Source organism: Aegilops tauschii, chromosome 4, assembly GCF_002575655.3.
Source record: "Aegilops tauschii subsp. strangulata cultivar AL8/78 chromosome 4, Aet v6.0, whole genome shotgun sequence".
NCBI classification, from domain to species: Eukaryota; Viridiplantae; Streptophyta; class Magnoliopsida; order Poales; family Poaceae; genus Aegilops; species Aegilops tauschii.
In genome coordinates this window covers 247,487,723-247,559,811 of record NC_053038.3, presented here as the reverse complement: position 1 = coordinate 247,559,811, position 72,089 = coordinate 247,487,723, and positions in this window count along the sequence as shown.

The following is a 72,089-nucleotide window of genomic DNA, read 5'->3' as shown; positions in this document are numbered from 1 at the left end:
AGAGGTAAGTGACATGCTTTCCCATACACCATTTTATATGGAGACATACCCATACGATTTTTATAAGTAGTTCTATAAGCCCATAGTGCATCATCAAGTTTCTTAGACCAATTTTTCTTGGATCTAAGAAAAAATACAGGAAAATTGGTCTAAGAAACTTGATGATGCATTATGGGCTTATAGAAAAAATCCAGGAAGTGCATAGTGGGTCATCAAGGATATTTTCTAACCTAGAAAAGTTATCTGCTATTAGGTTCTCAGCTCCTTTCCAATCAATAATATGTAAATCAAATTCTTGTAGCAAGAGAACCCACCTAATGAGTCTAGGTTTAGCATCTTTCTTTTCCAAAAGGTATATAATATCAGCATGATCGGTGTGAACAGTAACTTTGGAATCAACAATATAAGATCTGAATTTATCACAAGCAAACACAACTGCTATTTTTTCCATTGGTAGCATAGTTTCATTGAGCACTGTCTAGAGTTTTACTGGCATAATGGATAACATTTAATTTCTTATCAACAATTTGTCCTAGAACAGCACCAATAGCATAATCACTAGGATCACACATAATTTCAAAGGGCAGGTGCCAATCAGGTGGTTGAACAATAGGTGCCGAAATTAAGGCTTTCTTAAGTATTTCAAATGCTTCTACACAATCATCATCAAAAACGAATGGAACATCTTTTTGCAAAAGATTAGTGAGAGGCCTAGAAATTTTAGAGAAGTCTTTAATAAAACTCCTATAGAAACCAGCATGACAAAGAAAGCTTCTTATACCTTTGATATCTTTAGGACATAACATTTTTTCAATAGCATCAACTTTAGCTTTATCAACTTCAATACCTCGTTCGGAGATTTTATGCCCCCAAGACAGTGCCTTCATTAACCATAAAGTGGCACTTCTCCAAATTCAAGACAAGATTAGTTTCTTCACATCTCTACAAAACTCGGTCAAGGTTGCTTAAGCAATCATCAAAAGAAGTTTTGTATACGGAAAAATCATCCATGAAAATTGACGGCGTCCTGGTAATGGGGGTACCCGGACTTGCCTATCTGTCGCCCACGGCGTGGCTCCACCAACGTGCTGGTATGGCCCAGCTACCGCAGCAACCACTCAAAACCCTCGCGAGGGGCCAAGCCTCGCGAGGCGGGAGACACCAAGACCTCCCTGGGGGCAGCCTTCCTAGCCTGGCTCATGAGGAGCGGAGATACCTATGCAAGGGGCACCTCGCGAGGTTCACGTGACGTGAGCTATGACGACCAAGGCCAGGCGGGCGCCAGCGGGCACAGTGTACCAGTTTCCGCATTGGTGCTAAAGAGGCAGACGCAGGCGAGGAGTCCCCAGGCATCAGGCAAAGGTTTCCATATTGGTGCAACGAGACCAAGACTAGCAAGACGACAGGACGGAGGACATCGCGGAGCCCATAGCTGCGTCACCACCAGAGCCTTTGGCATGCGAAGACCACCTTTTGTCGGGATAGCTTGTACTAGTTGTCTCCCATCAAAATTGGCCGTTGTGGGATCCCTTCCCGCCTATATTTGGGAAGAGGACCAGGGCCTCTATAAATAGGACTAGCCACCACCATAGGAAGGGGACAGATCATTCAGACCACTCTCACACGCACCGGCTCACCAAGCTCAAGAACACCTCTCCGCCTAAGGCAGTTCATCCATTGTACTTTCATCCTCAGCCCGCGAGGCAATCTACCACCACCACACTAGAGTAGGGTATTACACCACAACGGTGGCCCGAACCAGTATAAACCTCTGTGTCTTGTGTTCTTCGGGTTCATCGGGCTAGGCCATGAGATCATTGAGCGAGCTGGCGAGCTAGGAAGAGAGTGTACTTCGTGCGCACCCCAGAGTTCGAACCTCATAAGGGTTTGCCGGAACCCCGAATCTGACATTTGGCGCCAGGTAGGGGTGCACCGAAGCTTTTCCTCCGTCGATCCACACCCCACCAGTTTCTTGGCTGATGCTCGTCGAGCCCGCGCCGAGCGCTGGGCCACTCTCAACGCTCGCGTCGCCCAGACGGCGCCCGTCGGCGGGCCTCCCCGTCGTTCTTCGTCACCTGCTGCCAACGCCACCACCGGCCCAGCGGGAAACGAGTAGCAAGCTTTGTCGCTGCACCCCTCTGTGCGCGGGACGGACGCACCGCCACCCCGTCGCTGACTCCGGCTGGCTCGTCGTCCCACGCTCGTCGTGCACCCACGGATGCGCAGGCCGAGCTGCTCATGGCGTGCGAGCTCCTGCGTTACCGCCCCGTCGACGAGCTCTACGAGGACTGGCTGGACCGCATCACCGAGATCGTAAACACCGCTGGGGGCTCTCCCATACCATCCCTCTCGCTGCCTCATCCACCTCCTGTTGCGGGCGACGTAGCCCATGGAGCACCTCCACCACCTCCACATAAAGATGGTGCCCTCGCACCAAGACGCGCGGCCCCGCGACGCGACCCACCGCGCAGGGCGCTCGCGCACGAAAAAGGAAGCTGCCAAGAAATCCCTCGGCTGTAAGAAAATGCTCCCGCGCTCCCAGCACCACCACGTCAGGACCGTGCGCCGCCTGAGGCAGCGGCGCTGTCGGTGGAAACGACACCTATGGCATCACAGGGAATCCCTTCTACGGTTGGCTGGCACGGGGTTGTGGAAAGAGCGGGTTTAGAAGATCAACACGGGGGGATTTATCCAGGTTCGGGCCGCAAGTGATGCGTAATACCCTACTCCTGCTGGTTTGTGTTTAACTTGTGTTCTTGGACTAGCCACAAAGCGTGCAGGGTCCAAAAAGTCCGAATCCTTCTCCAGTATGCCTCGGGCCTCCTTTTATAGCCAAAGGGGTCACCATAGTGGCACACAGGAGGTGGAAAGTTTGTACTATATACAAGTCTATCCCCTGGCACCGTAGGACAAACACATTTAATGCGCTGCCGACATGCCCTCACTTTATCGGGGACGACAAGGAAGCTCGTCTTGTCCGTTGCCGCCTCATCTCGCTCTGATGCGCGTCCATGCTGACTAGGCGTGCAGCGCCACGCTGGCTGGCTGGTTGCTGAGTTGGTGCGGTGGCAGAGTCTTCACGAAGATCTGCATGCCACCACGCAAGTGCTTGCTGAGTTGGCCTGGAAGCTGCACGTCGCGACGCAGGTGCCTGCCTTGTTGGCGGGTTGACTGCTGTGTTGGAACGGTGGTGGAGCTTTGGCAGGTGGGGGCCTAGCTGCGGTCCCACAGATGTCCGCGACAAGGGTCTTGCCGGGGCCGCGGCAAGGGCCTTGCCGGGGTCTCACAGGTGTCCCCGGCAAGGGTCCTGCCGGGGGTCTTGTGAGCATCCCCGGCAAGGATCTTGTCGGGGGTTTCCGTCTTCTGGTTCTCATCTAGTCCTGTATGTTCTTGGTCTTCACGAAGATCTGCATGCCACCATGCAGGCGCCTCCCGAGCCTTGGTTCCGACATTGTCGATGGTGTTGGAACTCTTAAGCTCAAGGGTGGCGGCCTTGCTGGTGTTTGGCAAGTTCCCCTGGCAAGGCTCTTGTCGGGGCTACGTAAGCTGCCCCGGCAAGGCTCTTGCCGGGGAAAGCCCACCTTGTCCCTTCGCTCCTCGCGCCTCTGTCTTGGCGTTGCTCTGGTGGTCTTGTGTCTTTGCTTCCTCTTTTGTCCCGCCAAGCGCGGCCGCAGGCATGTGGCTGCGACTACCCGCGCACAAGTAAAGGGGTACAAAAAGGACCCCTACTTTTGTACACCGACAGGAGCCCCCGGGCCTGGTCCACATATAAGCGCGGAGCGTTATTAGGCCAGGCCCAGAATGGTGCGCGGGTACACGTGGCAGAGTTTTACCGCAGTAACTCCCTCGCTAGTTGCGCTTCCCCATGACCCGTGTTGAATGTGTGACGTGGGGGTCGTGCGTGGGGCGGTCGCTGCCCGCTTGCGTCTCGTCGTGGTGGATAGTAAAGAGGCGGCTCGCGCCTTCCCCATAAAAAGAGGAAAACGCAGGGGCGTGGCTCATTTACTAAGTGGACTCGGGTCGTGGCCTTCAAGGCACCGTGCCCCACGATCACGGGGTGGAAAATAGTCGCTTCACTTGTCTTCTCGATTCTGGCCCGCTCGCCACGTGTCCTCCATGCCCTAAGGAGGGTAGGTGGTGGGACCGGAGGGAACGGACCTTAATGCCGAGGCGGGAAACCGGGTCGTCGCTGATTGGAGCAGTGGGTCGGTCCTGATTCCCTGCGCCCCTGGCGGCCAGATTGGCTAAGCGAGGCGGCCATCCTTAGATCGGGGAGGCCGGCCCCGCCCCTTTATAAGAAGGGGAGGGAGATGGCATCCTTTAATCCTTCAACATTCATCTCCTTCCATCTCGACTTCTTCCTTCCCTTTGCTATGGCGAGAGGGCGCATCGGTGCTCCAATGGCAGCGACGAGGGTATCTGCTCGACAGCGGGCCCCTCCTCCGCAGGAGCTCGTGGTGGCAGAGTCTGCCGTGAGAGGAAGAGGGAGAGGGCGAGGCCGAGGCCGCCGTGGCGCTCGGGGGAGAGGAGGACAGGGCGGCGCACCGGTCGCGCCTCCGCCAGCGGCTCTTCCTCCAATGGAGGGCCATGTCGGAGACCAGCCCCGCGAATTCTTCATCAGGCTGCACAAGCCAGTGCGCGGTCGCCTCCGTCTTCCCACTCCGTTCGCTCGGGAGATGGAGCTCGACCCGCCACAGGCCTTGGCTGCATATGAGGGGCTGCGGAAATGGCAGCATGCGGGTCAACATCGACTTCCCCAGCCCTCACGTCATGTACCTCCGCCGCGGGTGGAAAACCTTCGCCCGTGCCCATAGCCTGTCGGAGGGGCTCGTCCTCCACTTTGCATTGACCAAGAGCGGCCTACTTTCCGTCAAGGTCTTTGGGCGCTCGGGAACTCGCCTAAGGTGTTGCGTGAAGAGTTCCACTAACGACGAAACCTCCTCCTCGAGCGAGAGTGACGAGGAGGACAGCGACAACGACGACGAGGGCGTCAAGCGGGAGGACGCCGACTCCGACTCCGACTGACTGCACCTCCCTCCTTCCTCGGCCACGTGCCCTGCCAAGGGTCTTCCTCGTTAAGCTCTCCGTTGGCGTGTTCCCCGTCGCTTCCTTTTTGCCTTCACCTACCGCACCCGGGACGAAAGGGGAAAGAACGGAGATCACGGGGCACTTATCTTTCTTTTAAATTGTAGGCACTTTCCAAATCTTAATTTCTAGATAATGTAATCTCTCGAGCCCATGCTTGTGTCCTGTAACCTCTGTTCTTGCATCAGCATGTCAATGAAAAAGTCTAGCCTTGCCGGGAACCCGTGAACGCGTATGCTCATGTAGAGGCGAAACGCCTCCTTAATGTAAATAAATGAGTCCTCCCAGCAAGCTGCCCTGCCGGCGCCCTTTGCGCCTGCCGGAGAATCATATCTGTCGGGTTACAGACAAAGGGTCTAGCCCCCCGTCCACCTCCTTTCAGCAAGGGCTACTACAACCACTCTGACCGAAGCAGCGTTCGGGACGGAAATGGGAGCACCTGAGTTTTTAAAGAAGAGTGGCGAGGTTTTCTAATGCGCAAGTCATAGGTTACAAACACGAATGGGGCAAGAGCTAAACTTTATCTGTTTGGTTTGCCGGGGATCGCCGTGCCGGGCGGTCTTCTCGACTTCTTGCCGGAGCTGGGTCCTTGGCGGGATCGCGCGTCATCGCCGTGGCTGGAAAGAAGAGAGGGCAAGAGCATGGAACATCGGTGGTCCACTAACATTTATTGGAATCAAAAAGCAGTACAGTACCCTGGACAAGCATCCATATACGTATACACATAAACATGGAAATCGACAGGAAACTATACATACTAAGGGATTCCTTTCCCTAACTGCGCACAGGGTCTGCGCCTGGCTCTGTACATAGGGTTACATGCCTTGTCGGCAAGGCTAGTAGAAAATGGGGGTTGCCGGGGCTCCCGGCAACAGCGCCTTAGGGGTAAAACTAGCGAAGATGTTTGATATTCCAGGAATTGCTCACCGGAATGCCATCTTTGGTCTCCACGCTGACTGCGCCAGTCCTGGTGACTTGTATTACCCGATAAGGCCCCCCACTTCGGCGTCAACTTGTTTGAATTCTTGGCAGATTGAATCCGCCGAAGAACAAGGCCGCCTTCCTCAAGGCTTCGGGTGTGAACCTTGCGGCTATGATAGCGGCGCAAGGCTTGCTGGTAGTGAGTGGCTCGCACAACAGCCCAAAGATGAACTTCCTCAAGGAGCGTCGCATCCTATTGGCGTAACTGCTCTTGCTCAAGCTCATCATAAGCGAGCACTCGAGGTGACTTGTATATGAGTTCCGTGGGGAGAACTGCTTCTGCCCCGTAAACCAGGGCAAAGGGTGCCTAGCCAGTAACTCGATTTGGTGTCGTTCTGATCGACCAAAGAACTGTTGGCAACTCATCAACCCATCACCTTCCGCACTTGTGCAGCTTGTCAAAAGTCCTAGTCTTGAGGCCTCGCAGCACTTCTGCATTCGCCCTCTCAGCCTGGCCGTTACTTCTGGGATGAGCAACAGAAGCAAAACATACCTTGTTGCCGAGGTCTTGAATGTACTGCGTGAAGGTGTGGCTCGTGAGCTGTGTGCCGTTGTCGGTGATGACTCTGTTGGGCACACCAAAATGGCAGACTAGCCCCTTGAAGAACTTGACAGCTGGCTGTGTTGTCACCTTTCTCACTGGTTCCACTTCCGGCCACTTTGTGAACTTGTCGATCGCGACGTACAAGTCTCAAAGCCCCCGACAACGTAGGGAAAGGGGCCCAGTATGTCGAGCCCCCAGACCGAAAATGGCCAGGAAAGAGGGATTGTCTGAAGAGCTTGGGCTGGTTGATGAAGCTTCTTCGAATGGAACTGGCACGCTTCACACTTGGTTACTAGGGCAAATGCATCCTAGAGAGCGGTGTGCCAGAAGAAACCTTGCCGGAATGCTTTGGCGGCAAGGGCTCTCGACCCTATGTGGGAGCCACACATGCCTCCTGAAAGCACAAGTGCTCCCTGGGTGGTTTTAGTAATTAATGTCAACATATCTCTTGTTGGACTAATGTTTTCACCTAGTATATTTTAGACAAGTTCAACAGATGGAGTGGCATGGACTAGAGGATGTGGAACCCCTTCAAGATGATAAGGACAAAGGATTGGCTCAAGCTCAAAATCTCAAGACTGTGCATTTTCATTTTAGTGATCCAAGATCACATTGAGTCCATCGGAAAGCCAATACTATTAAAAGGGGATGAGGTGTTGCTTAATGGCTTGTTTGCTCAAAGTGCTTAGTGATATGCTCCAAAGCCCTCAACTACATTCTCACATCCACATTTGTCCCAAACCAAAAGTCAAACTCGGCCCCACCGAATCTTTCTATCCGGCGCCACCGAGTTCTCTTGACATAGCCACTGCCAGAAACCCTAATCTATTCGGTCTCACCGATGGAATCCCGGTCTCACTGAGATGGGCTTGCAAACTCTCTGTTGCCTGTTGCATTAAATTCGGTCTTACCGAGTTTTGTAATCGGTCCCACCGAGTTTGCCTGACCAACTCTCTGGTTAGCCTATTACCAAAATCGGCCCCACCGAGTTTGTGTAATCGGTCAAACCAAGATGAGGTTTTACCCTAATCCTAGCACATCGGTCCTACCGAGTTGATCATATCGGTCCCACCGAAAATCCTAACGTTCACATTTTGAACTGAATCGGTCTGACCGAGTTTTCTGATTCGGTCCCACCGAGTTTGGTAAATTGTGTGTAATGGTTAGATTTTATGTGGCGGCAATATATACCCCTCCACCCACTCTTCATTTGGGAGAGAGCCATCAGAACATGCCTACACTTCGAACATACATTTTCTAAGAGAGAACCACCTACACTTGTGTTGAGGTCAAGATATTCCATTCCAACCACATAAATCTTGATCTCTAGCCTTCCCCAAGTTGCTTTCCACTCAAATCATCTTTCCACCAAATCCAATCCTATGAGAGAGAGTTGAGTGTTGGGCAGACTATCATTTGAAGCACAAGAGCAAGGAGTTCATCATCAACACACCGTCTATTACCTTTTGGAGAGTGGTGTCTCCTAGATTGGTTAGGTGTCACTTGGGAGCCTCCGTCAAGATTGTGGAGTTGAACCAAGGAGTTTGTACGGGCAAGGAGATCGCCTACTTCGTGAAGATCTACCCTAGTGAGGCAAGTCCTTCGTGGGCCATGGCCATGGTGGGATAGACAAGGTTGCTTCTTCGTGGACCCTTCGTGGGTGGAGCCCTCCATGGCCTCGTGCAACCGTTACCCTTCGTGGGTTGAAGTCTCCATCAACGTGGATGTACGATAGCACCACCTATCGGAACCACGCCAAAAATCTCCGTGTCTCCAATTGTGTTTGCACACTCCAATCCCATCCCTTTACATTCTTGCAATTTTCATGCTTTACTTTCCGCTGCTCATATACTCTTGTGATGCTTGCTTGATATATATTGTGAATGTTTAATCATGTGCTAAAACTCCACTTCAACTTGAAGAAATTAAAAACTTCCTCTTTTCTTGCTAAAGAGTCTATTCACCCCCCTCTAGACACCTCTTCTCAGTCCTTTCAATTGGTATCAGAGCTTTGGTCTCCATTGCTTTAGTTTAATCACCATTGGAGGAAGATGGATGAGTCTATGTTGGGGAGTCTTAGACATAGAGTGCCTATACTTGATGGAGAGTACTTTCATGAGTGGAAAAATGAGATGCTTGAGATTTTTAATGAATGTCACTTGAACAAGTACATTACTAGTCCATGCATTTCCCCTAGTGATCCTTTACATCCCACTCCCGATGAGGATCTTCACATGATTCGCAATCTTATAACTATCAATCTTATTGTGAGAGGATTGCCCAAAAACTTGATTGCTAGCTTACCTACTCTTGAATGTGCCTACACTATATGGAGATTTCTTGAGGAACGCTTTCCAAATTATTCCTTGAAAAATCTAGATGAGATTCTCCATAAGTCTATTGCCTTGAATAGGATGAGTACTAGTGATCCTAAGTTTGATGATTGTCTATTTGAGCTTCGTGATCTCATGCGTGCCAAAGGAGATGTTGGAATTATTAGCAATATCATTTCCGAAGTCATTAGAATCCATAGAGATGAACATTGTTACGGTCATAATTCTAATGAATCACCTTTTATAGGAAACGATCAATCACAAGATGATGTTGAACATGGATACTATGATGAGGATGATGATAGTGACTATGATCTTGATGATGCGATGATACACTTTGGTCTTATGGCTAATCTTCGCGGCTACATGGCTAGATGAAAGGAATGGGTCCTTGATAGTGGATGTACCGATCATATGACCGGAGACAAGGACATGTTTCGTGAGCTTGCTGAAAATGACGGCCCTCGAAAGTATGTCACTTTTGGTGATAACTCAAAGGGTAAGGTGGTTGGCCTCGGTAAGGTGGCCATCTCACATGATAGCTCCATACAAAATGTCATGCTCGTTGAATCTCTTGGGTACAATTTACTTTCCGTATCTAGACTTGCTGACTTTGGTTTCAATGTCCTATTCACTGAAGTAGATTGCCAAGTGTTTCGTAGAGATAATCATAAAATGGTCTTTACTGGTATACGTATAGGTGATCTATATATTGTTGATTTCACTAAAAAGGCTCAACCTAGAACTTTCTTAATTGCTAAATACTCCAAAGGCTGGTTGTGGCATAGAAGGTTAGGTCATGTGGGCATGCGAAATCTTGATAAGCTTACTAAAGGTGATCATATCCTTGGAGTAAAAGATGTTATATTTGACAAGGATAGACTTTGTAGTGCTTGTCAAGCAGGAAAACAAGTTGGAGGGAGTCACCCCCAGAAGAACATCATGACCACGAGAAGACCACTCGAGCTACTTCATATGGATCTCTTTGGTCCTAACGCCTACAAAAGTCTCGGTGGAAACTCCTTTGGTTTAGTTATAGTTGATGATTTTTCAAGATTTACGTGGGTATTCTTTCTTGATGATAAATCGCAGGTCCAAAAGGTCTTCAAGAACTTCGCTAGGAAGGCCCAAAATCAACTTGAAGTAAAGATCAAGAAGGTTCACAGCGACAACGGAACAGAGTTCAAGAACGCAAAAGTGGATACCTTTCTTGACGAAGAAGGGATTTCACATGAGTTCTCGGCTACGTACATGCCTCAACAAAATGGAGTTGTTGAGAGGAAGAACCGGACTCTTATTGAGATCGCAAGAACGATGCTTGATGAGTACAAGACTCCAAAACACTTTTGGGCGGAAGCGGTTGAGACAGCTTGTCATGCAACAAATCGCTTGTATCTTCACAAACTACTCGGCAAGACGGCATACGAGCTTCTCACCGGTAACAAACCCCAAGTAGGATACTTTCGAGTATTCAGCTCCAAGTGCTACATTCTTGATAAGCATCGTCGTTCTAAATTTGCTCCTAAATCTCATGAAGGTTTCCTACTTGGTTATGGCTCAAACTCTCACACTTACCATGTTTACAACAATTTCGCCCGTAAGGTTGAAGAGACGGTAGTGTGAAGTTTGATGAATCTAACGGCTCGCAGGTAGAGCAATTGCTAATTGATGTAGGAGATAAAGATCCTTCGGAAGCAATCCAAGACTTGTCTATTGGCAAGATTCGTCCAACGGAGGTGAAGGAGAGTACCTCGTCCGTCCATGTGGAAGCTTCTACCTCACGACAAGGTGAACCAAGACTTGATACGGAAGCATCCACAAGTAGGACACACCAAGATGAAGAAAACGAGGAAGTACACCAAGATGAACCTCATCAACCTCCTTCTCCACCATGGCAAGAGAACGACAACGTCAACAATGAAGAAGGCCAAGAAGAAGAACAAGAGGATGAAGAAGATGTTCCACCCCGAACCAAGCAAAAGCTCTCACGAGTTCGAGCAAGGGTCGCCAGGGACCATCCCGTCGAGCAAATCTACAATGATATCCAAACCGCACTACAAAAAAAATACACTTCCGTGATGATACGTGCTTGTCATAGTAGGTCACGTTTTCTGTCATGCATGTACATCCATGACAAATTTATGACAAAATCAAGATAGTCATACCTGTGCTGTCGTAGAAGTGTTCCATGACATTACCAAAATTATCATCACGGAAGTGTCCACTTCCATGACGATAAATCGCGCGTCACTGATGTCTACTACGCAACCTTCTTCTTGTAGACGTTGTTGGGCCTCCAAGTGCAGAGGTTTGTAGGACAGTAGCAAATTCCCTCAAGTGGACGACCTAAGGTTTTTCAATCCGTGGGAGGCGTAGGATGAAGATGGTCTCTCTCAAGCAACCCTGCAACCAAATAACAAAGAGTCTCTTGTGTCCCCAACACACCCAATACAATGGTAAATTGTATAGGTGCACTAGTTCGGCGAAGAGATGGTGATACAAGTGCAATATGGATGGTAGATATAGGTTTTTGTAATCTGAAATTATAAAAACAGCAAGGTAACTAATGATAAAAGAGAGCGTAAACGGTATTGCAATGCTAGGAAACAAGGCCTAGGGTTCATACTTTCACTAGTGCAAGTTCTCTCAACAATAATAACATACTTGGATCATATAACTATCCCTCAACATGCAACAAAGAGTCACTCCAAAGTTACTAATAGCGGAGAACAAACGAAGAGATTATGGTAGGGTACGAAACCACCTCAAAGTTATCCTTTCTAATCGATCTATTCAAGAGTTCGTAGTAAAATAACACGAAGCTATTCTTTCCGTTAGATCTATCATAGAGTTCATACTATAATAACACCTTAAGATACAAATCAACCAAAACCCTAATGTCACCTAGATACTCTAATGTCACCTCAAGTATCCGCGGGTATGATTATACGATATGCATCACACAATCTCAGATTCATCTATTCAAACCAACACAAAGTACTTCAAAGAGTGCCCCAAAGTTTCTACCGGAGAGTCAAGACGAAAACGTGTGCCAACCCCTATGCATAAGTTCACAAGGTCACTGAACCCGCAAGTTGATCACCAAAACATACATCAAGTAGATCACGTGATATCCCATTGTCACCACAGATAAGCACATGCAAGACATACATCAAGTGTTCTCAAATCCTTAAAGACTCCATCCGATAAGATAACTTCAAAGGGAAAACTCAATTCATTACAAGAGAGTAGAGGGGGAGAAACATCATAAGATCCAACTATAATAGCAAAGCTCGCGATACATCAAGATCGTACCACCTCAAGAACACAAGAGAGAGAGATCAAACACATAGCTACTGGTACATACCCTCAGCCCCGAGGGTGAACTACTCCTTCCTCATCATGGAGAGCGCTGGGATGATGAAGATGGCCACCGGTGAGGGATCCCACCTCCGGCAGGGTGCCGGAACAGGGTCCCAATTGGTTTTTGGTGGCTACATAGGCTTGCGGCGGCAGAACTCCCGATCTATTCTGTTCTCCGAAGTTTTTAGGGTATATGGATATATGTAGGCGAAAGGAGTCGGTCAGGGGAGCCACGAGGGGCCCACGAGGGTGGGGGTGCGCCCAGGGGGTAGGGCGCACCTCCCTGCCTCGTGGCTTCCTCGAAGCTTCCCTGACGTCTACTCCAAGTCTCCTGGATTGCTTCCGTTCCAAAAAATAACTCTCCCGAAGGTTTCATTCCGTTTGGACTCCGTTTGATATTCCTTTTCTGCGAAATACTGAAATAGGCAAAAAAAACAGAAACTGGCACTGGGCTCTGGGTTAATAGGTTATTCCCAAAAATAATATAAAAGTGCATAATAAAGCCCATAAACATCCAAAATAGATAATATAATAGCATGAAACAATCAAAAATTATAGATACGTTGGAGACGTATCAGCATCCCCAAGCTTAATTCCTGCTCGTCCTCGAGTAGGTAAATGATAAAAACAGAATTTTTGATGTGGAATGCTACCTAACATAATTCTCAATGTAATTTTCTTTATTGTGGCAAGAATATTCAGATCCATAAGATTAAACATAAAAGTTTAATATTGACATGAAAACAATAATACTTCAAGCATACTAACAAAGCAATCATGTCTTCTCAAAATAACATGGCCAAAGAAAGTTATCCCTACAAAATCATATAGTCTGGCTATGCTCTATCTTCATCACAAAAAATATTTAAATCATGCACAGCCCCGATGACAAGCCAAGCAATTGTTTCATACTTTTGATGTTCTCAAACTTTTTAATCTTCACGCAATACATGAGCGTGAGCCATGGACATAGCACTATAGGTGGAATAGAATGGTGGTTGTGGAGAAGACAAAAAAGGAGAAGATAGTCTCACATCAACTAGGCGTATCAACGGGCTATGGAGATGCCCATTAATAGATATCAATGTGAGTGAGTAGGGATTGCCATGCAACAGATGCACTAGAGCTATAAGTGTATGAAAGCTCAAAAAGAAACTAAGTGGGTGTGCATCCAACTCGCTTGCTCACGAAGACCTAGGGCATTTTGAGGAAGCCCATCATTGGAATATACAAGCCAAGTTCTAGAATGTAAAATTCCCACTAGTATATGAAAGTGACAACATAGGAGACTCTCTATCATGAAGATCATGGTGCTACTTTCAAGCACAAGTGTGGTAAAAGGATAGTAGCATTGTCCCTTCTCTCTTTTTCTCTCATTTTTTTGTCCCTTTTTTTTCTTCTCTTTTTTTGGGCCTTCTCTTTTTTATGGCCTCTTTTTCACTTTTTTTCCTCCGGAGTCTCATCCCGACTTGTGGGGGAATCATAGTCTCCATCATCCTTTCCTCACTGGGACAATGCTCTAATAATGATGGTCATCACACTTTTATTTACTTACAACTCAAGAATTACAACTCAATACTTAGAACAAATATGACTCTATATGAATGCCTCCTGTGGTGTACCGGGATGTGCAATGACTCATGAGTGACATGTATGAAAGAATTAGGAAAGGTGGCTTTGCCACAAATACGATGTCAACTACATGATCATGCAAAGCAATATGACAATGATGAAGCGTGTCATAATAAACGGAACGGTGGTAAGTTGCATGGCAATATATCTCGGAATGGCTATGGAAATGCCATCATAGGTAGGTATGGTGGCTGTTTTGAGGAAGGTATATGATGGGTGTATGATATCGGCGAAAGGTGCGCGATATTAGAGAGGCTAGCAATGGTGGAAGGGTGAGAGTGCGTATAATCCATGGACTCAACATTAGTCATAAAGAACTCACATACTTATTGCAAAAATCTATTAGTTATCGAAACAAAGTACTACGCGCATGCTCCTAGGGGGATAGATTGGTAGGAAAAGACCATCGCTCGTCCCCGACCGCCACTCACAAGGAAGAAAATCAAAAAATAAATCATGCTCCGACTTCATCACATAACGGTTCACCATACGTGCATGCTATGGGAATCATAAACTTTAAAACAAGTATTTCTCAAATTCACAACTACTCACTAGCATGACTCTAATATCACCATCTTCATATCTCAAAACAATCGTAAAGAATCAAACTTCTCATAGTATTCAATGCACTTTATATGATAGTTTTTATTATATCCCTCTTGGATGCCCATCATATTAGGACTAAATTCATCACCAAAGCAAATTACCATGCTGTTTAAGACTCTCAAAATAATATAAGTGAAGCATGAGAGTTCATCTATTTCTTCAAAATAAAACCACCGTCGTGCTCTAAAAGATATAAGTGAAGCACTAGAACAAACGGCAAACTACTCCAAAAGATATAAGTGAAGATCAATGAGTAGTTGAATAATTATGCAACCATGTGAAGACTCTGTAACATTTAAGAATTTCAGATCTTGTTATTTTATTCAAGCAGCAAGCAAAACATAATAAAATAAAATGACGCTCCAAGCAAAACACATATCATGTGGTGAATAAAAATATAGCTCCAAGTAAAGTTACCGATCAACGAAGACGAAAGAGGGGATGCCATCCGGGGCATCCCCAAGCTTAGGATTTTGGTTGTCCTTGAATATTACCTTGGGGTGCCTTGGGCATCCCCAAGCTTAGGCTCTTGCCACTCCTTATTCCATAGTTCATCGAATGTTTACCCAAAACTTGGAAACTTCACAACACAAAACTTAACAGAAAATCTCGTGAGCTCTGTTAGCAAAAGAAAAAAAACACCACTTCAAGGTATTGTAATGAACTTATTCTTTATTTGTATTGGTGTTAAATCTACTGTATTCCAACTTCTCTATTGTTTATAAACTATTTTACTAGCCATAGATTCATCAAAATAAGCAAACAACACACGAAAAACAGAATATGTCAAAAACAGAACAGTCTGTAGTAATCTGTAACTAACGCAAACTTCTGAAACTCATAAAAATCTGCCAAAAGAGGACGACCTAGATAATTTGATTATTGATCTGATACAATTGCAATCAGTATTTTATCACGTTGTGGTGATATTTAACAATTGTTTTTGTGAACAGAAAGTTTCTAGAATTTTCAGCAGGATCAAATAACTATCATCCAAGAAGATCCTATAGGTCTTACTTGGCACAAACAATAATTAAAACATAAAACCACATCTAACCAGAGGCTAGATCAAAAATTTATTACTAAACAGAACCCAAAAGCAAGAAACTAAAATAAAAATTGGGTTGCCTCCCAACAAGCGCTAACGTTTAACGCCTCTAGCTAGGCATTATGATTTCAATGATGCTCACATAAAAGATAGGAATTGAAACATAAAGAGAGCATCATAAAGAATATGACTAGCACATTTAAGTCTAACCCACTTCCTATGCGTAGGGATTTTGTGAGCAAACAACTTATGGGAACAATAATCAACTAGCATAGGAAGGCAAAACAAGCATAACTTTAAAACTTTTAACACATAGAGAGGAAACTTGATATTATTGCAATATGTAGAAGCATATGATCCTCTCTCATAATAATTTTCAGTAGCATCATGAATGAATTCAACCATATAACCAGCACATAAATCATTCTTTTCATGATCTACAAGCATAGAAATTTTATTACTCTCCACACAAGCAAATTTCTTCTCATGAATAGTGGTGGGAGCAAACTCAACAAAATAACTATCATGTGAAGCATAATCCAATTGAAAATTAAAATCATGATGACAATTTTTATGGTTATCTTTATTCTTTATAGCATACATGTCATCACAATAATCATCATAAATAGGAGGCATGCTTTCATCATAATAAATTTGCTCATCAAAACTTGGGGGACTAAACATATCATCTTCATCAAACATAGCATCCCCAAGCTTGTGGCTTTGCATATCATTAGCATCATGGGTATTCAAAGAATTCATACTAACAACATTGCAATCATGCTCATCATTCACATATTTTATGCCAAGCATTCTATGTAATTCTTCTTCTAGTATTCTGGCACAATTATCGGAATCCTTATTTTCATGAAAGATATAAAAAGATGAAGCATATGAGGTACCCTCAATTCCATTTTTTTGTAGTTTTCTTTTATAAAATAAACTAGTGATAAAACAAGAAACTGAAAGATTCGATTGGACGATCTAAAGATATACCTTCAAGCATTCGCCTCCCCGGCAACGGCGCTAGAAAAGAGCTTGATGTCTACTACGCAACGTTCTTCTTGTAGACGTTGTTGGGCCTCCAAGTGCAAAGGTTTGTAGGACAGTAGGAAATTTCCCTCAAGTGGATGACCTAAGGTTTATCAATACGTGGGAGGCGTAGGATGAAGATGGTCTCTCTCAAGCAACCCTGCAACCAAATAACAAAGAGTCTCTTGTGTCCCCAACACACCCAATACAATGGTAAATTGTATAGGTGCACTAGTTCGGCGAAGAGATGGTGATACAAGTGCAATATGGATGGTAGATATAGGTTTTTGTAATCTGAAATTATAAAAACAGCAAGGTAACTAATGATAAAAGTGAGCGTAAACGGTATTGCAATGCTAGGAAACAAGGCCTAGGGTTCATACTTTCACTAGTGCAAGTTCTCTCAACTTTAATAACATACTTGGATCATATAACTATCCCTCAACATGCAACAAAGAGTCACTCCAAAGTCACTAATAGCGGAGAACAAACGAAGAGATTATGGTAGGGTACGAAACCACCTCAAAGTTATCCTTTCTAATCGATCTATTCAAGAGTCCGTAGTAAAATAACACGAAGCTATTCTTTCCGTTCGATCTATCATAGAGTTCATACTATAATAACACCTTAAGATACAAATCTACCAAAACCCTAATGTCACCTCGAGTATCCGCGAGTATGATTATACGATATGCATCACACAATCTCAGATTCATCTATTCAAACCAACACAAAGTACTTCAAAGAGTGCCCCAAAGTTTCTACCGGAGAGTCAAAACGAAAACGTGTGCCAACCCCTATGCATAAGTTGACAAGGTCACTGAACCTGCAAGTTGATCACCAAAACATACATCAAGTAGATCACGTGATATCCCATTGTCACCACAGATAAGCACGTTCTCAAATCCTTAAAGACTCGATCCGATAAGATAACTTCAAAGGGAAAACTCAATCCATTACAAGAGAGTAGATGGGGAGAAACATCATAAGATCCAACTATAATAGCAAAGCTCACGATGCATCAAGATCGTACCACCTCAAGAACACGACAGAGAGAGAGATCAAACACATAGCTACTGGTACATACCCTCAGCCCCGAGGCTGAACTACTCCCTCCTCGTCATGGAGAGCGCCGGGATGATGAAGATGGCCACCGGTGAGGAATCCCCCCTCCGGCAGGGTGCCGGAACAGGGTCCCGATTGGTTTTTGGTGGCTACAGAGGCTTGCGGCGGCAGAACTCCTGATCTATTCTATTCTCCAAAGTTTGAGGGTATATGGATATATGTAGGCGAAAGAAGTCGGTCAGGGGAGCCACGAGGGGCCCACGAGGGTGGGGGCGCGCCCAGGGGGTAGGGCGCGCCTCCCTGCCACTTGGCTTCCTCAAAGCTTCCCTGACGTCTACTCCAAGTCTCCTGGATTGCTTCCGTTCCAAAAATAACTCTCCCGAAGGTTTCATTCCGTTTGGACTCCGTTTGATATTCCTTTTCTGCGAAACACTGAAATAGGCGAATAAACAGAAACTGGCACTGGGCTCTGGGTTAATAGGTTATTCCCAAAAATAATATAGAAGTGCATAATAAAGCCCACAAACATCCAAAACAGATAATATAATAGCATGAAACAATCAAAAATTATAGATACGTTGGAGACGTATCAGTCACAGAAGTGCTTTCGTCAAGGGTGACCGACACGTGGCATCCACCGTAACGGAACGCCGTTAAGCTATCTGGTCCGGTTTTGGATCCGATAACCTGTTAACAGCCCCGACCAATGGGGATTTTCCATGTGTAAAATCATCATTGGCTGGAGGAAACACGTGTCGGCTCACCGTTGGGACAGATGGCATCCACTCATTGGACCCAAAGCGCCTATGATACGTCGACACGTGGCACGGCCCAACAGAGGCCCATTCCTATGAAAAGGCCGACCCGTTTGACTTGGTCAAAAGGTGGCGGGCCGGCCCACGGCAAGCCTGTTAACGACCTGTTCGCATATAGCCCATTTATAGCCCGCTAACCCAGGGCCCGTTTACGGCCTATCCGAATTAGGCCCAGTCTCGTCATCTGGGCCATCCAATATAATTCCAGCCCATTTTTAACTTCCAGCCCATGTATGGCCCATGACGTCTTTTGGCCCATATGAGGCCCTTAGTAACCCTCGGCCAATTAACGACCCGTGGTAAAACTGGCCCGTAATGAATAGTGTATCATTTTATACCCATTAACGGCCCATTATTCTATTGGGCCGTTTCCAGCCCATGTTATTTTTCAGCCTTCTCAGGGCCCATTTATTCTTGGGCTCATTTCCAGCATTCGTTTACTTTCGGCCCGTACTATCCTTTTCTGCTTGTGGGCCAAATACAACCCATAGTTACAGTCGGCCCGTTTGTGGCCCGTTAATACGTTGGGCCGTTTTCATAGCGTCATTAAATACGACCGATTAACGACGGCCCGTTATGGTCGGCCCATGAACGGTCGATTTCAACTCTAGCACATTTACAGCCATAATGTGGTCTGTTATTGGCCCATGTTTGGCCAACCGATCATACGGCCCGTAGAAGGCCTATTGATGATACGGCCCGTAGAAGGCCCATTGATGATACGGCCCGTAGAAGGCCCATTGTGTCTACGGCCCGTATAAGGCCCATTGTTTCTATGCCCCGTAGAAGGCCCATTGTTTCTACGGCCCTTAGAAGGCCCATTGTTTCTATGGCCCGTAGAAGGCCCATGTTAACTACAGTAAATATGTAGCCCATGGTTAATGTGGCCTAGTTTTAAAAAATAGGTTATTGCAGCCACTAGCAAACCGCGGAAAAAGAACTGCACTGACTACAAGAAAACAAATAAACAAGACAATAAGAAAAAAATAGGCAAGCAACTTACGCTAGGCTATCACGGCTATTACACATATTACTTCCACTGGGCATCAAAGTTCGCCACCAGTGCAAATATAGGGAACAAAGCAGCATATAAACGCCGCTGCAAAACAAGTCCAGAACTGAAACCACTTCAGAAGAGCTCAAGAAACAATATCCTGGGTACCCATAATGCTGGCAAGATGCTTAGCAAGCTTATTAACTTTCTCTTGTTTGGCCCTTAAATCCTCCAACACTTGATGTTGCACCAGAAAGTATGCATCTGAATTCTGCATGGACTTCCTCAGTCCTTCGGCTTCCTGTCGCATAACATCTGATCAATGTCTTTCAACTTGAAGTTGAAACTCAAGAAGCCGAACTGATTCAGGCAGCGAGTTCGAAGAGCTGGTGCCAGCAGTAGTAGCCAGTAACTGGAACACTACATCAAGACAGGACTTTGGGGTTGTCTCAGTGTCTTCAATATAGTTTTTATCAGCTTTCTTGGAGAACAACAGGGATGTCTCACTATCTTGAACCTTATCTGCATTACTTCCTTTACCATTGCATAAAGGGGTACTGGTCTCCAATATTTTATCCGCATTCTAAAAGAGAAACAAACAAACACATCACGGGTTTACAATGTAGTATATGAAACTCATTTTGGTAAACCAGTTCAGTAGTAAGGTGGACAGGATAACAGCATGAAACAAACATATATCTATGTAGTATGGTCACTGTATGGTCTATATCATTCTAGTTTATGTTGCCAAATCAAGATAGATACAGTTCGAATCATATCTATTTAAGACAAAGCAGCATAGACAGAATATAAGTGTGGGAAACTACACAACAATAACAATACTTGTAATGTGCATGGCATGAGAACATAACTGTTTATTCAATTGAAACTGAAATCAACATAGAGCAAGTTACAACAGCAAACACGTTAAAGAAATAGGTTTAAAACATACCTATTGCGCCATTGGAGTTTCAATTGCATCCTTCAAATTTGAAATTAGTTGGTATGAGTAAATACAGTGATGAAAGAGCAAATTAGTATGGACCATAGCTACGGAACCTGACCGGAGAACAATTCTTCTTCTGCTTTAAGCATTGACTTGGGGTTAAGAGTGGTGGTCCTCGTGCTTTGGGCACTGCAGTTGCCTTACTAACTGATCGTGTTTGGGTGCTCTGTGGTGGAGACGGTGTTGTGTCAACGGGAAATGGGTTACTATCTGCTGGGGTTGGGGTTAGAAGGGGTGTAGCTGGTTCTCTGTCCAACTGGGTAGGGGTACAATCTGCGTGAGTCTGGGTTATGTGTGGTGGGGCTGGTTCTTGGGCAAGTACAACCGTGGTTCTATCTCCATCGATAGGTAGCACGATCTTTTTTGAAGACCGTGTTTTTACTCCCATAGATACTGCCATCACCCCCTCCAATTGAAATGGCTGATAAACAAGAAAAGTAATTGAATTTACAGACATTGTAAGATAGACATGTGCAATGGATAGTAGGGAAGAAAACATGGCATGAAATAATTCACATTTATGTTGTCTAACCAAACAGAATAGCAGGACATAATTTCAAATATATGATGGCTAATTAAACAGGATAGCATGACACAATTTCACATGTATGATGGCTAACTAAACAGGATAGAATGACATACTTCAAAATATGATGACTATGTAAACAGGATGACATGACTATACGATGTGTCTATTAAAGTGGTTGGCATGCCATAAATCACAAACATGCCGTCGATGGAAACATGATGGCATGATATAATTCACGGATAGAATGACATAATTCAAAATATGATGACTATGTAAACAGGATGAGATGATATAACTATATTATGTCTTTAGAAAATGGGTTGGCATGCCATAATTCAGATACATGCTGTCTATGTAAACATCATGGCATGATATAATTCAAATATATGATTTATATACTAAGGAAGTGAGCAGAGGGCAATCGCATATCTGATGTGTCAACTAAGGAGATGGCATTCAATATCGTGTATATGATGTAAAAACTAAGCATTGCAATACAACATATGCATGATATGAGTAATATAACCCTGCCAAGTTTGAGCATACACCTCAGGGGGATAATAGGACTGGTCATCTGCCTCTGAATCCTCCTCTGAAGAGCTATCTGTAACCAGCAACATATCTGCTTCAGCAGGTAGCATTGTCTGCTCTGAAGACCTTGTTTTCACTCCAGATTTCTCCATCACCAATTCAAATGGCTGATGCATAGGAAGAGCAGTTGAGTATACAAACATTGTCGACAAAAGCAATGAGAAATACAAAAAAAGGATGACATGATATAGTTCACATATATGACGCTTGGCTAAACAGCATGGCATTGCATATTTCACATATATAATGCCTTGCAACAAGATAGCATTGCATAATTCACATATATAATGTCTTGCAACAAGATGACATTGCATATTTCACATATATGGTAATTAGACACTAAACAGGTGGCATTCACACAAATCATGTCTAAACTCAGAAAATGACATAGCAATGCAAGATACCAGACGCACGATATGAGCAACATAACCCTGCCAAGTTAGAGCATCCACCTCGGGGGGGTGGGGGGAATAGGACTGGTCATCTGTCTCAGAATCCTCCTCCGAGGAGCTATCTGTAACCAGCAAGACATGCGCTTCGTCAGATAGCATTTTCTGCTCTGAAGACCTTGTTTGCACTCCAGATTTTTCCATGACCGTGCCGAATGGCTGATGCATAGGAAGAGTAATTGAATGTACTAAAATTGTTGACAAATTTAACACGTAATGAAAAATGATGTCATGGTATAATTCACATATAAGATGACTGGCTAACCAGGGTGGCATTGCAAAATTCACATATATGATGCCTGGCTAAACAAGATGGCATTGACACAAAGCATGTCTAAACTAAGCAGATGATATCTTTGATGTATACAGTAAGCAATGCAAGGCACCATATGCATGATATTACCAACATCAGCATGCCAAGTTAGAGCGAAGACCTCATGGGGTAAATAGGAGTGGTCTTCTGCTTCTGAATCCCCCTTAGAACAGTTATCTTCCTCTTGATTACGATCCGAAATGGGTGGAGGGGGGGCTGCATTTGCGTCCACCATGGAGCAACATCTGTATGAAATTTTATTGCCACGCAAGGCTCATCTCTTTTGCTCTACATGTTCAGTTCCATTGTGTACAATAACTGACATGCATCGGAATAAAACATAGTGAGATTATGTAAGGAGTGCATGCACAAATCCAGAGTGAAGGTAGCAAACTGTGGATAGACCCAAAACCAATGATAGCAGGCAAATAATAGCTTTAGTTAAAAAATATAGATAATGGCTCCTTTAATGTTTGTTTGCACCCAACATGAAACTCATATTAGACACCCGAGATTAACCAGATAGTAGACAGATAGTACTGATTGCTGCCCCAATATGTACCGCACAACCATTTAAAAACTCAAGTTTCAGCATAAGTTTGGACCTGAGTCGGATTCTAATAGGTGAACACGATGATAAAGTAGCATGTCATCATACTAAGCGATGCATAACGTAAGCAGACATGGAAGAGTGCGACCTCTCTTGCGGACCCGTGTAGTCCTCAAGGTCATCTGCTCAGTTGATGATGGTAATGCAGTTGTCGTGGCTATCGGCAGCGGGGAAGAAGATCTGAGGCGGCGAAAGATAGTCTGGATAGCGGATCCCTGCTGTGGTGAACCATTCCATCGTTGGAGTAGCTGAGATGGGGTGGAACACAGCACCGCAGGAGCAGGACAAACCACACAAGGTTTTCTTTGACACATATCTGTAACAGAAGTAATTGTGTAAGGGCTTGTTTGAATTTGAGGATTCTAACATTGCAGGGATAGGAAATAGACAGGAATAGGATAGGAATGCACGTGCAAAACAGAGAATTTAAAAACACAGGATTTCTGCCAATCTGGGTGTTTGGTTCACAAGAATTGGAAGATCACAGGATGCAAAGAAGCATGGTGAGATTAAGTCAAACCACAAAAAGCGTACAACCTCTTTGGCGAAGCCATGTCGATCTCAGCGTGATTGGGTTGGCCAGTGAGGATGCTCCGGCTAACTTAGCTGTCGGAGGAGGGGAAGAAGATCTTAGGCGTCTGGAGATGGAGCCTGAGGTACTGCTCCGCTGTGATGGAGGGTTTCGTTGTTGGAGCAGCTCCGGTGAGTTGTACGACGCCGAGGCTGAAGCAGGACAAGAGAGACAACGATAACCTGAGTGGAATTCTAATAGCATCTCCAATAGATGACGTAAAATACATAACCACAAAGTGCTAGATGTATACATCAGCCGCGCATATCTGAACTTAACTGTCGAAACTGAATTTAACTATCGAAACTGAACTTAACTGTCAGAACTGAATTTTGCTGTCGAAACTGAATGCACTAGAGGTGAGGCTACACGTCAGTCGACTGACTTTTTCATCTCTGGTCAGTCGATTTTGCAGCCGTTGGATACGAAATCAAGGGTCTGCGGTTCATCTTCAACCTCCACCCCCTGAGCCGCCAGCCACCTCCGGCCAAACAACCACCCCCCGCCGCCCGCGGCCGGCGGTGCGCCGCCCCGCCCGCCCCGAAAACACTCCCCACCGCCGGTCCGCTGCCACCCCGGCCATCCCTCTAGGCCCCCCATGCCGAGCTTTTTCTCCGGCGATCCCCACGCCACTGCCCCACCACCGCCGGCGACCACCGCCCCCACCCTCAACCCTAAGATAGATAGTGGGGTACCTCTCCGGCGAGCCCCCTCCCCGCTGCGGCTGGTTCTTCCTTAACTCCGGCGAGCCCCCCCACCCCCTGAAAATCGACTGACCCAAAAGTTGATTCAGTCGACTGAAGTGTAGCTAAATCGGAGCAGCATGGCAAGCAAGAGCAAGAGCGAGAGCAGCAGCGCGAGCAAGAGCAGACCATGCAGGGGACCGAGAGCAAGAGCAGAGCAGCAGCGCGAGCGAGCGAGCGAGAGCTAAAGCAGTGGCAGCTCCTACTGATGTGGACGTCGCCGCCGAGGGAGCGACGTCGTGGAGGAAGTGGCCGGCGATGCCGCCGTGGATGGAGCCGCGCCGTGTCGGCTCGGGACCGAGCGCCGGCAGCACTGTGAGATCGAATCAAGAAGAAAATGCAGCGATTAGTGTACAACCTCTTTGGTGGCGCCGATTAGGCCGCAGCTTCATCCGAGGAAACGGTGATGATGATGCTCTTCCGATGGTGCAGGTGAAGACGGCGGTGTGGGAATGGAGGTGGCGCGAAAGACGAGGGGAACATCGGGGCAGCTCCTTGGAGGTGGAGGACGGGGTGGCTGAACCGGCGGGACGACCAGATCGACGACGGATCCTCATCCGGTACGGTGGATGAGGGACGTCGAGGTGTTGCTGTGGACGATGTCATCGGGGAAGAGGCTCCGACTGGGTGGCGGACGGAGGAGGGTGTGGGGCTTCGCGGGTTTTCCCGACCTCGGTGTGCGAATGGGTGGGCGGATGGGATGGGAGTGGGGAACCATTGCTTAGGGACACGCTTGTACGAAATGTGGGGTAAGTTATGAAAGTACCCCCACCGATTTGAGGCGGTTCTTTTGGTTCAGGGGTATCACGGGCATTTCGCGTGTCGGAATTTCACAGGAGGTGGGAGTTTTCACGCGCGTTGTAATTTTGGAATAGCAAGGCATGGGTTGAGATGGAGGGAGTTGTCAGAGCACAATGAGACAAAGATATATCTTAAATATTTTGGGCTAACAAGGTGCGGGTTGAAATTTCTGGACAAGCCTAACGTGTACGGAAGCGGCTCCCCTGACGTATGGCGCCTGCAGTTGTGGCACTGCCATGTGAGCCTGTTTTCCAATGAGCCCACCTGTTAGTCATGAAACGGCACCCTGCCGAATGGCAGAGGAGCCTCGTCCAGCGTGTACTGTACCAAATCAATTCGCACTACAAATGTCATTCAAAACGTTGAATTCATGTTATGTTCAATTAAAATATTTCGCTACGTGTATAATGCATGCAACCTAGTACTCAAATGAATGTTTTAGTGCATTCCAAACGTATATACTACCGCTTCAATATGAACTAAATTTGAATTCGTTTCTCTATTTGAATAAGATCTACAATAATGATTGTTGTGAAGTCAAAGCATTTGAATTCGTTTCTCTGTTTTAGTAAGATCTACAATCGTCATTATTGTCAAGTTAAACCATCGTTTGTGTATTATCTTCACAGCACACCACATGATTAGTCTCGAGTTACGTATGAACTATGTGTACTATATGAACTCGAACTCGATTTTTTGAATCCACTTTATGTTGATTTCAAATCATAGTACATTTCAAGCTCTAGGTAGATCTTCACAAACTAAACCATGTCTCATATGTATAATGTGTTTAGCACATTATGTATGGTGCCCCGCCCCCTACGCTTACAAGTATTTAGATGTGAGTTGCAAACACCACACATTACCACAAATTCAAATAAAATGTGAGAATGTTCGATATATAGTATTGTTTAGATTGTTCGATATTTAGTTGTAAGCTGCAAACGCCACACATTATCACAAATTCAAATAAAATGTGAGATTGTTCGATGTATAGTATGGTTTAGATTGTTTGACATTTAGCTGTGAGTTGCAAACGCCATGCATTATCACATTATGGTATAACATGTGCAAAACCACAACACGCGTATCACCGCTATATTCATGCATGCATATGTTTAAAACACTATGATCTCTTATGCAAATATATGAATCCACTTTCATATCAAATTACGATCTTTGTTAGTCTCTTACACCCACACAATCCTCTAACCTTTAGTCTCTTACACCCACACAATCCTCTAACCTTTGTAGCTACCACTAACTTTCTCTTGTGCATGCACACGCCCTCCTCGCCCTCCCCCTCCCTCAGCATTCTATCCATTGTGCACATTCATTTTTTTTCTTTAGGTCATTCTCCCACAGTCTCCACAACTCCTTTCCGACACACACCGATCGATAAACCTCTCCAGCGATGTCTGCCTACAACATACACACGCACCTTCAATCTCCTCCTTTATGTGTCCTTGCCTCGTGTCTCTCATACGGTCCCACACACGTGTAAACTCTCGCCCCTCTTTTCATCGATCTCACAACTGCACACTCCTCCCCCTATCTAGCTAGTAGCTGGGCCTCTCGCACTACCTCCTAGCTCCATTCTCTCTGTCTATCCGTCTCGCCAGGCCTTATTTGCCTCTAACAAATGGATGTACACTGACCAATCTCCCGCTATACATATAGCTAGCTAGGTCCTTATAACTCGTTTTTTCCCACGCGTCGATCGATCTACCTCATTAGTTATGTCTCTCCCTTCCTCTGACAAACAACAATTGATCTACCGATCTAGCTAGGTTTGCTTACCAAACACATGGTTCCCCTTCATCATCCATGGATGTGTCCCGTCAGATCTATCACGCACAGGCACACACAGAAACACATCCCCACTCTTACTTATAATATTGCAGTTCTACCCTCAGTTTGTCTAGTAGGCCTCTCCCACCATCTTCGAGAAGCAACTCCATCACCCATCCAGCACTCTACCCCTCTCCCTCCCTCTCTCTCTCCTCTCTTTTTCTCTGTCCCATCCTATTTCCCATCCTTCAGTTATGTATGGATGTCGACCGATCTCCCTCAAGACATGGCTGGGTCTCTCCTTCTCAACACATATACGAGTCATTCTACCTCTATAGTTAGGCCTCTGCCTACCCCTCCCCCACCCCCTCCCACACACACACACCGATACATCGAGCGCTCTAGTCATGTCTCCCTACCACACACAAACTTGACCCGTGCCCTCTGACGTTCCGGTAGCTAGGTCAGTCGCCCTATATCTTTGACTTGCACACACACACAATTTCGATGGCTCTCTTCATCGATCTCGCACCCACCCACTTGATCCTCTCTTCGACTCTATCGATATCTATGACGCCTCCCTCTCTTCTTGTGGATCGCCCGACCATCTATATATGATATGGATAGCCCTCCATTTCACACACATTGCATGCAAAATTTTGTTTGAGATGTCATCGACACATATTCCCACAAATACATTCACGAAATCAACCTCCCCCCAAACAAAAAACACTCACGAACGCACAAGCCATTTGTCTAGGTTTGTATGTCTCACACACACCCACGTAGGTGGGGGACGTGAACAAAGAGAAGAGGTGCACGCACGGCGCACATACTCCCGTCTCTTTCCCAACCACACCCGCGCTGGTACACGGTGGAGCTCGTTTCTGTACGAAAAGGCAGCCCACATGGTAACTTGACACGTGTACTGGTTGTCCACTAGATGAAGTGAGGATCGTCTACCACGGGTGAACAAACAAATTGCGACTTGACTCGTTATGTTAAAAAAGAGGCAAACCATGTGGGGCCTACCTTAGAGGCAAGGCTCTATACACTGGAGTACTTTTGATGTGTCCCGTCAACTCGCAGAACGGGGAGAAGCTTGCTTCGTACGCCGTCTCCCCCGCCCACGGGCGCGGTGGCTCGCAGGATGAGGTGAAGCTTGCTTACTAATGAGTACGTACGCCTTACGCCCGCTCCCTCGCCCACGCGTGCAATGGCTCGCTGGACGAGGATAAAATTTTACTAGTACTCCCTCCGTTTACTCCTCGTCCCTACCTTGGTTAGAGAGATTATCATATTGTTTGGAATATATGTCCTTTAGTAGATTTCAATATGAACTACTAGTACATACTCCAAACACTGATGTATATAGGCGTATTTTAGAGTGTATATTCACTCATTTTGCTCCGTATGTAGTCCATATTGAAACGGACGTAATAGTACGCACTCTCCCTCGCCCCTCGACCCTCGCCACGTGGTGGACGTGCAGCAATTCATTCGGTCTCATATAGCCAGAACGATATATACTTCAGTACCATTATTGCTCGACTTCCCGAAGAGGCGAAGAGCCGATCGCAAGGTTAATAGTTTGGAGATGCCAAGCGCAAGGTTTATAGGAGAACGAGTAGTACGTGCCGCGTCATTTATAAATAAAGTTTTTTTTTCTTCAGTGGCACGTACGCAATATAAATAGGTTCATATGGAGAGAAAAGGAAACCGCTCCACTATATACATAGGCAGGACGAGCCTACACAGTTGCTTGCTGGGGTTGCTCTCTTCAGTTTTCACACTCTCTCTCACAAAACCACTATGGCCATATCTCTAACATCCCGGCGGATAACGTCCGCCGGGGGAAGGGGTGGATGCTTAGCGTAGATGCGGTCGCCGTCGCCAACGGCGAAAACCCACTGTCGGCACGTCTCGATCAGGGGTCCCCGCCATTCTCTATCACAAAGTCGGTGAGGTTGCCTTTGTCCACTGCTCACTGCCACGACGTGGGTAGTTGCCTCCTCCCACCGCCCTCCTCTAGGTTGAGCTACGTCCCGACATCCCTCAGGTACAACTCCCTTTACAGCGGGCTTGCACCAGTGCTCCAGCTACCCACATCACTCCATGTGGATATTTCTCTACTTCTTTGGCCCGCACATACCTCTACTGGCTTCTACGTACTGTATTTGTGATGAGTTTATGTCTCATCAACTAGTCCCAGTAATCTTATACTAATCACGCTTCTTCAATTTCTTTGCCACAAGGATGCTCATCTCGATTTTGGTGAAACTGCACAAAATGATCCGATGGTCAAAGGGTGGCAAACTTCATTTCTTAGGAAGCTCCGATGTTGCCAGCAAATTAAAGCCTAGTTAGGGTTTACGGTTCAAGGGCTAGGGACTGCATGGATCGTTTTTTCTTTAGTTGTCTCTGTTTCAATGGCTAGGGAATGCATGAGTAGTAGTAGTACTGTACGCCTTACGCCCGCTCCCTCGCCCACGCGCGCGGTGGCTCGCAGGACAAGGAGAAAATTTTACTACTCCCTCCGTTTACTCCTCGTCCCTACTACCTTGGTTAGAGAGATTATCATATTGTTTGGAATATATATGTCCTTCAGTAGATTTCAATATGAACTACTAGTACATACTCCAAACACTGATGTATATAGACGTATTTTAGAGGGTAGATTCACTCATTTTGCTCCGTATGTATCATAAAGTTGAGACACTTATTTTGGAACGGAGGGAGTACATATTTGCTATGATCTGTCAATCATTGAGATGCAATAGCATGCATTTTAGTCTCCTTTGTATTTGATGAAATGTTGCAACGGGCAACCTTGGACGCACGATACATGTAACAAAAGCTGGAAGCTTCATAGCATTGTACTATCTCGCTGATAAATTACAGTACATACTATACAAGCACTTCCTCCGTTCCTAAATATAAGTCTTTGTAGAGATTTCACCATGAACCACATACGGATGTATATAGATGCATTTTAAGTGTAGATTCATTCATTTTCTTCCGTATGTAGTCCACCTAGTGGAATCTCTACAAAGACTTATATTTAGGAACGGAGGGAGTACTATGTAAAGAGTTCGGTGTCGCACGGTGTCTAGAAAATATGGTGATAGTGTGAGGTGGGCCATGTAATCACTGAGCCTGCGTGTTTTCACTGCTCTTGCACTCCTCCACCATAAGAATGGAGAAAATTGTAATCTAGTAGTACCTCCTTTCGCCAAAAGCGTGGGACATCCAGCAGTCCTACCACCTCAGTAATAATGACCAATGAGCCATCAAATCACATAGACCCGGCAGTAAGTTGGACGGACGAAGCAACCATCACTCTTGAATCCACTTCTCCCTTCAACGCAGGCGCCAGTGAGAGGTCGCGTCCGCTCTGCCCCGACATGAATGCGGCACCAATTCTTTGGAGCGGCGCTGACCGTTTCGGGCGGGGAGCGCGCGCGGGCGATGGAGGGGATTTGGGTGGGCCAGGCTGGTCTGGAGCGGGCGTGGTAGCTGTCCACCTGTCCCTACCAGACGCCCGGAAACGAGAGGATGCACCGACTCTCGCGGCTAAAATCGTACACTACACACCATCTCTCTGTAGGAGTAGGTCGATCTGTCGCTCTCTCTAACACACACATGCTGTTAAACACACACACGCACACGCACACACAAGTTCATAGAATAGGAAAATCATGCGAGTGCGAAGCCACAGGAAGTGAGATACAAATGGAGTACGTACAAGAAGAGAAGAGGTGACGAATATTCCATCAAACCTGGACTGAGGAGTAGTACTCCCTCCATCAAGGTGTTAAGTCGTCCTACGGAAATCAGATATTCCCAAAATGTTTAGGCCTCGGCCATTAACTTCGCATCTCAATCCCCTCCTGGTCTCGTTGCTAGTGAGCGTTGTTACTTAGGGACCGTTTGGATCCTTAGCAAGAACGGCTTATAGCATAGCCGGGCAAGGTTAGGCGTTTGGAACTGTTAAAATATGTTAGCTTTTGTGGGCCAGCTAGCTTGGGTGGGCTAGAAAAATCTTGCTAGCTCAGGAGAGCCAGATCGGCTCGCTTCCGACGGCAAACTTCACGTAGTAGTAACATAGACTAGTAACATATGCATGTTACTAGTCCAAGTTACTCATCACTATGACCAGCCTAAGCAATGTAACCAAACGCTCCTTACTCTGCCTTGTTATCTCCCCCAGAAACCCAATGCATGGAGCGCAACTACGCGTTGATCAGCAAGAAATCAAAGTCGGCTTGCATGCGAGTTAATACGTGGCCCTGCATGGTTGATAAAACGGCATCTCTTAGTTGTTTGGATTAATTGTTGCATTTAGAGACAGAAATCAGCGCTTTGATTGGAAGAATGACCGGTCAAGTTTCTCCTTCTCCTGCAATCTGCTTGCACCTTGGTCCCGCTGCACCTTCTAACGTGACTTATTACACCTAGATGGAGGGAGTCGTACGAGATACAGTGGCACACTGACTTAGGTCGAATACAAGTGCCCAAAATTGTGTGCATGTTATAATAAGGATTCACTTAAAATAGTGCATGAGCGAACAGAGGGATTAATTGGACAGTGTTCCCGAGCAGTAGTGAGATGTGTGAGGTAAGATACACTGCTGGCGCTTTTAATTTTTCTTATTAATTTGTTTGTTTCACCCTCTGACTGGTGGGACCCAACGTACTACGTGGAGAGAGGTAAGGTGACTAAGGCTGCATTATTTCTGCACCACTGTGGATAGTCTTACCACCAAAGCCACATGACACGATTATGATTTAAATCCCAATGACTCCCACACACACAAAAAAGGCATGCTTGTCACACGAATGCAGGAATGTATAAAAGGTTATTTTCCTCTCTTTGAACATAACGGGAGGGTTGTGTAGCTGGCTAGCCTGTTCGCTCATCAAACTTGAGGTCTCGGGTTCGATAACTACACTTGAGCATAATTCATGCCAGGAGGATTCTTTGACTGGTCAAAATGGATGGATACGGAGCTGTACGATCTCGTAGTGACCGTATAATCACCTCATCACGTATAAGCTGCAGCCTCGGCGCTTGTTTTCTAGGGCTTGCACTCTTCACACTCTCTCCAGTATATATATACACGTTGGAGCCTCAGCGCTTGTAGTTGCTCTCTTCACACTCTCTCACCCTCTCCAGATCTAAACAAGACTTCGTTGGCCTCTCTCTCTCTCGTCACTACTGGTCTGCTTGTAGTTGCTCTCTTCACACTCTCTCACCCTCTCCAGATCTAAACAAGACTTCGTTGGCCTCTCTCTCTCCCCTCACTGCTGGTCTGCTTGTAGTTGCTCTATTCACACTCTCTCACCCTCTCCAGATCTAAACAAGACTTCATTGGCCTCTCTCTCCCCCCTCACTGCTGGTCAAAGAGCCGGCAGGATCCGTCCACCGGGAAGGGAAGGAGGCTTAACGTTGTCACCATCGGCGAGGGAGGGAATCCACTACCAGCGCAGCTGTTCACTTTCACCCAGCGGCGGCGCGGGAGGGCCTCCGACCCCTTCTTCTTCACCGCCATACATAGTGTGGGTCGAACGGTCTCCGGTCTCCCACCGAACCACACCCCAAGAACCTTAAGGTATAATTTACTTACCCCACATGCATTGCTCTAGCTGCATGTGGGCTTTTTCCGCTTCTGCACTCGAATCTAGGTGTTGGATCAAACAGGAAAGTAGTGGGGAAAGTTGTATACCATGAATCTAGGACGTGGTTCAAAGAGGAAAGGAATGGGGGAAAGTAGTGGGAAAAGTTGTATAGCATGAATCTAGGACGTGGTTCAAAAAGGAAAGGAAGGGGGAAAGTTGTATCGCATGAATCTAAGACGTGGTTCAAAGAGGACAGGAATGGGGGAAAGTTGTATAGCATAAATCTAGGACGTGGTTCACAGAGGAAAGGAAGTGGGGAAAGTACTAGTACAGACTGGCTATCCAGCACCTACATTGGTCGAAAAGGGGAAACAATGACAAACGCAGTATGCACATCTGTAACGAACTGATCTTTTGTTTTGGGGGACAAGGCTGTAGAGTTTGAGCAGGACTAGATTTGTTGCGCTCACATAGGGAAAGGTGTCTAAAGATAACAAAACTGGGACCAACACAAATATGCTCCTTGGTTGTTTGTTCTTTGTTGCAACAGACTGTGCATCACCCCAGTACATCGGTAGATGCACATGGTGCTGGTGCGTCCACTGTCCCGTGCAACTCTTTAGCTGTTGTTAATCTAAGGCCCTGTTTGGTTAAAAACTCCCTAGTCCCTACCTGCTTGGTTCCAGGGACTAAACATGGACTAGAGGTTATTAAATGACATGCTAAAAGACCATGTTACCCCTATTAATGAACTAATAGAGACAAGGTGCGATGCGTGGCAGGGGCAACTGTTGGAAAAAGTCCCAAAAAGAATCTCCCTCGGGGTCTTCTTTCTTTAGTCCCGAATGCCCACTTTTAGTCCCTAAAAGTCCCTCCTGTTGGTTTACATGGGACTGACAAGGAGTTTTTTAGTCCCTCCACCAAAATGTCCCTGTAAACAAACACCCTCTAATAATGTCGCTGGAAAATTGATGCAATGCCATAGTTAAAAGCAAATTACATGTTTAAAGAATTTTATTGTTAACATAATCTCTCTGTTAATATTAATCAATACCACCATTTGAGAAATGCTACTGTCTTGCTTTCTTTCCCATTTAGATAAGGTAGATGCTTCTTTTTGTTGGCTTCTGTGTCATCCACCGTTATTGACCACTAGTTGTTTCCTTTGCACCTCTGTGTAAACAGGGTTATCTACTTCACCTCATTGCCATTGTGACCTTTTGTTGCACTGCACAAAACACTTTTGTTTTAAGAGTGTTTTGTGCAGTTCAACCAAAATGTCACACCGACAATGTTGCTTGATTGCTTGATCTTAGTGGAACTGCACAAGAGGAGATCTTACTTCCTATCCGTGTTGGCAAATTTGGTTCAGATCTTATTCTTGTGAGTTGTTTGAATTCCGTGTCATGAGAGGTTAGTACTAGCCTTCTTTCACATGATTCTGCAGTGTGCTTTCATATGTTGTGCTACTTGTACGGTAATGTTGCTTGATTTTAGTGAACTGCACAAATGGAGACAAGACTTCCAATCTGTATGTGCACCGCAATATCCCATTGAGGTAAGATAAGGATATTTCACAACTGTTGGCCTGTATTTTGCCACTTTCATCAGTAAATTAATGTCATTGTTTAGTATTATACTTGTGCAACCTAATTGACATGCCAAATCTTACATTGAAGGCAGAGCTTGTCTGTTATTGAACCAAGTGATGAAGGGGAATAACAAGCGGAAGAAAAACAAAAATCAACTCCTGGTGTTGTAATGAAGCACTGGAACTATGATGACACAAGTAATGATATAGTTTTGCATCTTAATTTATTGCTATGGCTGGAACGAGCAATTCTTTTGCCATTGATTTGATGCCACTCTTAATGTAATACGTAATTATCTCTACTTGTGCAAACAGGGATCTTCTTTGAAGATACCATATATTTTAGTGGAACTGCACAAGAAGATGTTGGAAACATTAATCTAATCGAGGAGTATATAGTAAGCATGGCCACCACAGTAGATAGCAACAGATGGTTCCAGAGAAGTGCTTCATCTGTATGCTCTACACAATAAGCCTCCTGACAAAGGTTGGTACTCGCCCACTGATTTCATCCATATGACTGAGCTTTGTCATCTCTATTGGTGTTGTGCTACTGTTTAGATACTTTCATCAAAAAGTGGTATTGTCCTTGAGAAGTGCTTCATCTGTGTTGTTTTAAATATTTCCTTTCCTTTTTTTCGAGCAAACATGGATGCTAGCATTTAGTTATCCTCTTGTCTTTGCACAACAAGATCATCCTCCTCTAAAGAAGAATATGGAGTACGTGAAGTGACTAGTTCCGATTATGCCAGGATGAAGAAGCCCTGTCTATCTTCTCATCAGAAGGAGCAGTTGAAGGATGGTTACATTACCCCCCACAAGACCAACCTAACTTCAGCTCAGAAGGACTGACAAATCTCCATTTTCTGGCTATGATGCGCGAGTACAATGTTGTTCTAGGATTGTTTCCGGTGAGTTCCATTTTTCTAAAAGTGTGCTCTACATGGACCATGTAGGTGCCTGTTTAAACTGTCAATTCATAGTACAGTTTGCTTCATACTAATCACTTTTTTTGTATTTGTGCAAACAGGGGTGCTCAGCTTGATTTCAATGGGAACTTCACAAAGTGTTCAAGAATACATCGAATCATTCATTTCCACCACAATAAAGGAGGTGCCGATAAGTTCAAGGCGTTGCAACATTTAAGGGCGAAATCATACAAGCTACGCGCGAATTTGGTTGATTTTGGTGGAATTGCACAAAAAGAACAACTGGTTTATTTAGCACGAGGTGCCATGTCAATGTCCGAACTGATGGCAAACCCTGCCCATTCCACAATCGTAGGCATTTGATATTTTGGAATGGGAAAACCTTGTCAAATTTTGCTCATTGATTTTAGCAAGAAGACATGCGTTAGATATTTTCGAATGGGACGCCCTTTACTGTCAGCAGCGTCGATCCATTTTTTTCTTTATTCTTTAGCTGTGAAGTAAATATTGGCTCTAACATGTGAATCGCTGAGATGCATAATCATCGATTGTTTTGAATGTTCTCTATGACATGTGAATCGCTGTGATTGCAATGTACAGGAACGCTAAAAAGCTGCTCAAACTCTTTGTACTCCTTCTGTTCCTTTTTACTTCACACATTGTGAAAGTGCATACTTTTTTCTATAAGATTGGTCAAAGTAGAGATACTTTGACTGCAAACAAAACTTGTATGCAAGACTAGAAAGGACCGGAGGGAGTACATGTGAAACTGCTGCAAACGAGGTGATCACCCTGGGAATAATGCTAGTACGTATTGTTTTGCATGTTCATGCAATGCCAGTGATACAAGAATTCGAACTAATCGAAATAAATTCATTCATACACGGTCGGATTTCATATAAAAATGCCAGATTTCATTACATTTCATACATTCTTCAACTAAAAAGGGGTGCGCTGGAGGTATAATTAATTAACCGAAGCTACCCACCTGTGTCCGGCTGAGCCGAACAGAAGCTTCAGTGACTTAAGTGCAGGTGCAGTTGCATAACTGACATGTGGCCCAGATGCCTGGTGGGCCCACGTGTGAGTCAGCCAACTGCACCAGCAGTTAAGTAGAAGCAGCGTCCTTCTCCAGCATAGCTCTCCGACTCCACGTCGCCGCCAAGAAGCTAACCGGCCGTCAGTGGTCAACCCGCCTAGCTTGTCATAGCGATTATGGCAACTAGGAGCCCAATGATCAGGATCCCCACATGACAAACACCTTTCTTCTTGTCATTCTTCTTCTTGAAGTTCGTGTGTTGCACAGCCTTGTTCTTCCCATCAAACTTTGCTTTACCATCAAACTTGCCCTTGTTCTTGAACTTGTGGGGCTGGAAGTTCTTCTGTACCAGATTGGCACTAGATCCTCCCTCAATTCCTCGAGCACGTGTGTCCTTTGCTCTCACCTTTTCTTCCGCATCAAGAGTGCCAATGAGATCCACGAAGGAGGAAGCTTAGTGATGATACCTCCTGCAACAAACTTGTCCGATAGCATACAACTGAAGCGCTCAAGTTCTCTAGCAAATGACTGTATCTCATGAGCTTGCTCAACCACGGAGCGCTCTTCAATCATCCTGTAATCATAGAATTGCTCCATGATGTACAGCTCAGTGCCAGCAACCGGAGGGTAGCAGCGGTGGCCTTACTTGGACTCGAGCGACAGCGACCTACCGTGTTCTACTCTTCCACGTTTTCTATGTGGCACAGCCTCGTTGGCAGCGGGGCGGGGCCTCGGCGGAGCCGGCGATGTCCTCTATCTCATTGCCGGTGGGCAGCACCTCGGTGGAGCGGGGGAAATCCTCCCCCTCGTTGCCGGCAGGGTAGGGCCTCGGCGGAGCCGGCGGTGTCCTCTGCCTCGTTGTTGGCGCCGCGGGGCCTCGGCGGAGCAGGTCCTCATCGACGCAAGTGGAGCGAGGACTCGTCGGAGCCAGCATTGTCCTCTGCCTCGTCCTCGGTCTCGCCAAACAGCGCCTCGCCCGCTTCATCGCCCTCTTTGTAGGCGGCCGCATCTTCTGCCACCCGCATGCTATACCGCCAGCGCTCGAGGCGGCCCTCGCGGGCGGAGCGGTACGAGTCGAGCAGCGCCTCCTGCTCCGCCCGCTCCGCGGCAATCTGCTCCTCCGCCTGCAGGTGCTCCTGGAGGAGATGGTGGTTGTAGGCGGCATCGGCCTGCGCCTCCCAGAACTGCTCCTCACGCTTCTGCCTCACCGTGTCCATATATTGGGCACGGGCCTCGCTGATGGTCATGGTGCAATGCACCGGCGAGGATGGCGCGAAGGAGGGGGTTGGCGCCGGATCGTCGACTACCATGTTCTCCATTGGGACGTCGTCATCCTCCGGCTGCTTGCCGGCCAGCCAGTCGGCAGCGATGGCTGCCATCTCCTTGTGGTCCGTCGTCCGCCCGTTCCGAAGAGCGCTGGAGCGCGAGGAAGCCATGGTGGGCAGTAGTGGTGTGGACAGGAGAATAGGAACGGATGCAGATGACTGCGGCTATGGCTGGCGCAGCAGTTTATATAGCAATGGTGGGCGTTGGAGGGACAGACGTGTGGCGCCGGAGTAGCCGCCTCGGCAACCACATATCATTAATGTGGGCGGCAGAAAGACGGACGGACGACACTTGTGTCGTTTGAAGGCGGAGCAATCGCATGCACCGGGAAGCGGGGCGGGCGGCGCTGACCGTTTCGGGCGGAAAGCGCGCGCCGGCAATGGAGCCGGTCTGGGTGGGCCAGGGCAGTCAGACTCGTGCTTGGCAGCGGGTCGGTCCAGAAGCCGGACATGCTGGCTAGCCAGCTACCTCGCCGAGCTGAGCGACGACAATCAGACGATGGACGTAGCTTCCGACCAGGAGCCGGCGCCACTGTCCAAGCCGGTTCATGCCGTGTTCACCATAGAGCAGGTGCGGCCGCACTTCGACCCCCTAATGGCGGAAGAGCTACCAGCGCAGGAGGACATGTGCTGCAACCTCCGTCTCCTCAATGAGCACCAGTGAACATGCGAATGACAATGCCATCGCGAACATGTGGCCCTATGATCCTGGCTTCCCGAATGAGCAGCGGGCGTTGTATCAGACCATCCGTAGGGCCCGCGAGGCCCTCTCCGTCATACTTTGAGTTGTTGCGCTCGCTGTGGCGCCGCCGTCTCGTGTTGTCAAAATGGTCAACGGACATGAGGATGAGTAGATGACTTTACCTGGAGAGGATGACAGTGGGGACCCACCAGGGCCATAGCCGCACGTACGCAAGTGCCTCCTTATTAGTATATAAAACTATAATTGCACAAGAAGCGGTCCCACACCATTGTTTCCTCCCGGTTTCCTCACATCACGGTCCCACACCATTGTCAACCTATGTAGTCAATAAACGAGAGAATTGCACAAGAAGCGGTTGACAGCTGGGACCAAGCAGCTCGAGCAGTATTTGTGTTTTTGAGGAGTGAGCACTGCAGAGTTTATCTTGAGCGATGTTTAGCCCATATATTAATTTTTCTCCTCTGAAAAACAACGAAAATATCGCTGCAGCTATTAACTAAGCGGGCTGTGGCCCGTATAGCCCAGGCCAGATATCCAGCCCAGATATTAATTTTTTTCAAGTTGAAAATGTCTAGCCCAGCTATACTTTTTAGGAATACCCAGGCAAGGTCAAGTTGTTATTCTCCGCCCCGCTGGGCTACAAATCTTTCCTAGGAGCGATGCAATAGGCTTAATAAGAAAATGGGCTTTAAGAAATAATAAATGGGATGTAATTATAAAAACTGGGCAGTAACTATAAAAAATGCACCAAACACGTAATTACTTTATAAAATATTATTTTGGATATTGAAAATTTTAATTTCATTAATTGTTGCGAGCGCAATATTTCATTGGATTTTTACGTAATGTAAATTTATATTAAAATTGTATTTAATCTGACTAGAAATTTTGGGATAAAAATATTTCGGATCCCATCAAAATGTGGGAAATTTTATTGAATTCTGTTTTGAACGGTTGGTTGAAATGGGCTGTACTTTTAACAAACTGTAAATGGGCTGTAGTAAATTCCATTAGAATTGAAAAATTGGCTGCACATTCTTACAAATCTCAAATGGGCTATAAGTTCTCTGCCACACACTTGTGGCCTTACTAAGTTGACGCATCCCCTAAAAAAAAGAGTTGACGCGTATGCAAGGCTTTGTCAACTTATAGTCAACACACGGTTCTAGAAGCAGTGGCTGTTGGATGTCCATCCAACGAATGCCGTGCGACTTCTTCAATCTCAGATATTCTAGCTTCACCCGCCCAAAAAATGATTCCTCCCCCTGACATCTGGGGCGCACCGTTTCGGAAGCTGACCTGTGGGCCTACTAAGTTGACGCGTACCTAGGGCTTTGTCAACTTAGTCAATATAAACGATTCTAGCTGCAGTGACCGTATAATGTCCATCCAACGACCATCGTGCTTCTTCAACCTCTGGTCTTCTTGCTCCAGCCGCCCAAAGTGGCGCCGGTTGTACCGCCTGCTCCTGCCTCCCGTGGCCGGCTATGATGCCGCGGAGGCCTCACCGCCCCTACTACTCCCACCGCTGGCCAGGCCATCCCTCCACTCACCCACACCCCCTATTATTTTGCGGCGACGGCAACCTCACACCGCAGCCGAACCAGTGAACCCTCATACTCCTCTCCGCGTGGGTATCCACTACCGCGTCTTCCCCGGCTCCGCGTCTTCCCCTTCCTAGGCCTCGCCGTCGTCCACCACCATGGTGCTCTCAGCACGGCATGGTTAACGTGGTCAAGGAACAGCTTCCATCGGACGTGCACTGTACGTGGAGAGGCTGACAGCTGGGTCCATGGCCGCAGCAAGGAAGTGCCTCCTTATTACGCGGAAAATAATGATTCCTCCACCTGACAGCAGGGACCCACCGGACGGGCAACCCTATTCCCCGAAAAAACGTTTCACCCCTGACTGCTGGGACCTACCAGCGACATCTTCGCACACAAGGAAGTGCGTCCGGGCAAAAAAACGATTCGCCTCCTGACAGCTGGGACCCACCAGCTACATCTTCGCATGCAAGGAAGTTCCTGATAGTCGGGACCCACCTGGTCGAAGCGTACATAGCGTTGTCATTCTGGTCGCGAACATGTATGTACATGCTGGTCGATGTAGAGGCGCGCACGTGTCGTAGTAGAGGCGCGCACGTAGCATGTACACATACGTACAATGACCAGGGTGCAAGAAAGTAAATACGGCCACATACGTACATACAGGTGGGGTCTCGAACGCCTACTCGTGCGTACGTACGGCCAGGGCTTGTGTACATGGCTGGGTCGGAATGAAGAAACTACGTCGTCATCGTGTTCATCGGGAGGCAACGGAACACGTGGGAGCCAACCGGCTTGGACGGAATAGCCGATGGAAACGAGGCCTGGCGTACCGCAGTACGGAGGAAACGGCCTTGTGTTCGACCGGCCACGGTCGAAACGGGATCCTGTTCATCGGGAGGGGTCTGGCGTACCGAAAAACGGAGGAAACGGACCTCCTACGGTCGAAACGGGGGTCCTGCTGATCGGGAGGGGTGTGGCGTACCGCAAAACGGTGGAAACGGACTTGTGTTGGAGCGCTACGGTCGAAACGGGGGTCCTGTTCATCAGGAGTGGTGTGGCGTACCACAAAATGGGACTCCACGGGTTACTGTTCATCTCCATCGTCGACCCCCTACAGCCTCCACGGGCTACTGTTCATCCACCGTCGACCTCCTCCAGCCTCCACCTACGACTGTTCATCCACGGGCTCCTGTTCATCCAGCCTCCACCACGCGCTACTCCACCGGCTACTGTTCAACCAGCCCTCTCCACGGGCTACTGTTCAACCACCCCTCCACGGGCTACTGTTCATCCAGCCCTCCACCGTCTACTGTTCATCCAGCCCTCCACGGGGTGGTCCTGTTCATCCAGCCCTCCACGGGGTCCTGTTCATCCAGCCCCAACCGGCTCGATCGATCAGGGTCCTGTTCATCCAGAGGCAACACCACGGGGTCCTGTTCACCCAAACCCCCCAACAACGCTCACTATTCATCCAGAGGCAACACCACGGGGTCCTGTTCATCCACCCCCACCGGGAACTGTTCATCCAAACCCCCCAGCAACGCTCACTGTTCATCCAGAGCAGGCATCGATCGGCTTCAGTTAGCAGCAGTAGCGAAGGAATCGCTCGATCGGGTTCAGTTAACAGCCATCGATCGATCGATCGGGTTCAGTAATGCGTAGCCTGCAGTGCAATCGCTCGAGTTCGGTTAGAGCCCAACGCCTCGCACCCACGCGCGTGCGTGTACGAGAGAAACGCACATCGCTCGGCCCCGACCACCCACCGTAACCGGGAACACCCCGATATTTTCCTCGCCCTCGCTTCTACCACAGTTTTTCCATCATGGACGGCCCAAAGAATGTCATGCAGCCGCGTCTCCGGCCCGCCCAGGACGAAAAGCCCATTTTCTGTCATGATTTTTTGTCATAGAAGTAGGACCACCACATCTATGATGATACCGTCTTTTGTCATAATTATTGTCATAGAAGTGTCATAAGTATGACAGAAAAAAAATTTGTTCGGCCCAAAATGTCACAGGTGTGTCTTTTTTTTGTAGTGCCGGGAGAATTACTCGCTCTAAAACTGGTTTGGCTAATTTTTGTGAACACTATTCATTCATCTCTAGCATTGAACCTATGAAGGTTGAAGAAGCATTGGAAGATCCGGATTGGATAAATGCCATGCACGAAGAGCTACACAACTTTGAGAGAAATCAAGTGTGGACATTGGTCGAGAAGCCCGACAACAACCACAACATCATTGGTACCAAATGGGTGTTTCGCAACAAGCACGACGAAGATGGTCAAGTCGTCCGCAACAAAGCACGTCTCGTCGCCCAAGGCTACACTCAAGTCGAAGGTATGGACTACGGTGAGACATATGCCCCTGTTGCTAGACTTGAGTCCATTCACATCTTACTTGCTTATGCTAATCACAATGATATCACCTTGTACCAAATGGACATTAAAAGTGCTTTTCTATATGGTGAATTGAGGAGGAAGTTTATGTTAAACAACCTCCCGGCTTTGTCAATCCTAAGAAACCCGATCATGTTTACAAACTTCACAAGGCTCTTTATGGTCTTAAACAAGCTCCTAGAGCGTGGTATAAATTCTTGACCACATTCCTTATTGAAAAAGGCTTTGAGATTGGAAAAATACATTCTACTCTTTTTACTAAAAGGGTTAATGGAGAATTATTTGTGTGCCAAATTTATGTTGATGATATCATATTTGGTTCGACTAACCCTCATTTTAGTGAAAAGTTTGGGAAGCTAATGTCGAAGAAGTTTGAGATGTCTATGATGAGTGAACTCAAGTTCTTTCTTGGTTTGCAAATCAAGCAAACTAAGGAAGGCACCTTTGTTTCTCAAACAAATTACACCAAGGACTTATTCAAGAAGTTGAATATGCAAGAATGCAAAGGTATGAATACACCCATGCCTACTAGTGGACATCTTGATTTGACTAAGGACGGTGAACCGGTTGATCAAAAGGTTTACCGCTCTATGATTAGTTCATTACTATATCTATGTGCATCCCGTCCCGATATTATGCTAAGTGTGTGCATGTGTGCATGATATCAAGAGGCCCCTAAAGAATGTCATCTTAAGGCTGTGAAAAGGATAGTGATATACTTAATACATACACCAAATTTTGGCATTTGGTATCCTAAGAGGTCCTCTTTTGATCTTGTTGGCTATTCCGACTCGGACTATGCCGGAGACAAGGTTGATAGAAAATCCACTTCGGGTACTTGTCAATTTCTTGGTAGATCTCTTGTATCTTGGTCCTCCAAGAAACAAAACTCGGTATCCTTATCCACCGCCGAAGCGGAATACATTGCCGCCGGTTCATGTTGTGCTCTTAAGGATTATGGGATCTATGTGAAACATGTTCCATTGCTTTGTAACAATGAGAGTGCTATTAAGATTGCTCACAATCCCGTGCAACACTCTCGAACTAAGCATATTGAAGTTCGTCATCATTTCATTCGAGATCATGTTGCTAAAGGGGACATTGATCTTAAGCATGTTTGTACCGATAAGCAATTGGCGGATATATTTACCAAACCGCTTGATGAGAAATTATTTGCCATTTGATAGGTGAATTGAACTTCATTGATGCTTCAAATCTGGAGTAGGAACCCCTTGTGGATACGTGCAAGGCATGAGCCTACGGCTAATCCTTGACTTTTTCTCTTATGATGATAATCATATGTCTTGGATACATTTGTACCCTTGCATGCTATCTAACCCTTGTAGGTACTTGGATGAATCTAAATCCATGGGATTGCAACTCACTCACATCTTGAGCAATCTCTACATCACCAAGTCTCTACAACATGGTGGTTGAAGACAAGGAAGGATGAAACTCTTCAACATATCCTTTGACAAATTTTATATATCAAATTTCATTTGGTATCAAATTTCATGATTGTCATGTTGGATACACAAGTGCTCTTCCTTGCAAGACTAACTCATGAAGGTAGATGAACTCAAACTACAAGTGGTGCTCCCAACCATTGATGCGCTACATCAGCCTTGAGTACTCCACACAAGTTCAACTACATGATCAAGTTCAACACCACCACCCAAGGTATGTTATTCCATATTAGAGAAGCTTTACTCCAAGTCATGGGTCAAAGCAGCTCAACAAGATGCGAATACATCAAAAGCTTAAACAAAAAATGGTAACCCCATTTTGAGCTTAAACAATGAGTATGACTTATGATCAAGTGTACTCACTTGACTCCTTAGTCAATATACTCTAACATAGGTGACTTTGTCACCGCCCAATTCTAGATGAAGTTCTCTAGTGTTTCTCTGAGTTCTTGCATTTGTTCCTTGCATTTTTTCCTTCCCTTTATCAAAAAAACTTCATCTAGATTTTCTTTTCTCTAATTTATTCTGCATCCAATTCATTGCAAATCCTTTAGTTAATTCCTTGCAAATCCTTGTGAGATCTTATTTTTCCTAGTGAGCTGAGGTGACAAGTGTTCTCTCTGTGTTGAACTTGGTCACACCGGTCTGTTGTTTTCAGTCAAACCGAACCAATTCGGTACCACTGAAGACTACAACTCGGTATCACCGATTTCACAGCAAAGAAAACAGTTTGCCACTTGTTCCTTTTTTATTCCAGCTCCACTCAATGATTCTTGTCCTCTATCAGCATCATATTTTACATGCTGCTTTTCTCTGTGACTCAAGGACCAAACCTATTTTGACTCACACTCTAGAAGATCCCTTCTTGGAAATTGATGTCAAAGGGGGAGAGAGAGATCACATCAAAGCTTAATCACTTCAACAGGGGGAGAGAACTTCAACAGGGGGGAAGATGACTCACATCAAAGGCCCCAGATGCTTGGTACTCAAAGAGGAGAGAAGTCACGTGTCTTTAGAGGGGAAAAGACATGTTCATGTTTGTTTGGTTGTTTGAATTTCCTTTGATTTTCTTTGCTCTGAAGGAAATCTTTGAATTTATTGCATATCTTTACCTTTTGGGGACATGTCTATATCCAATAGAGTACCCAGTACTGACACTATACATGTCATCCCAATCTTGGTACTCTTGTGGTTTGCTGTTCTTGCTCTGCTTAGTAGATGTTTCTGTGTTATCTAACCTTGTTTACTCAGGTTCATCTCTTCCAAAGCCAGCTCAAGACCACAAGGTAAGTATATGCATCACACTCATGTGCATGAGGTTTTCTTGCTAATGTACATATTGTTTGCAAGAAGGACTCATGAGCATGAAGATACATTTCCTATACTCACAGCATTTGCTCTGATGCATATAGCCAAGATACATGTAACACATTGCCTGCTCTGTCATGATTATGCATTCACATGCTCCTACATTCCATATTGACATGATTGCATACATGTAGGGGGAGCCTATGCATGTTACATGTCTTTCCAAAGCTTTACTTGTTATTCTCTTTATATTTATCTAAAGCTTTGATGTATGTTGTCATCAATTACCAAAAAGGGGGAGACTGAAAGCACAAGTGCTCCCTGGGTGGTTTTGGTAATTAATGTCAACATATCTCTTGTTGGACTAATGTTTTAACCTAGTATATTTCAGACAAGTTTAACAGATGGAGTGGCATGGACTAGAGGATGTGGAACCCCTTCAAGATGATAAGGACAAAGGATTGGCTCAAGCTCAAAATCTCAAGACTCTGCATTTTCAGTTTAGTGATCCAAGATCACATTGAGTCCATAGGAAATCCCATACTATTAAAACGGGATGAGGTGTTGCTTAATGGCTTGCTTGCTCAAAGTGCTTAGTGGTATGCTCCAAATCCCTCAACTACTTTCTCACATCCACATTTGTCCCAAACCAAAAGTCAAACTCGGCCCCATCGAATCTTTCTATCCGGCGCCACCGAGTTATCTTGACATAGCCACTGCCAGAAACCCAAATCAATTCGGTCTCATCGATAGGATCCCGTTCTCACCGAGATGGGCTTGCAAACTCTCTGTTGCATGTTGCATTAAATTCGGTCTTACCGAGTTTTGTAATCGGTCCCACCGAGTTTGCCTGACCAACTCTCTGGTTAGCCTATTACCAAAATCGGTCCCACCGAGTTTGTGTAATCGGTCAAACCGAGATGAGGTTTCACCCTAACCCTAGCACATCGGTCCTACTGAGTTCATCATATCGGTCCCACCGAAAATCCTAACGTTCACATTTTGAACTGAATTGATCTGACCGAGTTTTCTGATTCGGTCCCACCGAGTTTGGTAAATTGTGTCTAACGGTTAGATTTTGTGTGGAGGCTATATATACCCTCCACCCACTCTTCATTCGGGAGAGAGCCATCATAACATGCCTACACTTCCAACATACATTTTCTGAGAGAGAACCACCTACACTTGTGTTGAGGTCAAGATATTACATTCTAACCACATAAATCTTGATCTCTAGCCTTCCCCAAGTTGCTTTCCACTCAAATCATCTTTCCACCAAATCCAGTCCTATGAGAGGGAGTTGAGTGTTGGGGAGACTATCATTTGAAGCACAAGAGCAAGGAGTTCATCATCAACACACCGTCTATTACCTTTTGGTGAGTGGTGTCTCCTAGATTGGTTAGGTGTCACTTGGGAGCCTCCATCAAGATTGTGGAGTTGAACCAAGGAGTTTGTACGGGCAAGGAGATCGCCTACTTCATGAAGATCTACCCTAGTGAGGCAAGTCCTTCGTGGGCGATGGCCATGGTGGGATAGACAAGGTTGCTTCGTCGTGGACCCTTCGTGGGTGGAGCCCTCCGTGGACTCGCGCAACCGTTACCCTTCGTGGGTGGAAGTCTCCATCAACGTGGATGTACGATAGCACCACCTATCGGAACCACGCCAAAAATCTCCATGTCTCCAATTGCGTTTGCACACTCTAATCCCATCCCTTTACATTCTTGCAATTTGCATGCTTTACTTTCCGCTGCTCATATACTCTTGTGATGCTTCCTTGATATGTATTGTGAATGTTTAATCATGTCCTAAAACTCCACTTCAACTTGAAGAAATTAAAAACTGCCTCCTTTCTTGCTAAAGAGTCTATTCACCACCCTCTAGACACCTCTTCTCGACCCTTTCCCCTCCGTGTATCTCTGCCAACAGCCTGAGTCCATCTTCCCGAGGAATGCACTTCAACTTCACGTCGTTCGGTCTCCTTGTGTATAGGGAATCATCCACAAACTGGTACGTGTTGGACCTACGGGCTAGTTTCTCTGCTTCTTGTTGTTCCTCAGGGAGCTCCCCTGTTTGGAGGAAACGGATGGTGTGATGTGCCCATGCCAGAGCCTGAGGATCGACGGCAAGGATTAAAGGCACATCTTTGGCCGTAAGGGCAGTTGCCTCTACGGTCAGAGCTTGAGGCTCTGCCGGGGGTTGCTGCTCTCCGGTAAGATTGGGGCACCCGACAACGTCCTTGACGGCGGCTCCTGGGAGCTCAGCGGGAAAGTACTTGCCAGGGCCTGCCTTCCTTCGCTTGTTCTGTCCTGCTGATGGCTCGACGGACAGTTGAGTTAATTGAAGCACAAAGGTACCTGGTTCCACATGCAACTTCAGGGCAGCGCGCTTCGATAGGTCGTCAGCAATGCCGTTCTCCGCTCGGGGAACATGCTCTGCTTGCAATCCGTCAAAATGCTCTTCCAACTTCCTCACTTCATCCACGTAGGCCTCCCTCAATGGGCTCTGGTAATCCTTGTTGTTTTGCTTAACGACGAGCTACGAATCACCACTGATGATGAGCTTCCCGATTCCGAGGTCTGCCGCGATCATGAGACCGGCAAGCAATCCCTCATACTCCGCTGCGTTGTTCGTTGATTTTTCCCGGGGAAAGTGCATCTAGACTACGTACTTGAGGTGCTCTCCGGTGGGCGCGACGAGTAGTACGCCGGCACCAGCATCTTGCAGTGAGAAAGCACCATCAAAGTACATAACCCAATCGCGGCGGGTCTCCTTGCCGGGAAGGGTGGTTTCTTGAACCTCTTCGTCGGGCGTTGCGGTCCATTCCGCTATGAATTCTGCCAAGGCTCAGCTCTTGAACGTTGAAGTACTTTCAAACTTGAGGCCAAAGCTCGACAGCTCCAATGCCCACTCCACAATCCTCCCTGTCGCATCTGGGTTGTGCAAAATCCGTTGCAAAGGGAGGCGGGTGACAACGGTGATCTCATGCGCTTGGAAATAGTGACACAGCTTTCTCGAGGCCATAAGGAGGCCGAAAAGTAGCTTCTGCATACCAGAATATCTTGTTCTAGCCCCTTGCAAGAGTGAACTGACAAAATAAATGGGGTGCTGCACCACCTTCTTCTTCTGTCCCACTTCGCCCATCTGCTCAGACTCTGTCTTGCCGGGACCGGGCCTTGCCGGGGGTCCCACCCTGCCGGCATCAGGCTCTACCGGGGAGGGCTCCGACCCACCATCCGATGGCTCTACCGCTACTACTACTTCTTCCTCAAGTTCCCTCTTCGCCACCAGCGCAGCACTGACCACTTGATCCGTTGCTGGTAAGTATAGCAGCAACGGCTCTTGTGGTTTGGGCACGACTAGTATTGGCGTGGAGGAGAGGTACCTCTTCAAATCTTGCAGCGCTGCCTCTGCCTCCAGAGTCCACTTTACTAGACCCACCTTTTTCAAAACTTTGACAAAGGGAAGGGCGCGCTCAGCAGATTTGGAGATGAACCTACTCAGGGCAGCAACACAGCCGGCGAGCCTACAAACATCTTTGACCCATTTTGGCGCCTCAATCTTCTCAATTGCCTTGATCTTGTCGGGATTTTCTTCAATTCCATGTTGAGACACAAATAACCCAAGAAGTTTGTCAGAGGGGACACTGAACACGCATTTCTCTGGGTTGAGCTTGAGGTTGATCTTGCGCAGATTTGCAAATGTTTCTTCTAAATCTTGCACGAGCGTGGCCCTGTCCTTGGTTTTGACCACTATGTCGTCCATATAATCTTCCATATTTCTATGTAGCTGGGGCCCAAATCCAATCTGGACTACTCAGGAAAATGTTGAATCAGCGCTTTTCAACCCGAAAGGCATTCGTACAAAACAGTACGTACCACATGGGGTGATGAACGCGGTTTTTTCTTTGTCTTCCTTCATCACGAAGCTCTGGTGGTATCCTGAATAAGCGTCGAGGAATGACAGCATGTCGCACCCGGCAGTGGAGTCCACAATCTGGTTGATGTGTGGCAGAGGGGAAGGATCCTTTGGACATGCTTTATTGATATCTGTGTAGTCAATACACAGCCTCCATTTCCCATTTGCCTTACGCACCACCACTGGATTGGCCAACCATGTGGGGTGGAGCACTCTTCTAACCAGGCTTGCCGCCTCTAACTTCCTGATCTCCTCGATAATGAACTCTTGTTGCTCCGAAGCTTGCTTCCTGACCTTCTGCTTGACGGGCCGCGCATGAGCACAGACAACAAGATGGTGCTCAATCACCTCCCTGGGAACGCCGGGGATGTCGGATGCTTGCCATGCAAACACATCGAAATTCGCCCGCAGGAAGGTGACGAGCGTGCTTTCCTATTTGCTGTCGAGGGTGGAGCTTATAGTGAAAGCCCCGCCCGTGCCATCCTCCTTGACGGACACCTTCTTGGTTTCTGGTGGTGCAGCCTTGGACTTCTTGCTCTTGCCGGTGGATCTCTCTGGCACGTCCTCAACGGGAGCGCAGCACTCCAAAGATGCACACTTGCCGGAGTGGGTGCAAGAGGTCTTGCCGGAAGAGGTCTCGCCGGAAGGGGTCTTGCCGGCAGAGGTCTTTGTCGGTGTCAAAACCGGCGGATCTCGGGTAGGGGGTCCCGAACTGTGCGTCTAAGGCGGATGGTAACAGGAGGCAGGGGACACAATGTTTACCCAGGTTCGGGCCCTCTCGATGGAGGTAATACCCTACTTCCTGCTTGATTGATCTTGATGATATGAGTATTACAAGAGTTGATCTACCACGAGATCGTATAGGCTAAACCCTAGAAGCTAGCCTACGATTATGATTGTTCTTGTCCTACGGACTAAACCCTCCGTTTTATATAGACACCGGAGGGGGCTAAGGTTACACTGAGTCGGTTACAAGGGAGGAGATCTACATATCCGAATTGCCAAGCTTGCCTTCCACGCCAAGGAGAGTCCCATCCGGACACGGGACGAAGTCTTCAATCTTGTATCTTCATAGTCCAACAGTCCGGGCAAAGGATATAGTCCGGCTATCCGAGGACCCCCTAATCCAGGACTCCCTCAGTAGCCCCCGAACCAGGCTTCAATGACGATGAGTCCGGCGCGCAGATTGTCTTCGGCATTGCAAGGCGGGTTCTTCTCCAAATTTTGAGTACCTGTCGAGTAGTGTCCGGCTTCCCATGAATGATGCACTCCTTGGCTTCTGCGCCTAATAATGGCTATCCTCCACGTGTCGAGCGAATGCGAGAAGTCGGGGCAGTTTTACACTTGCCACCCTAACCATGTAAGTAAATCATCTATTTAAAGAGGCGGGGATCCTTAGTTCCAGATGACACCATCCTCCCACAGCGAGTATCCATCGGAGTGCCCCCGGAAAAGTCCATCTCATCATGGCAGGCCATCGCAGTTCCTCCTCTCGCTCCCGTAGCCCTAAGCCAGGCAATTGGAAGAAGTGATCCGTCCCTCACAGCCAATTAGTAGAGTTACGAACCCAGGGATTCCTCCCTCCAGCGTATATGGTCCCCGTTCGAGCCGGACTCGCCACCTACAATGGCGGGGAGCAAGCGGAGAGCTTTCCCAACCCATCCATGGGGGAGCGGGTATGCCTTGTCCCTTACTTATTAAGGGGGCTCGGATTTCCAATCCATCTGTTCCTCCGCGGGCTCCTGGAGTTCTACGGCCTCGAGCTGCACAACTTTACCCCGCCTCCATATTACACATCGCTGGCTACGTCGCCCTTTGCGAGCTGTTTTTGGGCTGCGAAGCTCATTTCGAGCTATGGAGGAGGCTATTCTGCCTCGTACCCCGTACACAGGAGGGGTCAATATATCAAGTGGGCGGAGCCAAGATATGGCGCATCGCCGGGACCGGATACCTGTCCGGTACTCCGAAGAAGACATCCGAAGACTGGCCTTCGGAGTGGTTTTATATGGAGGACGTCCCCCTTCCGGAACCTATTCGGATGGGCCTTCCTGAGTTTGACAATGCTCCCTTGAAGAAACGCCGCAGCTGGCGCCCTCGGAGCCCCGAGGAGGAAGTTAACAGAGAAGTCCTTTACCTGATGGGCCGGATAAAGATGTTGGCCCAATCAGGATTGACAATAATCAAGGTTATGTCAATATGTATAATGCGGGGGTGCAGCCACTTCAATATCGGGGGCAATCCATGTGGCACTTCAATGGAGAAGACGATGCTACCCACTGTGGTCGTAAGGGACTGGACTCAGTCGCTGCTCTAGCGAAAATTCTGTCTGATTTGTACAAAGGAGAGGAAGAGGAGTTCATCCGCATTAAGCCACGGGATGGATTCTCCATGTACAACCCCCCAAGCTGGGTGAGCTGCTATTTTTTACTCCAAACCTTCCCGCATTCTTCGTCATAATTATTTACATTGCCATTTCATAGCAGGAACTGCGAAAAGCTGTGAGGGAGGTCCACAGCCCGCCTCCACAACCAAAGGACCCTGACCGGGCCCTCGACCCCGGACTCGAAGAAGATCCGGACACATTTGTGGAGCTTACTGACAGGACGTTCTATCAATTAAGCTGTGACGGTGCCATGGTGGCCATCATAGCCGATTATCCTGGACTACTCCCTGCATCGCATGTAAGTAAAACAGGAGTCCCAACTTCCGAAAAGAATCCCTTTTTTTGCACTTCACCTACCGCACACATGTGGTGTCTTACAGGGAAGGCCCTCGGGACGCCATGCCGAACCCACAGTGACTCACCAACAAGGGGCACCGAAGCCGGGTAGGCTTAAAAGGAAGGCGGTCAGGACTGAGACGTCGTCGCAGAGGTATGAAAAAGAACCCCGCTCCGTGGTTGTCGTCTTTTAAAATATAATAACACCCATGTTTCCTAGTAGGAAAAACGCTCGCCGGACTATATCCGGAGAGGTTGCCGGCCACGCCTCCACCAGTCGGGCTCCAGAGCCGGACTTAGAGGCGGACGCTAACATGGGGCCAACACCGGATGTTCCTCCTACAGAGATGCGGATAGGCTGTCCGCTACGAATTCCGAAGTGGAGAGCGCCATGAATCACAGGCGTCGTCGGGCCGTACTCCGCGGCGCTTGTTTCTCCCAAGAGGCGTTCGATGCCTTCAACTCAGGAGACGCGTACATCCGAGCTGCTCAAAATGGTCTTGCCAGGGCCACGGACCAGTATGTAAAGGATATACGGGTAAGAAAGTTTGATAATTATGTATACCAGTAGCCCCTGAGACTTGAAACAGTTGACACAACTGATTTAAGGATCATTATTTGTGTAGGTTCTTACAGAGAAGAATACCCAGTTGTCTCGAGAGCTGGAAGAGTGCAAAGCCCAGCTACGGGCCGCAGTTTCCGCAATGAAGAAGTCCGAGAAGGACCCATCTGGTAACACTTGTTTCTATTGCCAAGAATGACATGTACTAGGTAGTATGCGGCATGCATGTAAATCTAACAATAGATTCTGCAGATGATCCCGGGGTTAATCCGGAGGTAGCGCAAGGGGATGAGCAACATGCTCAACGACAGTTAAAGGCTGGCGAGCGCGTGCTTAAGCAGGTTAGGCGGGAGAAAACTGATCTCCAAGATGCCAATATCTGGTTGAGTGTTGAACTGAAAGATGTTCAGGCCCAACTTGCTGACTCCGTAAAGGAGAATAAGAGGCTTCGACGCGGCATTTTTAGTAAGTGCTTGAACGAACTTTTTATTGAGTTCGGCGAAGAAACAGCTAACAGAGTTATATCTGTAGGTATGCAGATGGGTCGTCCCGCAGAGGAAATGTCTGGGTCTGTAGGTGATCTTCTACCAGAGCTCTCACAACTGCACGAACAAGTTCGGCAGGGGATGCAGGGCATTGCCCAAGCCTTGTGGCCATCCGCCTCCCTGCCAGGAGGCATGGGAGAGCTTGTATAAAAGCTCAAGGGAGCACGGCGGCGCTTCCGATTATGGAAGATATCAGCCTGCCGACAAGGTGCAAGGGAAGCCTGGGCCACGGTGAAGACGCGATATACCAAGGCTGACCCGAACCACATGGCCGAGGTCGGACCTGTGGGGTCTGATGGGAAAGAGATCCCCGTCAGTTTGGTGTATGACCAGGTAGAATTAGCCACAAAGTATTCCCAACAGGATTGTAGGCTAGACAGCCTGTTGGATGGTATAGAAGAAGAATTTAGTCAGTCTAAGTGACTGTATACTTCAAGTGACATATATTGTCCCTAGCCGGATTGTAAATCATTTGTCATGGCGGACCTTTTCGCTTCGACCTCCGGACCCGACAGTCCGGAGTGTATCCGAATACCCGCTCAGTTATGTAAAAACCGGGGTACGCGTGGAAACCAGGCGTAGGGGTCATAAGTGCTTGAACAGACAAGTACCCAACGAGCTATGTTATATTACATGGATAGTAAGAAACATGTTCCAGGGAGAATAGTTCCGTTAAGGGTTCCTTTCCCTGGGTACACATGCATTAATGTGCATGTCCAAACTGCGAAAAGAGACGCAGGATATAAACATCTGGGGGCATGTATTACAATAAATAAAGGTCATCTTTTGTTCACCGACCGAATATTCCCTTAAGAACGCTAGCTTTCGGCTTCACCCAGTCTGAGGTACACATCCGGCTGACCCGGCAGTAACATATCACAGAGGTGCTCCCCTTATGCCCTAGCCGAATTAACGGGAATGTAGGGCATAAACACAAGAGCCAGGAAACCCAGCTTGGCCAAAACTTAAGTCATATCGATGCATATAATGGCGAAAAAAGGTACATGTGGAAAAGTAACACATGTGTGGGGCATAGAGCCCGGAAAATAGTTATATTAAGCTTCTGTATAAGAAGCCCCCAAGTATAATGAGCACGGCTAGCGCGTCAAGATTGTGTAGTCACGACACATTTTATCCTTTTAAGGTTGTGAAAAAAAGGGGAGAAAGAAAGAGAGAAAAGACAGATAACGGATATATAAAAAATTGACGGAGGTAAGGAGACGAACACATAGTCCGGCACTAGGCGTAGAACCTTCGGAGTCTGGCTGCGTTCCATGGGTTTGGCTCGAGTCGATTGTCCGATGCATCCCACAGACGGTACGCTCCACCGGTCAGAACTTGGTCAATAACGAAGGGACCTTCCCATTTGGGCTTGAGCTTGTTCTTTTTCTTCTCCGGTAGGCGTAGAACGAGTTCGCCAACGTTATAAGTTTTGGCCCGTACTTCTCTGCTTTGATACCTTCGAGCCTGTTGCTGATAGAATGCGGAATGGGCTTTTGCCACGTCACGCTCCTCCTCCAGGGCGTCCAAACTGTCCTGCCAATCAAGCTCGGCTTCTTTCTCTTCGTACATGCGCACTCGAGGTGAGTCATGAATTATGTCGTAGGGCAGTACCGCCTCTATGCCGTACACCATAAAGAATGGTGTGTATCCGGTAGTGCGATTTGGCGTGGTCCGCAACCCCCATAGTACGGAGTCGAGCTCCTCTACCCAGTGCGTATTGGATTCCTTCATGGATCGCACTAATCTGGGTTTAATGCCGCTCGTGATAAGACCATTTGCTCGCTCGACTTGACCATTAGTTTGCGGGTGATAGACAGAAGCGTAATCGAGCTTAATGCCCATGTTGCTGCACCAAAGTTTTACCTCGTCGGCTGTAAAGTTCGAGCCGTTATCGGTGATGATGCTGTGGGGAATGCCATAACGGTGTACAACCCCGGATATGAAGTCTATCACTGGTCCGGAATCGGCCGTTTTAACTGGTTTGGCTTCTATCCATTTGGTGAATTTATCCACCATGACCAATAGGTATTTTTTCTTATGGCTTCCCCCTTTAAGGGGTCCGACCATATCACGCCCCCAGACCGCAAAGGGCCAAGTGATGGGGATTGTTTGGAGAGCGGTAGGTGGCATATGGCTTTGGTCTGCCAAAAGTTGCCGTCCTTCCTCTTCGGAGATGCACCTTTGAAAGACTCCGGTAGCGCTTTTCTTATAAAGCTCTCCCTCTTGGACCTTGTAGGCTTTAGACCGCCGCACAATGCAACGTGCCTCGTTTGGGTCCTCAGGTAGTTTCTGCCTAGTTAGGTAGGCCAAAAAGGGTAATGTCCACGGGGCGATGACAGCCATGATCACGTGGGCTGAAGGTGTTATTTCGGTGGCAGAGCCTCCGATTACGTCAGAGTATTCGCTCTGGTGTTGTGGCCAAGTCCGGACTGTTGTTACCAGTCTCTCCTTCCCATACCATGGATGGCTTAAACAGCCTTTCCAAGAAGATATTGGGTGGGACAAGGTCGCGCTTAGCGCCGATGCGAGCGAGGATATCCGTCGCTTGATTGTTTTCTCGGACCACATGGTGGAATTCAAGCCCCTCGAACCGAGCAGACATTTTGAGGACGGCATTGCGATAAGCCGCCATTTTTGGGTCCTTGGCGTCAAAGTCTCCATTTATTTGAGATATTGCGAGGTTCGAATCGCCCCGAACCTCTTGTCGTTGAATGCCCCATGGAGACTGCCATCCGGAGACCATGCAACAGGGCCTCATATTCTGGTGCATTGTTGGAGTCTGTGTATAATATTTGGAGTACGTATTGGACCGTATCTCTTGTGGGGGATGTCAGGACGACGCATGCCCCCAGACCAGCCAGCATCTTAGAGCCGTCAAAGTGCATGATCCAATTGGAGTACGCGCCGTACTCTTTAGGGAGTTCGGCTTCTGTCCATTCAGCAACGAAATCAGGCAGTACTTGTGACTTAATGGCTCGCCGTGGTTTGTATGTTATGTCGAACGGGAGGAGCTCAATAGCCCATTTAGCAATCCGGCCCGTGGCATCGCGGTTATTTATTATGTCCTTGAGTGGTACTTCCGAGGCCACCGTAATTGAACACTCTTGAAAGTAGTGTCGTAATTTCCGGGATGCCATGAAGACCGCGTATGCTATCTTTTGATAATGTGGGTACCGTGATTTGCATGGAGTGAGGACAGTGGATACATAGTATACTGGCTTTTGAAGCAGGAACTTATGTCCTTCCGTCTCTTGTTCGACGACGAGTACTGCGCTTACAACTTGGTGTGTTGCCGCTATATATAACAACATCTGTTCACCGACATTTGGCGCGGCCAAGATTGGGTTGGTGGCCATGATGGCTTTTATTTCTTCCAATCCGGCCGTGGCCGCATCCGTCCACTCGAAGTGTTCGGTGCGTCGAAGAAGGCGATAAAGGGGTAGTGCCTTTTCTCCTAATCGGGAGATAAAGTGGCTTAAGGCAGCCACGCATCCAGTTAATTTCTGGATTTGCTTGAGGTCTGTTGGGATGGCCAACTGTGACAGAGCTCGGATTTTAGCCGGATTTGCTTCAATTCCTCTACTGGAGACGATGAAGCCCAGGAGCTTTCCGGCAGGCACGCCGAAAACGCATTTGTCCGGATTGAGCTTGATGTCGTATGTTCTGAGATTATCGAACGTGAGCCTCAAGTCGTTTACTAAGGATTCGACGTGTCTGGTTTTGATGACCACGTCATCTACGTATGCCTCCACTGTTTTGTCAATTTGTGTTTCCAGGTATGTCTGAATCATGCGTTGATAGGTTGCACCGGCGTTTTTGAGCCCGAAAGGCATGGTGTTGAAATAGAAAGGGCCGTATGGAGTGATAAATGCCGTTGCGGCTTGATCGGACTCCGCCATCTTAATTTGATGGTATCCGGTGTATGCGTCGAGGAAACACAATGAGTCGTGTCCTGCGGTAGCATCGATAATTTGATCGATGCGAGGGAGGGGGAATGGATCCTTGGGGCAAGCCCTGTTAAGGTCCTTGAAATCAACACATAGGCGCCAGGCTTTGTCCTTCTTTGGTACCATCACCAGGTTTGCTAGCCAGTCCGGATGGTTTATTTCTCGAATGAATCCAGCCTCAAGTAACTTGGCTAGCTCCTCTCCCATGGCTTGTCGCTTAGGCTCAGAGGCCGAAGAGTTTTCTTGACCGGCTTGAACCCCTTTAGAATGTTAAGGCTATGCTCGACCAGCCTGCGTGGGATTCCTGGCATGTCTGAACGATGCCAGGCGAAGATGTCCCAATTCTCGCGCAAGAACTCCCGTAGAGCGGCGTCTACTGTGGGGTTTAACTGTGCCCCGATGGATGTCGTTTTTGTAGGGTCCGTTGGGTGGACTTGGAATTTGACTACTTCATCCGCTGGTTTAAAAGAGGTGGACTTGGATCTTTTGTCGAGTATGACATCGTCCCTGTCCATTGTGGAGCGCAGCGCCGTTAGTTCTTTGGCCGCGAGGGCTAGTGCGGTGGTTTTATTTTCGGCGCGGAGTGCTATGTCCGAATCACTAGCTAGAGTGATGATTCCATTGGGCCCGGGCATTTTGAGCTTCATGTACCCGTAATGGGGTATAGCTTGCAAGATCGTGAATGCCTCCCGCCCTAAAAGGGCGTGGTATCCGCTACTGAACGGGGCCACTTGGAATGTGATTTCTTCGGACCTATAATTCTCCGGCGTGCCGAATACCACGTCTAGTGTGATTTTTCCCGCACAGCGTGCCTCCCGACTAGGGATGATTCCTCTGAAGGTCATGCTGCTTTGCTCAATGCGGCTCCTGTCTATTTCCATTTTGCTAAGAGTTTCTTCGTAGATGAGGTTTAATCCACTGCCGCCGTCCATGAGCACTTTAGTAAGCCGGAAGCCGTCCACAATTGGACTAAGGACCAAGGCGGCTAGTGCTCGGGCTGTTCGGAATTTAGGTTCGTCACTGGCATTGAAGGTTATAGCCGTGTCGCTCCATGGATTTACTGCTGCCACATGGCAGACTTCGGCAAGGCTGCGGAGTGCTCGCTTACGCCTATTATTTGAGGCGAAGGTCTCAAAGACTGTCAATACTGTATTGTTACTTTCCACCGGATGGTGCTCTGTTGCATTGTTGATGAGGATATCCTTGCCGCTCTTGGCCACTTGCCGGAGTACCCAACATGCTCTAAGGCTATGTGTTGGCATGGTATCCGCTGTACTGTGAATTTTGCATGGCCCATTGAGCCATCCCTCCAATACGGTTCCACGCCCTGTAGTGGGCTTTTGTTTCTTTGTAATTGGATCGGGTGACTTACGAGAGTACACCCTTTTAGTTCGGATGGGGGGTTTAGTGAGAGCCGGAGGATCCCAGAATTTTGTTTGGGTTTTCCAGGCACTTTCCATCGCACAGTACTTCTGTACTATGGCCGCCAAGTTAGCGAAGTGTGCTATGTCACGGCGACTTATGGCGTTGAGGATTCCCTTGTCCGTGCAATTATTGCAAAAGAATGAAATTGCGTCTTCCTCACGACAGTCCTTGACCTTGTTCATTACAAGGAGGAATCTGGCCCAATAGTGATGTACTGTCTCTTGGGGATCTTGTCTAATGTGGGAAAGATCGCTTATATCTGGGTGGGTGGGTAGATTTATGTCCGAACCCTGACCCGATCTGAGACCCAGGGGCAGAGGAGTTTCTGATCTTGGAAGTTCAGGCTCCGGGATGTTGCCCAATAGGTTTGCCCCGCTGTCTGATTCTAGGTTCAAAGCTTGGGCCATGTCCTCCCGTAGACGGGTATCCGGCTCGGAGAGCTCGGGAATCCGGACATAGTTTGTCCTCAAGATAGAGGAAGAATCGCTGCGTTGCTCCTCCACCACCGCTATCTGATGGGTGACCGACGGAGAGTTAATCTCCCTTTGGTCGGGTTTAAGCCCGATCCGATCATAGTCCATAGCGACTCCCAAGGCGGCGATGCGATCCAAGAGCTCGTTCAAGGAAGAGAGCTCCATTGGATCCATCTGCTCGGCGAATTCCAAGCCGGCGTGGAGGCTGTTTTCGATGACCCGAGAAGTCATCGTCGGCGCAACGGCCGAGCGGGCGGTCATGACGAAGCCGCCTAGTCGGAGAGTTTGGCCTACAGCCAGGGCTCCCCCAGAGGTGATGTTGTCCTTGACAACAAGACGAGCCATCAAGCCTTATGATGACGGCACAGTGGAACTCTCAATGAAAGCACCAATGTCGGTGTCAAAACCGGCTGATCTCGGGTAGGGGGTCCCGAACTATGCGTCTAAGGCAGATGGTAACATGAGGTGGGGGCCACAATGTTTACCCAGGTTCGGGCCCTCTTGATGGAGGTAATACCCTACTTCCTGCTTGATTGATCTTGATGATATGATTATTACAAGAGTTGATCTACCACGAGATCGTATAGGCTAAACCCTAGAAGCTAGCCTACGATTATGATTGTTCTTGTCCTACGGACTAAACCCTCCAGTTTATATAGACACCGGAGGGGGCTAGGGTTACACAGAGTCGGTTACAAGGGAGGAGATCTACATATCCAAATTGCCAAGCTTGCCTTCCACGCCAAGGAGAGTCCCATCCGGACACGGGACGAAGTCTTCAATCTTGTACCTTCATAGTCCAATAGTCCGGCCAAAGGATATAGTCCGGTTGTCCGAGGACCCCCTAATCCAGGACTCCCTTAGTCTTGCCGGCCTTCTTCCTTCCCGGGGCTTCAGCGGCAGGAGCAAGTGCCTTGGCGGAAGTTGCTGCAACAGCCTCTCGGTAGAGTTGGTCGGCGCAGATGAGCGCGTCTTTCTTGTCAGAGGGGACGGTGATGATGGTCAGTGGCCCCGCCATCTTCAATGTGTTGTAGGCGTAATGTGATGGCGCCATGAACTTGGCCAGCGCTGGGCAGCCAAGGATCCCGTTGTACGACAAGGGGATCTGGGCGACATAAAAAATGATCTTCTCCGTCCTATAGTTCAGCTCGCCCCCAAACATAACGGGCAACGTGATTTTACCTTTCGGCTGACTCCTTCCCGGGTTGACCCCTTGAAACGTGCCTATCTCCTTAAGATCTCCATCAGGAATCTGCAGCTTCTTGATCACAGCGGGCGAGATCAAATTCAGATCGGCCCCACCGTCAACTAGCACTTTTGTCACCTTGAGGTTGCGTATTGCTGGTGAAACCAACAACGGCAAACAGCCGACCACAGTTGTGCGATGAGGGAGATCCTCGGTGTCAAAAATGATGGGCGTGCGGGACCACTTCAGTGGCTTCTGGGCATCGAACGATGGCTTTGCCGCAGTGACCTCACACGCCCACTGCTTCAGTTGGCGGTGAAAGGTGTGCAGCGAGGCGCCACCATCGACACGCATGACCTCTGTAGCTTTCTAGAATTCGTGCTCGCCGGACTCATCGTCCTCGTCATGATCATCATCTTCCTCCTTCTTGTCACGGCCCCGAGCGGGCCTCTCTTGTTGATTATCTTTGTCGTGGCGACCTCCTTGGTCGCCATGCTTCTTGCCGGACACCTCAGCACCATCCAGACCCTTCTCCTTGTCCCGCCTTTCATATTCATCTTTCTGCTTTTCTGCAAGCAGCTCAACCTGTCGGCAGTTCTGGAGGTCATGGGCCTTGGTGCGGTGGATCTTGCAGTACTGCTTGTCGGAGCCTCCTGGCTTGGCGGCGGCCGTCAAGGCCCGGCAGGCAGCGCACCCGGCAACCTCCTTGTCGGGGTTGTCAGCCTTGGCCTTCTTGGCTGCGCTGGCGTCGCCGGATCCCTCAATGGCAAGCACAGTCTTGCCCTTACGCTTCCTGTTGCGGAGCCGACCCTTCTTCGTCGGGGCAGCGACGTCTTCGTTCGTGGAGTCGGTTACTGTGCCGGTGTCCTCACCGGGGTACTTCCTTCCTTCCTCAGCCCGAGCACATCTATTAGCCAGAACATAAAGTTCAGCTACATCCTTGACCTTGTTCATCGCCAGCTCTTCACGCATCTTACGGTTGCGTACGTTCTGGTGGAACGCGCTGATGACAACGGCGGGATAAACATCTGGGATGGTGTACTGCACACGGCTGAATCTTTGTATGTACTTACGCAGGGACTCGCCATCCTTCTAGGGGATGACATGCAAGTCACTTGCCTGGCCAGGAGCTTGGTGGCCTCCGGTAAAGGCACCAACAAACTCGTGGCACAGATCCGACCAAGAAGAGATGGAATCCACTGGCAGGTGCATCAACCACGACATGACGTTGGGCTTAAGCACCAACAGAAAGTAGTTGGTGAGCACCTTGTCGTCGCGAGCCCCGGCGGCTTGCATCGCGATGGTGTAGATGTTGAGGAACTCTGACGGGTGAGTCTTGTCGTTGTACTTTTCCCCAACATCAGGCTTGAACGTGCGGTGGGAGGGCACTAGAACTACCGCAGCTCTCGGGTAAAGGCCGGACAACCCACCTCGTAAGGTAGGTCGCCAGAGCTCCCCGGTGCTGGGTGGTCCATAGCAGGCCCCGCACGCCGATCCGACTGATGGCGTGCCTCCCGCCGTCGCTCGATGGTAGTTCGAGTGTCTTCCTGAGCTCGCTCTCGAAGAACTGGACGTTGGTCGCAGAGGGTTCGCAGGTCGGACAACGCTGTGGAAACATTGTCACAGGCATCGGCCCGACGAGCCGGTGGCTGATGTCGCGGCCGTGGGGGGCAGAGTGCACCGTGGTCGCAGCGTCTCCGGTCCTCCCACCGCTGGCATGCACCGGCTTGACAGAACGCCGGCATGAGGGTCCCGCTGGGAGCGGCTCGTCTTTGTTAGCGAAGCTGATGAGGCTTCGGATGGTGGCCCTCCACTCGTCGAGTTTCTCCGCAGCAGGGGGGAAATCGAGGAACAGTTGCACGCGTGCCAGCGCTTCTGCTGGCGTGGGTGGCGACGAAAGCTGCATAGACCATGACGCGCTCCGACTTCTAACCAAGTTAGAAGGAGCTCTGTCACGGTCTCGCGGTCGCACGCCGCTTCCGCCGGCTTCCGGGTGTGCACGCCGGCCTGGTGCGTCCTGAGAGTGGTGCACCAGGCTCCTCCCGTGGCGGTGCCGGGAGCTCTGGCGTCGTGGTGTCGCTCATCGCGGCGGCCTGGGAAGGCCGCGGCGCGGGTGCCAGCTGGGGCGCCGTAGAGGTTGTCGCGCCGCCCGTGGGCAGCACGGCCCCGCCCCCGGACCCAGCGGCGTGCGGCTCGTCATCTCGGACTCGAACGACGCCGCTCGCCTGGCTCAGATTGCTAGAGTGTCGTGGATGCTCGCGGGGCACGTCTCCGGCACCATCCGTGGCCACCCGGTCGCCTGCTCGTGCTGGCGCGCACGGGCCGGCTCTGGACGACCCGATCGATGTGATCCCCTTTTTCTTGGGGGCCATGGTGATGACGAAGTCGATGCGCGAACTTCCAAACTGGATTTTCACAGCTTGCACCCCCTACCTGGCGCGCCAAAGATGTCGGTGGAAACGACACCTATGGGATCACAGGGAATCCCTTCTACGGTTGGCGGGCACGGGGCTGTGGAAAGAGTGGGTTTAGAAGATCAACACGGGGGAACTTATCCAGGTTCGGGCCGCAAGTGATGCGTAATACCCTACTCCTGTTGGTTTGTGTTTATCTGGTGTTCTTGGACTAGCCACAAAGCATGCAGGGTCCAAAAAGTCTGAATCCTTCTCCAATAAGCCTCGGGCCTCCTTTTATAGCCAAAGGGGTCGCCACAGTGGCACACTGGAGGTGGAAAGTTTGTACTGTATACAAGTCTACCCCCTGGCACCGTAGCACAAACGCATTTAATGCGCTGCCGACGTGCCCTCTCACTTTATCGGGGACGGCAAGGAAGCTCGTCTTGTCCGTCGCCGCCTCGTCTCGCTCTGACGCGCGTCCAAGCTGACTAGGCGTGCAGCACCATGCTGGCTGGCTGGCTGCTAAGTTGGTGTGGTGGCAGAGTCTTCACGAAGATCTGCATGCCACCACGCAGGTGCTTGCCGAGTTGGCCTAGAAGCTGCATGTCGCCATGCAGGTGCCTGCCTTGTTGGCGAGTTGACTGCTGTGTTGGAACGACGGTGGAGCCTTGGCAGGTGGGGGCCTGGCTGCGGCCCCGTAGATGTCCCCGGCAAGGGTCTTGCTGGGGCCCCGGAAAGGGCCTTGCTGGGGTCTTGCAGGTGTCCCCGGCAAGGGTCCTGCCGGGGGTCTTGTGAGCGTCCCCGGCAAGGATCTTGCCGGGGGTTTCCGTCTTCTGGTTCGCATCAAGTCTTGTATGTTCTTGGTCTTCACGAAGATCTGCATGCCACCATGCAGGCGCCTCCCGAGCCTTGGTTCCAACATTGTCGTTGGTTTCGGAACTCTTAGGCTCAAGGGTGGTGGCCTTGCTGGTGTTGGGAAAGTTCCCCCGGCAAGGCTCTTGCCGGGGCTACGTAAGCTGCCCCGGCAAGGCTCTTGCCGGGGAGAGCCCACCTTGTCCCTTCGCTCCTCGCGCCTCTGTCTTGGCGTTGCTCTGGTAGTCTTGTGTCTTTGCTTCCTCTTCTGTCCTGCCAAGCGCGGCTGCAGGCATGTGGCTGCGACTGCCCACGCACAAGTAAAGGGATACAAAAAGGACCCCTACTTTTGTACACCAACAGGCGTGTGGGTACGAGGACCAGGCTCCGGTGACTACAGCGGGTTGCCATGCCTTCACCCCCGAGTTGTGCAGCGTTGTCTGGCCCGGCAAGTTCAAGCCCGACCTGCCTCCGCGCTACGAAGGCACCCCCGACCCTGCTGAGTTCTTGCAACTCTACGAGCTGAGCATCGAGGTGGCCAACGGCGACGAGAAGGTCATGGCGAACTGGTTTCCCATGGCTCTCAAGGACGGTGCACGCTCGTGGCTCCTGAACCTGCCCGCGGGATCGATCTCCTCCTGGGGCGAGATGTGCGAGCGTTTGTCGCCAACTTCCAGGGCACTCGCGACCGCCCGCCGGCCACGGGTAACCTGCGGCGCATCAAGCAGCCGCCAGGGGAAACCCTGCATAAGTACATCCAGCGCTTCAACAGCGTTCGCCTCAAGATCCCCAAGGTGACAGACGAAGCCATCATCTCAGCATTCTCCGATGGTGTTCGTGATGTCAAGATGAAGGAGGAGCTCGCCATCCACGAGGACCTATGCACGGCTCAGGAGATGTTCAACATGGCGACCAAGTGCGCGAGAGCTGAGGAAGGACGCCTCTCCCTCCTCGAGCTTCTAGCTGCCGACCCAGAAGACAAGAAGGCCAAGACCAAGGATGTAAGCGCAACGGAGCAGCCGTGCTCGTGCCCGAGCCAGAGATGAAGCGCGGCTGCGACCACCCGGAGTCGTCCAAGGGCAGCCGTTCATTCTGCGCCTTCCACAACATACACAGTCGCAACACCAACGACTATCAGGAGCTCAGGGCCATCCGTGATGGGCGCTTCGGTTGACGCCCCGAGCGCAACAACCGAGGCTACGGCCGAGGAGGAGGACGAAGTGGAGGACGCTGGGACGACCGCGGCCCCCGCCAGGAGTGGCGCGACTGGCCTCGTGAGGACCGCTGGTAGGACCAGCCTCATGAGGGCGCCTGGAGGGATCAGCCTTGTGAGGACCGTCCTTAGGGCAAGGCTGGCCTCCCTCCGCTACCACCACCGCCAAGGAGGAACGACGACCATTATCAAGACGAGGGGGCTGAGGCCTTCTAGGAGCCACGCACCATCGCCCGCATCTTGGGTGGCGCTCAGGCCCCAGCCTCCCAGCGCATCTTCAAGCAGTTTGCCTGCGAGGTGAACGCAGCTCTCCCCAGGCTCGAGGCCACACGCCCGCTCAGGTGGTCCAAGTGTGCCATTACCTTCAACTTGTGAGACCAGCTCAAGTGCGCGGCGACTGCTGGCGCCCTCCCGATGCTCTGCTCGCCCATCATCAGCAATGTCCAAGTCACCAAGACCCTCATCGACGGCGGCGCAGGGCTCAATGTCCTATCCGTCGAGACGTTCGACCGCCTCCGGGTGCCATATGATCAGCTACAGCCTACCAAGCCCTTCTCAGGGGTCACCGACGGCTCCACCACCCCGATAGGGAAGATTCGCCTCCCTGTCACCTTCGGCCAGCGCGACAACTACCGCACCGAGCTCATCGACTTCCACGTCGCCCACATCCTCCTGTCGTACAATGCCATCCTTGGACTGGGCCCTGGCCAAGTTCATGGCAGTGAACCACCATGGCTACAACGTCCTCAAGATGCCAGGGAACCGCGACATCATCACGATCGCTTGCGAAGAAAGGGACACGGTGTGCTCTCTCGAGCGCGCCTACCAGGCCGCAGCGGCCGAAGACCCAGACAACGAAGGCACCCTGTACCCTCCTGAGGCCGTCCCCAAGAAGAAGAAACAACTGCTCCATCAACGGCTTCAGGAGAGCGGCATCTCCAGCGGCACCACCTCCGGACCTGCGCCCGTAGATAGGGCACCTCCCTCCCTCGAATAGGAAGGCGCGCCCGACGCCCTCCTCAGGCTGGGCTCGGGGGCTCTCTTCTGGAGGGCCACAGACCTAGCCAACGTCACGAGGGAGGCGCTCGGGCACCACGTGGAGGCAAGCTTCGCTGCATGCTTCCCACAAGAGGGCACAAGGCGTAGAGTGCCTAGTGCTCAGGAGTTCATCACCAAGGCGACCAAGGAGCTTCAAGAAGCAAGGACCATGCGCGGCGACCGCCACCCACCCCCTGGCGCAGCTCCGCGTCCTGGCGAGGATGACGAGTTGCGCGTCTGCGTCGACATCCCAGGTTTCAATAGGGCGGCATCTCAGGCGTGTTTCTGGCCTTCACATGTTGGACAGTGCAAGGGTCCACCTCACGGCTATGTTCTCATGCCCTTCGGCTTGCCGAACGCGGCTGTCACCTTCCAGCGCCACTTGTGGAGCGTTCTGGCAGCTCAGGAGGCTAGGCATCACGCAGTCCTGGCAGAGATGGCGACGGTTCTTCAGGAGTCACCCGGGCCCCCAGAGCCTCCTAAGGCTCGGGACCCTGGCGGCTCGTGAGGAGCAACTTCTCCAGCACGCGTCTTCGGCCACTTCAACATCTTTCCAGCGACGGTACCAGGTGATTCTTTCCGGTTTATTCAGCTGGGGGCGCCCCTCGGGCTGCATCATCCCCAGGTCGCATGGGCCTGTCCCTGCGACATGTATCCTTTTGCATCCTTAGCTTATTCTATTGGGGGTGTGATGTCTACTACACAACCTACTTGTAGACGTTGTTGGGCCTCCAAGTGCAGAGGTTTGTAGGACAGTAGCAAATTTCCTTCAAGTGGATGACCTAAGGTTTATCAATCCGTGGGAGGTGTAGGATGAAGATGGTCTCTCTCAAACAACCCTGCAACCAAATAACAAAGAGTCTCTTGTGTCCCCAACACACCCAATACAATGGTAAGTTGTATAGGTGCACTAGTTTGGCGAAGAGATGGTGATACAAGTGCAATATAGATGGTAGATAAAGGTTTTTGTAATCTGAAAATATAAAAACAGCAAGGTGGCAAGCGATAAAAGTGAGCGTAAACGGTATTACAATGCTTCGAAAGAAGGCCTAGGGTTCATACTTTCACTAGTGCAAGTTCTCTCAACAATAATAACATAATTGGATCATATAACTATCCCTCAACATGCAACAAAGAGTCACTCCAAAGCCACTAATAGCGGAGAACAAACGAAGAGATTATTGTAGGGTACGAAACCACCTCAAAGTTATTCTTTCGGATCGATCTATTCAAGAGTTCGTACTAGAATAACACCTTAAGAAACAAATAAACCAAAACCCTAATGTCACCTAGATACTCCAATGTCACCTCAAGTATCCGTGGGTATGATTATACGATATGCATCACACAATCTCAGATTCATCTATTCAACCAACACAAAGAACTTCAAAGAGTGCCGCAAAGTTTCTACCGGAGAGTCAAGACGAAAACGTGTGCCAACCCCTATGCATAAGTTCACAATGTTACGGAACCCGCAAGTTGATCACCAAAACATACATCAAGTAGATCACGTGAATATCCCATTGTCACCACAGATAAGCACATGCAAGACATACATCAAGTGTTCTCAAATCCTTAAAGACTCAATCCGATAAGATAACTTCAAAGGGAAAACTCAATCCATTACAAGAGAGTAGAGGGGGAGAAACATCATAAGATCCAACTATAATAGCAAAGCTCGCGATACATCAAGATCGTATCACCTCAATAACACGAGAGAGAGAGAGAGAGATCAAACACATAGCTACTGGTACATACCCTCAGCCCCGAGGGTGAACTACTCCCTCCTCGTCATGGAGAGCGCCGGGATGATGAAGATGGCCACCGGTGATGGATCCCCTCTTCGGCAGGGTGCCGGAACAGGGTCGCGATTGGTTTTCGGTGGCTACAGAGGCTTGCGGCGGCGGAACTCCCGATCTAGGTTATGTTATGGGGGTTTCTGTATATATAAGAGGTTTTGGCGTCGGGAACAAGTCAGGGGGTCTCCGAGGCGGCCACGAGGTAGGGGGCGCACCCAGGGGGTAGGCGCGCCCCCACCCTCGTGGGTGCCTCGGGACTCTTCTGGCCCATCTCCGATGCTCCGTGGGTTTCTTCTGGTCCAAGAACAATCTCCGGAAAATTTCAGGTCAATTGGACTCCATTTGGTTTTCCTTTTCTGCAATACTCAAAAACAAGGAAAAAACAGAAACTGACACTGGGCTCTAGGTTAATAGGTTAGTCCCAAAAATCTTATAAAATATCATATAAATGCATATAAAACATTTAAGATGGATAATATAATAGCATGAATACTTCATAAATTATAGATATGTTGGAGACGTATCAGGGCGCCCCTCGGGCTGCATCATCCCCAGGCCGCGTGGGTCCATCCCTGCGGCATGTATCATCCTTGCATTTATCTGAGCTAGCTTGCCCTCTTGCATGAATTACCTTACGATCACCACCTGCTTACCTGTTGCCCTTCGCGGCCACCCGCGTTGCTGACCGGCCTCTTGCTCATCCCGCAACCGGGGCTACACGTGTTGGCACGACGCTTGTGCTTGGGTCCGTCCGTGCAACGCTGACAAACCTGAGTGGTCGAGCTCTGGCTCGCGTTACGCCCCGCGCACGTCACCTCACCGGGCCCTCAGTGCCTTCATCTTCTTGCGGAACGATCAGCGGCAGGACAGCAGACGCGCTTACGAGCTATATTCCCTCTCGAACTAACCTGCAGGAACCTCTGGAGCCTAACTACGGGCGGCACCGCCAGCTCCTTCCTTTTCTCACGCAATTCGCTTGCGCGTTAAAGGGGCTCCTGAGCATCGCGTCTCAGGGGCTCTTACTGACTCTCCAGCCCTCACCCCCTGGCCTTGACCACGGCACCGCGACCTGGCATACCAGCGGCGGCTGAGCTCGCTCGAGGGTCGGGACCCGAGGACGCAGAGCACTTAGAAGAGCGTGAAAAGGGGGGAAGCTAGCGCGGGCCTAACCTAGCAGTACCACCATCATTGACGCATAAATCGGGCGCCGTGTAAGGAATCGCTTTAGGCTCACTAAGATAAGTCATGCATTCAAGTTGGCCCGGCACTGCGGCTCAGGATTTTCGACTCTTGCAGCCTTGCTCCGGCAATGCCGCCTTCCTTTTCTGCCTTTAGGAAGCTGCTTGCACGCCAAGGGGGACCTCTTGAGCATCGCGCCTCAGGAGCTCTTACCGGACCTTGGGCCGCTCACCTCCTGGCCTTGACCACGGCATCGCGACCTGACACACCAGCGACGGCTGAAGCCTGCCTGGGGACTGGGACTTGTCGGCGTAGAGCACCTAAGCTACCGCGAGGACGAAAAGGGGGACAATGCCAAAGCAAGACGCGCAATCACGGATTTCTTAATGGAATAACATTGATGCAAAAGCACTACAGATTCTTTACACGCCCCTGCGGGGTTTATCTCGATTCCTCGTAGGGAACAAAAGAAGAAGGCTTCCGGGGGTCGGGCTCTCCTGCTGGGAGCCCTGCATGCACTATGCTGTAGTGCCAACCGATGGCCAACACCTGTCCTGATAAGGCCCACCTTTTAGTAAACTATATTTTCATTTTTCCTAATTCACTGAAAATCCTCTCTTCCCTATCCTGACGGCTGTCCCTTCTAGCCGCCATTATTATATTGTGTTCGAGCTTCCGTGAGAGAGAATTCCCATGGTGAGGTATGCAGACTGCAGCCCGTGCTTGTGGCCGTTGCCGGCAGTAAGACCAAAGCTTTTGCAGCTAGCGCCGCCCGCCTCCGTTGAGCCAAGCCAGGGCCAAGGCAGATGCAGCTGCTAACATGCTGCCATTCCCCATTGAGCCGACCAACTCTGTAGGGCGTGCGAGCGCTGGGTGGTCAGCTGGGTGAAGCAGTACTGCTTCTGCGAGATGACGCAGGAGGTTGTGTAGGCGCACTTCAAGATGGGATCTCGATCTCCACAAGCAGAGGTGGTTCATTACTTCATCTACCCATGTATTAGCTCGCTGGATAGAAACAGGACGGTAGCACATATGTACAGTACGTACCGAGGTTTGATGTCCAGCTTCACCTAACCATTCTTGATTCTTCTTTGTTTTCAATCACTAATTGCGGTTAAGCTCGAGACAATCATCATAATGAAGCGCATCACACTCATCATGCTCGAGCTGGAGGAGGAAGAACCCATGCCCCTCTCCGGCTCTCCCTCGGATTCCAGCCACTCCGCCGTTCCAGGCCACCCGCTCCCCTTGACGGCATGCTAATACGCGGCCGCCCTTGCCCGCACGAAGTCCCTCTCGGTCAAGCAGACAAGCAGCTTCGAGCATGCTAGCGCGCACAAGCTTGGCACCCGAGAAGCAATTGGGTTAAAACTCGAATCGTACATGCCTGGTGCCCCTGGAACTGTGGACCTATCAAGTTGGTCCAGAGCTTCGTGCCTACCGCCTCGCCGTCGACTGACTCTTCCACTCCATACAGAGGAAGTAGGATCGCTCGCTCTACAACCGCCTCTTCGGGTAAACTGTACCAAGCAGTGCCGGCCATGAGTGCCATGTTATGAAATATGTTGGTGCTGCCACTGTCGCCGGCAGTAAGATGCAGCCAGCACCGCCATGCGCCAACGGCTATGGGTCGCCGCGCGAGCCTCGACACATCCCAGCTGAGCGCCATCAAGGAATCCTCGTATACTGCCGGGACGGGTGCTCCAGAACGAAGCGGTACTCGACTGACTCGGCCTGGACGCCGGCCTTTGAGACGACGACGCGGCCGATCTGAGGACAGGCCGCCTCCGAAATTAGGAAGAGAGAGAATTTTCAGGAATTAGGAAAAACGAAAATACAGTTTATTAAAAGGTGGGCCCTGCGAGGACAGGTGTTGGCCACCGGTTGGCCCTGCAGCATATTGCGTGTAGGGCTCCCAGCAGGAGAGCCTGACCCCTTTCAGGAGTCATATCTACAGACGTCGCTGCTGACGCCATCATCAACAATGGGCCACGGGGGCCGACGCTAACCCCATCCAGATCAATGACGACGACGAGCGGATGCCGTTGCCGCGCTCCGGGCACGGCGAGAGCTCGGGGGCACGTAGCTATCGTCGCTTGTCTCCGGAGTCTCGTCAGGCTCAGGAGAGTCGCTGGACTCCCAGGCGCCGTCGCTGCTGCTGGAGGAGCTATCGGCAGGAACAAGGGCGGGCCCAGCTCCCGCCGCTACGCCATCCTGGCAACCCCCTCCGGGGCAGCACTCCAGGCGGCGGCCTTCCTCATCGAAGACCTTGAAGAAGATCGTGGAGGCGCCGTCATACTCGAAGTGGATAGCGAGGGCCCCCTTTGCGCGGCAAGCACGGGCAACCTCGCCCCATCCACGGGTCATGAAGATCTTGCCCAGGGAGACGACCTCGACCTCTGCTCCCGAAGCGGGGGTGCTCCACTCGGCGTGCTGCAGCCACAGCTCGAGTGGCCCTCTCGGCGGCATCTCTTCGGCGAAGGACTGCGGGAATCTGATACACGTGCGCAGGGGCACCGCCGCCCACACCACGAGTTTGCGCGAGGAGCCCTCGGCGTGAGTTCGTGGGCCGGTGGCGCGTGCCACCACAGCATGGCCACCGCGGCCGAGGCGCGAGCAGCGCGATGCGCTGCCTCCTCCCCCGGAGCCCTGCACTTGGGCATATAAGGGCAGCGGGTAGCCATGGGGAGGCCACTCGTACCAAGGCCTCGTCACCTCCTGCCTCACGACGGCGTCACGGGAGCGGGCCAACCTCTTCTTCGGTGGAAGTGGCCCCTGCTCCTCACGGGGAGCTTTTCCTTTCTCAGCGGCGAAGAATCTCGTTATCGATGCCATGGGTGTCGCAGCAAGACGGTGGAGCAAGGAGGAAGAAGAAGAAGCAGGCGGAGTGGAGAAAGAGATGAGCGACAGGGGCTCCGCCCCTCTCCTCATATATAGCCAGAAGGAGGCCAACCGCCGGCCTCCACGATCGCAGGTAATGATGGTTTTCTTTTGCATGCAGCGGGGTCTCATCAGGTCGAATGGTTGCCGAGGCATCATGGGGAAGTGGAGACGCCCACGTCCCATCAATCGCCATGCGTCAATCAAGGCCGCAGGCGGTCGGGGCCCACGGCGCTCCGCACTTGCCCTTTGGCTTCGCCTCAAAGCCAAGTTCGAGCGCGCCTTGGGCCCGAGGGCTACTCTCGGCATCCTGAGAACGGGGGTACCCAGACTTGCCTGCCTGCGGCCCACGGCGTGGCTCCACCAACGGCTCGGTATGGCCCAGCTACAGCAGCAACCACTCAAGACCCTCGCGAGGGGCCAAGCCTCGCGAGGCGCGCGACACCAAGACCTCCCTCGGGGCGGCCTTCCTAGGCTGGCTCCTGAGGAGCGGAGATACCTATGCAAGGGGCACCTCACGAGGTTCACGTGACGTGGGCCATGACGACCAAGGCCAGTCGGGCGCCAGCGGGCGCAATGTACAAGTTTCCTCTTTGGTGCTAAAGAGGCAGGCGCAGGCAAGGAGTCCCGAGGCATCAGGCAAAGGTTTCCATATCGGTGCAACGAGACCAAGACCAGCATGATGGCAGGACGAAGGTCATCGCGGAGCCCACAGCTGCGTCACCACCAGAGCCTTTGGCAGGCGAAGACCACCTTTTGTCAGGATAGCTTGTACTAGTTGTCTCCCTTCAAAATTGGCCGTTGTGGGATCCCTCCCTGCCTACATTTGGGAAGAGGACCAGGGCCTCTATAAATAGGACTATCCACCACCATAGGAAGGGGACAGATCATTCAGACCACCTCACACGCACCAGCTCACCAAGCTCAAGAACACCTCTCCTGCTGAGGTTGTTCATCCATTGTACTTGTTCATCCTCAGCCCGCGAGGCAATCCACCACCACCACATTGGAGTAGGGTATTACACCACAATGGTGGCCCGAACCAGTATAAACCTCTGTGTCTCGTGTTCTTCAGGTTCGTTGAGCTAGGCCGTGAGATCGTTGAGCGAGCGGGCGAACTAGGAAGAGAGT